General features: G+C 44.1%; 3 protein-coding genes across 4 annotated transcripts; all 3 read right to left on the bottom strand.

The window, feature by feature from the left end:
- Positions 1-5,207: 5,207 nt before the first annotated feature.
- LOC109740994 (arogenate dehydratase/prephenate dehydratase 6, chloroplastic) lies at positions 5,208-6,897 on the bottom strand. The gene has a single exon (XM_020300069.4). The coding sequence runs from the start codon at positions 6,688-6,690 to the stop codon at positions 5,419-5,421; it is 1,272 nt and encodes a 423-aa protein (XP_020155658.1). The 5' UTR covers positions 6,691-6,897; the 3' UTR covers positions 5,208-5,418.
- Positions 6,898-40,827: 33,930 nt separating this feature from the next.
- Positions 40,828-57,298, bottom strand: LOC109741004 (nuclear pore complex protein GP210). 2 transcript variants are annotated; one of them, XM_020300083.4, is made up of 36 exons: positions 56,976-57,298; positions 56,033-56,298; positions 55,413-55,582; positions 55,089-55,305; positions 54,314-54,660; positions 53,284-53,463; positions 52,995-53,133; positions 52,760-52,908; positions 51,284-51,395; positions 50,599-51,197; positions 50,384-50,507; positions 49,970-50,250; positions 49,632-49,748; positions 49,485-49,547; positions 49,203-49,394; positions 48,838-48,897; positions 48,676-48,744; positions 47,945-48,070; positions 47,749-47,868; positions 47,375-47,494; positions 47,018-47,173; positions 46,885-46,947; positions 46,693-46,820; positions 45,952-46,360; positions 45,208-45,310; positions 45,005-45,135; positions 44,590-44,661; positions 44,099-44,180; positions 43,623-43,730; positions 43,180-43,321; positions 42,519-42,602; positions 42,220-42,430; positions 42,088-42,142; positions 41,914-42,008; positions 41,773-41,833; positions 40,828-41,475 (listed from the first exon to the last, which is right to left on the bottom strand). In XM_020300083.4, exons 1-36 carry the CDS (start codon positions 57,167-57,169, stop codon positions 41,123-41,125), a joined length of 5,898 nt encoding a protein of 1,965 aa, XP_020155672.1. In that variant the 5' UTR covers positions 57,170-57,298; the 3' UTR covers positions 40,828-41,122. The 2 variants fall into 2 exon arrangements, with proteins under 2 accessions (XP_020155672.1, XP_020155673.1); XM_020300084.4 differs by having other exon boundaries at positions 44,132-44,180.
- A 635-nt stretch (positions 57,299-57,933) lies between these two features.
- Positions 57,934-62,973, bottom strand: LOC109740990 (uncharacterized). The gene is made up of 4 exons (XM_020300062.4): positions 62,260-62,973; positions 61,811-61,963; positions 60,589-60,794; positions 57,934-58,501 (listed from the first exon to the last, which is right to left on the bottom strand). Exons 1-4 carry the CDS (start codon positions 62,626-62,628, stop codon positions 58,294-58,296), a joined length of 936 nt encoding a protein of 311 aa, XP_020155651.1. The 5' UTR covers positions 62,629-62,973; the 3' UTR covers positions 57,934-58,293.
- Positions 62,974-72,089: the final 9,116 nt, after the last annotated feature.

Below are 72,089 nucleotides of genomic sequence, written 5' to 3'. Positions count from 1 at the left end.
CACTTAGATAGACATCTCTCTAATCATCTAAGTGATTACGTGATCCAAATCAACTAAACCATAACCGATCATCACGTGAAATGGAGTAGTTTTCAATGGTGAACATCACTGTGTTGATCATATCTACTATATGATTCACGCTCGACCTTTCGGGCTCAGTGTTCCGAGGCCATATCTGCATATGCTAGGCTCGTCAAGTTTAACCTGAGTATTCCACGTGTGCAACTGTTTTGCACCCGTTGTATTTGAAGGTAGAGCCTATCACACCCGATCATCACGTGGTGTCTCAGCACGAAGAACTTTCACAACGGTGCATACTCAGGGAGAACACTTTTATCTTGAAATTTTAGTGAGAGATCATCTTATAATGCTACCGTCAATCAAAGCAAGATAAGATGCATAAAAGATAAACATCACATGCAATCAATATAAGTGATATGATATGGCCATCATCATCTTGTGCTTGTGATCTCCATCTCCGAAGCACCGTCATGATCACCATCGTCACCGGCGCGACACCTTGATCTCCATCGTAGCATTGTTGTCGTATCGCCAACTATTGCTTTTACGACTATCGCTACCGCTTAGTGATAAAGTAAAATAATTACATGGTGATTGCATTGCATACAATAAAGCGACAACCATATGGCTCCTGCCAGTTGTCGATAACTCGGTTACAAAACATGATCATCTCATACAATAAAATATAGCATCATGTCTTGACCATATCACATCACAACATGCCCTGCAAAAACAAGTTAGACGTCCTCTACTTTGTTGTTGCAAGTTTTACGTGGCTGCTACGGGCTTAGCAAGAACCGTTCTTACCTACGCATCAAAACCACAACGATAGTTTGTCAAGTTCGTGTTGTTTTAACCTTCGCAAGGACCGGGCGTAGTCACACTCGGTTCAACTAAAGTGAGAGAGACAGACACCCGCCAGTCACCTTTAAGCAACGAGTGCTCGCAACGGTGAAACCAGTCTCGCATAAGCGTACGCGTAATGTCGGTCCGGGCCGCTTCATCTCACAATACCGCCGAACCAAAATATGACATGCTGGTAAGCAGTATGACTTATATCGCCCACAACTCACTTGTGTTCTACTCGTGCATATAACATCAACGCATAAAACCATGCTCGGATGCCACTGTTGGGAAACGTAGTAATTTCAAAAAAATTCCTACGCACACGCAAGATCATGTTGATGCATAGCAACGAGAGGGGAGAGTGTTGTCCACGTACCCTCGTAGACCGAAAGCGGAAGCGTTGACACAACGCGGTTGATGTAGTCGTACGTCTTCACGATTCGACCGATCAAGTATCGAACGCACGGCACCTCCGAGTTCAGCACACGTTCAGCTCGATGACGTCCCTCGAACTCCGATCCAGCCGAGTGTTGAGGGAGAGTTTCGTCAGCACGACGGCGTGGTGACGATGATGATGTTCTACCGACGCAGGGCTTCGCCTAAGCACCGCTACGATATTATCGAGGTGTAATATGGTGGAGGGGGGCACCGCACACGCTAAAAGATCGTTGATCAATTGTGTGTGTAGAGGTGCCCCCCTGCCCCCGTATATAAAGGAGCAAGGGGGGGGTTCGGCCGGCCTAGAGGAGAGGCGCGCCAGGAGGAGTCCTACTCCTACCGGGAGTAGGACTCCCCCCCTTTTCCATGTTGGACTAGGAGAGAAAGGGGGAAGAGGTGGAGGGGAGGAAGGAAGGGGGGGCGCCGCCCCCTTCTCCTTGTCCTATTTGGACTGGGGGGGAGGGGCGCGCGGCCCTGCCCTGGCCTCCTCTCCTCTCTTCCACCTAGGCCCACTAAGGCCCATTAAGTTACCGGGGGGTTCCGGTAACCTCCTGGTACTCCGGAAAAATCCCGATTTCACCCGGAACACTTCCGATGTCCAAACATAGGCTTCCAATATATCAATCTTTATGTATCGACCATTTCGAGACTCCTCGTCATGTCCGTGATCACATCCGGGACTCCAAACAACCTTCGGTACATCAAAACATATAAACTCATAATATAACTGTCATCGTAACGTTAAGCGTGCGGACCCTACGGGTTCGAGAACTATGTAGACATGACCGAGACACCTCTCCGGTCAATAACCAATAGCGGAACCTGGATGCTCATATTGGTTCCCACATATTCTACGAAGATCTTTATCGGTCAGACCGCATAACAACATACGTTGTTCCCTTTGTCATCGGTATGTTACTTGCCCGAGATTCGATCGTCGGTATCTCGATACCTAGTTCAATCTCGTTACTGGCAAGTCTCTTTACTCGTTCCGTAATACATCATCCCGCAACTAACTCATTAGTCACAATGCTGGCAAGGCTTATAGTGATGTGTATTACTGAGTGGGCCCAGAGTTACCTCTCCGACAATCGGAGTGACAAATCCTAATCTCGAAATACGCCAACCCAACAAGTACCTTTGGAGACACCTGTAGAGCACCTTTATAATCACCCAGTTACGTTGTGACGTTTGGTAGCACCCAAAGTGTTCCTCTGGTAAACGGGAGTTGCATAATCTCATAGTCATAGGAACATGTATAAGTCATGAAGAAAGCAATAGCAACATACTAAACGATCGAGTGCTAAGCTAACGGAATGGGTCAAGTCAATCACATCATTCTCCTAATGATGTAATCCCGTTAATCAAATGATAACTCATGTCTATGGCCAGGAAACACAACCATTTTTTATCAACGAGCTAGTCAAGTACAGGCATACTAGTGACACTCTGTTTGTCTATGTATTCACACATGTATTATGTTTCCGGTTAATACAATTCTAGCATGAATAATAAACATTTATCATGATATAAGGAAATAAATAATAACTTTATTATTGCCTCTAGGGCATATTTCCTTCAGGGATGGAGTGGCAGACCTAGGATCAAATTACTGGGGTTGCCAAACATCAATACATACATAAAAGTTTTAGTGAAATTACACTAAACTAATATGATTGTGCCTAAACGCCATAGTAAATCCAACGAATAGTAAAAAAAAGGTTAATATACTTATATAAATTATTTTTTAGTTTTTATAGGGGGTGCCATGACCCACGGCACCCCTAGATCCGACCCCAAAGGGAGGAATCAATTCTCTCCATATACACCACTTATTCAGCGTTCATCTCAATGGATTTGTCCACAAAACATTCAAGAGGACCACAAAGGAGAAATGGATCAGAGCTAGAAGCACATCATCAATCACCAAGCGACCAACCAGCCGGATGTTTCTCATAATTGAACAAATCATTAATAAAAGGGAGATGGAAGGGGATAAATCGACACGCATTTGACATTGATTGGTCACTAGCATGCCCTCAGGCCTCACATCCCAACTAACATAAACCCTGGCGTTAGTGTCATGTAAGCTACATAACCAATAGATCGATTGGTTGGTTACCTCCTCCAATCTCATGAATAAACCTCGTGATATATAGATCACCACTTCTGCGTACACATGCCAAACGACTTCCGCGGCGGCGTGGACTGCATGAACGCCATCTAGATTGGTTGGTATGTTTTCCCCCTTAAAGATGCCTCATGGGGTCGCTCGTTTTAGACATTCCATGAATAGATAAATCATAGAAAATGAGATAAAATGTATGTTTTAGACACCCAAAAGGACACGGACAAAACATACATCAAATATGTTTCCCCATTTTTTCGACATTTATATAAAATTATTTATACCAGTACTATATCCTCTTGGGAGTCGTTCTGCATTTCCTGAAACACTTACAAATATTTGAAAAGGCATTAAAAGAAACAGGGAATAAGAGCTAGTCCAGTCTCTTCCAAAAGTTTGTGAGAAAAGAATGATTCACGTCACCAAAAGTTTGTGACGAGCAAATTTTCCTTCACAACATAGTGCAAAAACTAGGCGAATAGAGATGCCATAACAGAAAACAAGTAAAACACAAATAATGAAGCAAGCCTACTGTGAGGACATGCGCGGCCCACATATTTCTCATACTAAAAAACATGATGCATAATTGTTGCCCCACATCATCGAGTAAATGACACATATCCACCACAACTGGGGCAAGGTTATGAGAAACCAACACCGATCGCTAAAACCATAAGGCCACCTTTGGTTCATAGGAATAGAAAGATCATATGAAACGAGATAACATGTATCTCAATCCCTGTAGAGAAAGAGATGTCATTTGATGCATAGGATATGATTTTTTTTTTCATTGGGTCTAAGCTTTTTTTTTTTGAAATGAGAAGGATTGATTCCTATAAACCAAAGGGCTTCAAAGAAAGTTTTCCTTTGAAAATCCTTTCCCATAGAATTCCTACAAATCAAAGAAGGCCTAAAAAGCCACCAAAATTGGAGCAGGCATGTGCCACATAACATTGATCTCGCGTTTTGCTCAATTTAGCATCGTTTTGACCGATGGGACCAGTTGTCCAGATGACATGCCATGTCGATGCGGATAACTTGCTTAGGTGGACAAGGTGGGGAGTGAGAAGGAGAAGAGATGGGAATAAGATGGTGGGCTGACAGGTGGTCCTCATCCTCTTTTACCTTTTGGACCCTCTTAACTGGCGAACTGTTCGCTGGGAGGGGTTGGCATTTGCGAACATTTAGATAACGGTTTTAGGTGTATAAGGGTTGGCAGTTTCTTCATAACAGCATGGCAGCTTCTCCCGAGAAAGACACGTTCCTTCTAAACTTGCCACCGTTTGATCCCGCGTCGCAACTAAAACTAGCAGGAAAATGCGTCCGTTCGTCACCCCCTTCCCCGCTGACTTTCGCCAAATAACATTACCGTTGTGTTTTTGGTCTTTATCGAAATCTTTACTGCATGTATAGCAGATTATCGCTACAGCGTTTCAGTGGCAATCTCTGTCCTTCAGCACAGGGACGGACGCACTTACTTCTTCTCAGTACCTACCTACCAAAGTTGCAGCAGAAATGAAAGAACAGTACTTGCGTCGCATCGCATGGACATTTGGATTTGGGTTTCTCCCTTTCTCTTCTCCTGGACAGATCATCCACCCATCCACGTGCTCATCACACCAACCAATCATGCTTCTGACTTCCGACATCATGGAGCAAGATGCTGTTCTTCGTTTTTGGTTGGCTTCATTCATTTCACCAAAAAGGAATTGCTGCAAATGCAAGAACAATCCAAATGCATGCCTCCATTTCGAGCTGCCGAACTCCAAGACTCTGGCACCAATGATTGATTCATTCATTTTTCTCAACGAGTTTGTTCACAAAGAATTTGGCCCAATGGGTGGGAGAGCAAAATTAACAGAGGAAAATCGCAGCTAGCAGCAACCAGAGCATCAAAACGGGGATAAATTAACAACGAATCTCTTGCGCATATTGATTCAATTGACTGTAATGTAGTAACATGGAGCTAGCTGGCTATCATGCATCTAGCCGCGCTGCTGTTGATCGGAGGCGGAGGGGGAGCCCGGCGACGGCGCGGCGTCCCAGGGCGTCATGTCCATGGGGTAGCTGCCGAGCACCCTGAGGAAGGAGGTGAACTCCTGGATCTCGGCGAGCGCGTTCTGGGCGCGCACGTCGGCCATGGACGCCTGGAAGTCGATGTAGAACATGTACTCGAAGTGCTTGGCGGTGCCGATGTTGGCGTCGTCCACCAGCCGGATGGGCCGGTGCCGGTGCGGCCGGCTCTCGATCTTGGTCAGGCTGATGTCCCGGAACGCGAACGCCGACAGCACCTTGAACAGCACCGAGGTGCCCTCCAGGTCGTGCGCCAGCACGATGCTCGTCTTGAACGGCCGGTCCGTCCGCGGGATGATGGGCTCCCGCGCCAGCATCACGAACCGGGTCACGTTCCCGGCGTCGTCCTGCACGCCGTCCGCCAGCACCTGGAGCCCGTACAGCTCCGCGGCGCGCGCCGAGGCGATGGCGGCCGTGTCGCGGAGCGCGTGCGCCGCGATGTGCTCCGCCGCGCCCGCCGTGTCGTCGAAGGCCTCGCGGGCCACGTTGAGGCCCATGCGCGTCAGCGTGTGCTCGCACTGCGCCAGCGCCTGCGGGTGCGAGATCACCCGGGCCAGCAGCTCCCGCCGGACCCCCGGGAGCGCCAGCAGGCAGTGGTGGACGGGGAGCTGCACCTCGCCCACGATGTGGAGCCGGTGCCGGAGGAGCAGGTCGTAGTTGCGGTGGATGCTGCCGCCCAGGGAGTTCTCCACGGGGAGCACCGCGCGGTCGGCGATCCACAGCTCCACCGCCTGGAACGCCACCTCGAACTGGTCGCACGGGATGGCCTCGCACCCCGGGTACGCCTTCCCGGCCGCCGCCTCGCTGTAGGCGCCCGGCACGCCCTGGTACGCCACCCGGAGCTGCGCGCCGTGCAGCGGCGCCGGGGACAGGTCGCTGATGCTGAGCGGGCGCGGCAGGTTCCCCGCGCCCGCGGCCGGCACCAGATCCAGGCCGGAGACGGCGTCCTCGGAGCCGGGGACGGCCGGCGCGGCTAGCTTGTTGTTGTTGTTCTGGCCGTTCACCTTCGGCGCCGGCGGGGCGGGGGTGTCGTTGGTGCTGGAGAGGATGGCGCAGGCCGTCTGCCAGTCGCTGCGGCTGGCCGGGATCGCGCGCGCCGCCGCGGTGCCGGATCCCCTGCTGCTCCTCCCCGCGAGGCGCATCCGCGGCGCGGCCGTGCCCCGGATGGCCGCGGCGGCCTCCATGGCCGGTAGCCTGGTACCTACCTACCGAGCTCGCCGCCGGCCGTCGATCTGCTTTCTCTGGGCGGTGGCGGTGGAGGGTGGGTGGTTGGTGGCGCTCGTGGGTGGGGCAGGCGGTGATGCTGGCCTCCAAGCTGACCGGCTGGCTGGTGAGAGAGAAAAAAGGCGCCGTTTTTATGGGGAAGGAGGGGTTGGTGGGGGCTCGCCGTCCGTCGTGGAGGGAGCCGTGCCCCGTTTCCATTTCCCGGGGTGAAAAAACACATGCGTTTTTCTTTTTTTTTTGGAACGTGTTTTTCTTCTTTTTGGTAAGAAAATAAGTATCATAAATATCTCTCCTGGATAACAATGCCTTATCTATACGTATCTAGACCCACATGTGACTAAATTCAAGGATAAGAAAAGGATGACAACATAGGAAAACCATTAACCAAAATTTCAAAATACTCAAACATAGGCCTTTTTCTACTTACTATATATGTCACGTTGTCATTCCAGGCCTTTTTGCATTTACATTTGTCATGTTGGCATTCTACGCCCCTTGGTTACGGCTGAGATGGTATTAGAATCGGGGTCAATTCAATCGTAGATGCTTACGTACGCGCACATAAAAATATCAGGGTCAGTTTGAGTTGAACCCAATTAACAAAATACTTGGTTAGCACCGTTCATTAGTGGAAGGCAATAATCTTTTGTAGCTTTGTTCATGATTTCAAGGATCTCGTGAATTAAAAAGCCTCTAAATCAAATGGCATCTGGTTCTGAAACGTCGGGTCATCTCATTTAGTGCCGAATCATTTAGACAACTCTAGGGCCTCGATAAAAGCTGGGAAGATCTTTAATTATATGGCTTATACTGTAGGATGATTGTCGGTGTGGAGCCGGCGATCTATGGGGCAGGGTTGCCCCTTTACTGGTTCGGCTAGGGTCATTGGCACGAAGAGCAAGCACAACAGGAGGTGCTATACGGTTTTACCCAGGATCGGGCCACTGAGAAGCGTAAAACCCTACTCCAGGGCCGATCCTGAGATTTCGGGGGCCCGAGGCGAAACTAAAACTCGGGGCCCTGACGTTTCAGAACCAGATGCCATTTGATTTAGAGGCTTTTTAATTCACGAGATCCTTGAAATCAGGAACAAAGCTACAGAAGATTACTGCTTTCCACCAAGAACGGTGCTAACCAAATATTTAGTGTCGAATCATTTAGACAACTCTAGGGTCTTGATAAAAAATGGAAAGATCTTAATTATATGGCTTACACTGTAGGATGATCCCTCAATTTCTGTTGATAACCACATACCATGTTAGTTTCATAACGGTAAAGTCACTTACGTTGAAGTAGCCCTTAACTTCTCAAGGAATTCTTAGAGTTTTGGGTGGAATGAGGATTGCTATTCTTTCTACTTCTCGAGGGATAATGACAGGTCGAGAAGCTCGACTAAACAGAATTGGGGGAGAAGTTTTATGTTATATATGGTAATCGTCCCGCCTATAGTGCTCGAATTCTATCTCGCCCTTCCTATTTTGAAAATAAAAATTCCTCTCATAAGGACTCCGAAAATACTAGGTCCCCGCCTACACAAGCAAATTGTTGATAAAACTCCAAAATAGCTTTTTCTTTTGACTCAATCCTCTTCTTCTCCTTAGCATTTCAGGGTAGGAAATATTACGACTCAAAAGAAATTGTCATGGAATGTTGGCCCATCTCATGTTTCGTACCAAATGTTGGCCCATCTCATGTTTCGTACCAAACGCTTACGTAGCTCTATGCCTCAAATAGAAAGAGAGAAAATGTTATAAGGATGATCTCATACTTTTTTCCCTTGACAACAACCCCATGCACTACTAGCTAGGTAACTGGATACTATTATTTTTTAACAATTGGATAATACTATGATATTGATGTCAACGATGAGTATTGGGCACCTGCGACGTGAAGTAAGAGAAAAACAACGACCACCATTCACTCAACCAATGTGCAATGTGCAAGAGTAAAATGCTTGTTAATTTACCATGTTAGACCTTGTATTATTCCTCTCGGATTCTTTCGTCTCTTAGGATAAATTTTTCCTTGTGCGCCCTCCACCTTGAATTCATTGTCAATATGTTAATTGAGAGGAATAGACGAATTAATCATTATGCTCATGCACATCATTTCTGGCCTTTTGGATGAAACTAATTGAAAGTCAAAACCAACATCTCCTTGTCTAAGATGCTTATCTGCAAGCACAAACATGAATAGATCATTGTATGAATGGAGTCGAGGTCGGTTGTTTCACCTTGGCCCAACCAATCATAGGTGTTCAGCCTGACCATGGGCAGTGGGTTCAGCCCGAAAGCCCGTTGTTCTGGCCTGGCTCGGGCCTCACTTTTAAGCCCACATATAGCTTGGATGAAAGCCCTCAGGGGCATATTTTGAGGATTTTATATGAAAATAGGTATAGTATCACCTGATTTAATTTCAAAAATAATTTATCTATTTTGTTCTAATAGGGAAGTAGTCATTTATTTTGAACCTGACTTCTTACATACTCCCTCCGTATAAAGTTGAGTCACTTATTTTGGGATGGATGGAGTATATTATGCAAGAATAAGGTTGTCTAGAAATTCCCTTCCCCATACCACACCTTCTTCTCTAGAAGCTTTTAGCACTGAGCACACCCACGTACTCCCTCTGTCCTTAAAAGAGTGTACTTTCAACTTTGTTGAAAAGTCAATTTTTTTATGTTTCATCATATTTATACAATAACACGTCAACAATTATGCCATCAAATTAGTAACATTAGATTCATGATAAAATATATTTTCATCATATGCATGTTTGGTTTCACAAACACTGGAATATTTTTGCACAAACTCGGTCAAACTTTGAGATAGTTTTACCCTCTAACAAAGTTGAAAGTGCATTCTTTCAAAGACGAAGGGAGTAAGTAGCCATTTATTTCGGGCCTCGGGCCAGGCCAGGGTTGGCATTTTGCAAGCCCGGCCATGACGACAATGTCAAGGTTTAGTGTGTGACGTGTGTAATTGTCTGTCTACGTTTCTCTTCTCCGTTGCAAATTTTTGCTAGGTAACGTGACGCAAGAACACAGGGTGGTACAAACAAAGTTGCAGTCAACTGCCACATGCACAACCGTTGCTCGTTTTCAGACACAACAACTGTATCTAATCTAATCTAAACTACTAATAAAAAAGCAAACATAAATTCCCCTAAAACCACACAGCAAACATAAACTCTTATCGAACGACTTCCATGCTTCCCCTTTCGATGGATGTACCGTTTTTTTGGATTGTACCTTATACCTTCCTTGTGCCACTTCATCATTTTGGCAGACTCCTTCGTGATGAAAAGGCGCTGCAGACTTTTTATAAAATCAAGATACCGAAGAACCTTAACGGGGATGGTTAGCTGCTTTTTCTCACCATCCTCACCGACCACCTCAATGTACCGAGACGAACCGTACTGCCTACAGTACTTGTCATCCGCATACTCGTGCCTAAACAAAAGGCAATTCTTCGGGCAAACATCTATTTTCTCATAATCCATAGAGAGTGCCTTCATTATTTTCTTTGTATCGTACATGCTTTTCGGCAGTTCATGACCCTCAGGGAGGCTGTTAGCCCATACTCCCAAGAATGCTTCGAAGCATTTCTGGCTACAATCGTACTCAGCCTTGACTGCAATCAGTTGCGAGATGGCATCCAGCTAAGATATTTTCGCACCCGCATAAAGAGGTTTCTTCGACGAGACCAAGACCTCCAAGAAGGCCTTTGCGGTTGCCTCCGGCTCCTCCGGTTCATTCTTTGAAGGTGTCGCATTCGCCATTTCTGCAACAATGACATCATCTAGCATGTCCCTGACCCCGTCGTCCTCATATCCATCGATGCGTTGTCGCATCACCTCCTCTCTACCACGGTCCTGCTCGACTATGTTTATCAGCGGCATGTCAAAGTTTGGCATATATCCGTGCGTGCGAAGGTGCTCACTCATGTCCGTCTGATTTCTACGGTGACGTCTGGCACATCTCGCACAGGGGCATGGTGGGATAATTCTCATTGGACGACGGAATATCTCCTTCAAATACACATCGGTTTTCGCGATCCACTCTGATGTTACTCGATTCCGACGGATAAAACCACTGTACATCCACTGATTATCTGCCATCATCTGCTTTTTTGCAAGCCACACAACATAATTAAGGATTCACTTAAATTAATCACATCAAATTTTCAGTTTCTACCGCGTTGAATCCACCTACATCTCTAATAGGTAAAGATGGGTCCTAATCCCACCCGAGGATGTGTAGATTGAGTACGTTCTCCATTCTACCCCGTTCCGAGACAAAATTTCGGCAGCACCTCCCCGCTGTTCTCCAGATACACGTCTCGGCAAATAGCCGAGAGAATGTGCTCCAGAGAACAATGGGGAGGCGCCGCCGAAATCCTGTCTCGGAACAGGGTAGAACATGGAGAACATAACCAATCTACACATCCTCGGGCTGTCCGTGGAAAACGCTGGACAATCCGAAAGAGCTGCGATGATAAATATGCAATTGAATTCATATTTATCGATGCAACCCTTTCGGACGGGAGATGCCTAGGTTACGCCAGGTGACTTGAGAATGAAATCTAGTGATATGAAAAAAGGGAGGAGATGGACTTGTAGCTCACCCTCGGCTGTAGAGGAAGTAGTCTAACAGCAGAGGGATGCTCAGGGGGACCAACGCGTCGGACAACGGTCACTCCGATGAAATGCGACACCACAAAGCCTGCAAATTCCATCGCGACAAAAAATTAGAACATCACAACTAATAGAACATCACAATATCATCATCATCGTCTAACAATCATCGAATCATAAAAAAACATCATCATCATCCAAAAATTATCGAAGCATAAAAAAACATCATCATCTATCATCAACATCATCATCTACCATCTGTCATCTATCATCATCATCATCATCTCAAAATCATCGAAGCATAAAAAATCATCATTATCACTTCTCATCTAACAATCATCATCATCATCATCTAAAAAAAATCCGTATGAACAAGTTATCTATCTAACTACCATCTATGTGTCTAACTATGCCCTCTTATCCTCTGCAAAATCATGAAAAAAACAGAAAAAGTGTTCTTGGGAGGGAAGGGGGCCGGACCTAACAGAGAGGAGGTCGAGGCGGCGGCTGCTCCGGGGAGGGAGCGCGGCGACTCCGGGCAGGAGGCCCTCGCCTCACCACCGAGCGGTGGCGGTGTTGGGTGGGGATGAGGTCGACTCGGGGCGGGGTGGCGGCGTTGGGCGGGGACGAGGTCGGGGCGGGGCGGCGGCCAGGGCGGGGACGAGGTCGAGCCGGGGCGACGGTGTTGGGCGGCGACGAGTTCGGGGCGGGGACGAGGTCGGGGCGGGGAGGGGCGTCGGCCGGGGCGTGGACGAGGTCGGGGCGGGGCGTCGGCCGGGGCGGGGACGAGGTCGGGGCGGGGCGGCGGCGTTGGGTGGCGGCGGCTATCGGGGTCGAGAGAGAGGTTGGGGTCGGGGTGAGACAGAGAGGGAATGGGTGGAGGAGGATGAATAGCGAGTGGATAAGGTCACCCCTATGCCGACGGCCTGGCCGTCGGCATAGGCTGGGTCCACAAGTCAGTGGAGTGGGAGGAGTGGATAAGGTGGCCCTATGCCGACAGCCAGGCCGTCGGCATAGGAGTGGTCCCACCTGACAGCGAGAGGGCCATCGAGTGGATAAGGGTGGCTCTATGCCGACGGCCAGGCCGTCGGCATAGATAGGAGGCCTATGCCGACGGCTATTGTTGGAAATATGCCCTAGAGGCAATAATAAATAGGTTATTATTATATTTCCTTGTTCATGATAATCTTTTATTATCCATGCTAGAATTGTATTGATAGGAAACTCAGATGCATGTGTGGATACATAGACAACACCATGTCCCTAGTAAGCCTCTAGGAGACTAGCTCGTTGATCAATAGATGGTTACGGTTTCCTGACCATGGACATTGGATGTCGTTGATAACGGGATCACATCATTAGGAGAATGATGTGATGGACAAGACCCAATCCTAAGCCTAGCACAAGATCGTGTAGTTCGTTTGCTCAGAGCTTTTCTAATGTCAAGTATCATTTCCTTAGACCATGAGATTGTGCAACTCCCGGATACCGTAGGAATGCTTTGGGTGTGCCAAACGTCACAACGTAACTGGGTGGCTATAAAGGTGCACTACGGGTATCTCCAAAAGTGTCTGTTGGGTTGGCACGAATCGAGACTGGGATTTGTCACTCCGTGTAAACGGAGAGGTATCTCTGGGCCCACTCGGTAGGACATCATCATAATGTGCACAATGTGACCAAGGAGTTGATCACGGGATGATGTGAGTTACGGAACGAGTAAAGAGACTTGCCGGTAACGAGATTGAACAAGGTATAGGGATACCGACGATCGAATCTCGGGCAAGTAACATACCGTTAGACAAAGGGAATTGCATACGGGATTGATTGAATCCCCGACATCGTGGTTCATCCGATGAGATCATCGTGGAACATGTGGAAGCCAACATGGGTATCCAGATCCCGCTGTTGGTTATTGACCGGAGAACGTCTCGGTCATGTCTGCATGGTTCCCGAACCCGTAGGGTCTACACGCTTAAGGTTCGATGACGCTAGGGTTATAGGGAAAGTATGTACGTGGTTACCGAATGTTGTTCGGAGTCCCGGATGAGATCCCGGACGTCACGAGGAGTTCCGGAATGGTCCGGAGGTAAAGATTTATATATGGGAAGTCCTGTTTTGGTCACCGGAAAAGTTTCGGGTGAAATCGGTAATGTACCGGGACCACCGGGAGGGTCCCGGGGGTCCACCAAGTGGGGCCACCAGCCCCAGAAGGCTGCGTGGGCCAAGTGTGGGAGGGGACCAGCCCCAGGTGGGCTGGTGCGCCCCCCCACCAAGGCCCAAGGCGCATGGGAGAGTGGGAGGGGGCAAACCCTAGGTCCAGATGGGCCTTAGGGCCCATCTAGTGGGGCGCCCCCCCTCTCCTCCCCTTGGCCGCCCCCCCTTGATGGGATCTAGGGCTGGCCGCCTCCTCTTGGGGGTGGAAACCCTAAAGGGGGCGCAGCCCCCTCCCCCCCTATATATAGTTGATGTTTGGGCTGCCCAAGACACACGAGAACGTCTCTCTTTCGGCGCAGCCCTTCCCCTCTCCCTCCTCCTCCTCTCCCGCGGTGCTTGGCGAAGCCCTGCGGGATTGCCACGCTCCTCCACCACCACCACGCCGTCGTGCTGCTGCTGGATGGAGTCTTCCCAACCTCTCCCTCTCTCCTTGCTGGATCAAGGCGTGGGAGACGTCACCGGGCTGCACGTGTGTTGAACACGGAGGCACCGTTCTTTCGGTGCTTAGATCGGAATCAACCGCGATCTGAATCGCTACGAGTACGACTCCCTCATCCGCGTTCTTGCAATGCTTCCGCATCGCGATCTACAAGGGTATGTAGATGCACTCCCCTTCCCCTCGTTGCTAGATTACTCCATAGATTGATCTTGGTGATGCGTAGAAAATTTTGAATTTCTGCTACGTTCCCCAACAGTGGCATCATGAGCTAGGTCTATGCGTAGTTTCTATGCACGAGTAGAACACAAAGTAGTTGTGGGCGTCGATGTTGTCAATTTACTTGCCGTTACTAGTCTTATCTTGTTTCGGCGGCATTGTGGGATGAAGCGGCCCGGACCAACCTTACACGTACGCTTACGTGAGACAGGTTCCACCGACTGACATGCACTAGTTGCATAAGGTGGCTAGCGGGTGTCTGTCTCTCCCACTTTAGTCGGAACGGATTCGATGAAAAGGGTCCTTATGAAGGGTAAATAGAAATTGGCATATCACGTTGTGGTTTTACGTAGGTAAGAAACGTTCTTGCTAGAAACCTATACAAGCCACGTAAAAACTTGCAACAACAATTAGAGGACGTCTAACTTGTTTTTGCAGCATGTGCTATGTGATGTGATATGGCCAGAAGATATGATGAATGATATATGTGATGTATGAGATTGATCATATTCTTGTAATAGGGATCACGACTTGCATGTCGATGAGTATGACAACCGGCAGGAGCCATAGGAGTTGTCTTTATTTTTGTATGACCTGCGTGTCATTGAATAACGCCATGTAAGTTACTTTACTTTATTGCTAAGCGCGTTAGCCATAGAAGTAGAAGTAACCGTTGGCGTGACAACTTCAAGAAGACACAATGATGGAGATCATGGTGTCATGCCGGTGACAAAGATGATCATGGTGCCCCGAAGATGGAGATCAAAGGAGCAAAATGATATTGGCCATATCATGTCACTATTTGATTGCATGTGATGTTTATCATGTTATGCATCTTATTTGCTTAGAACGACGGTAGTAAGTAAGATGATCCCTTATAAAATTTCAAGAGAAGTGTTCCCCCTAACTGTGCACCGTTGCGAAGGTTCGTTGTTTCGAAGCACCACGTGATGATCGGGTGTGATAGATTCTAACGTTCGAATACAACGGGTGTTGACGAGCCTAGCATGTACAGACATGGCCTCGGAACACATGCAAAACACTTAGGTTGACTTGACGAGCCTAGCATGTACAGACATGGCCTCGGAACACGGAGGACCGAAAGGTCGAACATGAGTCTTATAGCAGATACGATCAACATGGAGATGTTCACCGATGATGACTAGTCCGTCTCACGTGATGATCGGACACGGCCTAGTTTGACTCGGATCATGTATCACTTAGATGACTAGAGGGATGTTTATCTGAGTGGGAGTTCAATAATCAGATGAACTTCATTATCATGAACATAGTCAAAAAGTCTTTGCAAATTATGTCATATCTTGCGCTTTAGTTCTACTGTTTAAGATATGTTCCTAGAGAAAATTTAGTTGAGAGTTGGTAGTGGCAATTATGCGGACTGGGTACGTAAACTGAGGATTGTCCTCATTGCTGCACAGAAGGCATATGTCCTTAATGCACCGCTCGGTGTGCTGAACCTCAACGTCGTCTGTAGATGTTGCGAAACATCTGACATACACGTTTTTGATGACTACGTGATAGTTTAGTGCGTAATGCTAACGGTTTAGAATTGTGGCACAAGAGACGTTTTTTGAAACGTCGCAGAACATATGAGATGTTCCGAAGACTGAAATTGGGATTTCAGACTAGTGCCCACGTCAAGAGGTATGAGACCTCTGACAAGTTTCTTAAGCCAGCAAACTAAGGGAGAAAAGCTCAATCGTTGAGCATGTGCTCAGATTGTCTGAGTACTACAATCACTTGAATCGAGTGGGAGTTAATCTCCCAGATGAGATAGTGATAGTTCTCCATAGTCACTGCCACCAAGCTAGTAGAGCTTCGTGATGAACTATAACATATCAGGGATAGATATGATGATCCTTGAGCTATTCGCGATGTTTGACACCGCGAAAGTAGAAATCAAGAAGGAGCATCAATTGTTGATGGTTAGTAAAACCACTAGTTTCTAGAAGGGCAAGGGCAAAAGGGATACTTCATGAAACGGCAAATCAGTTGCTGCTCTAGTGAAGAAACCCAAGGTTGAACCCAAACTCGAGACCAAGTGCTTCTGTAATGAGGGGAACGGTCACTGAAGCGGAACTACCCTAGATACTTGGTAGATGAGAAGGCAGGCAAGGTCGACAGAAGTGTATTGGATATACATTATATGAATGTGTACTTTACTAGTACTCCTAGCAGCACCAGGGTATTAGATACCGGTTCGGTTGCTAAAGTGTTAGTAACTCGAAATAAAAGCTGCGGAATAAACGGAGACTAACTAAAGGTGAGATGACGATATGTGTTGGAAGTGTTTCCAAGGTTGATGTGATCAAGCATCGCATTCTCCCTCTACTATCGAGATTTGGTGTTTGCGTTGAACATGATTGGATTATGTTTATCGCAATACGGTTATTCATTTAAGGAGAATAATGGTTACTCTGTTTATTTGAATAATACCTTCAATGGTCTTGCGCCTAAAATGAATCTCGATCGTAGTGATACACATGTTCATGCCAAAAGATATAAAATAGTAATGATAGTACCACATAATTGTGGCACTGCCATTTGAGTCATATTGGTATAGAACGCATGAAGAAGCTCCATGTAGATGGATCTTTGGACTCACTCGTTTTTGAAAAGATTGAGACATGCGAACCATGTCTATTGGTATATATGCATGAAGAAACTCCATGCAGATGGATCGTTTGGACTCACTTGATTTTGAATCACTTGAGACATGCAAATCATACCACATGGGCAAGATGACTGAAAGTCCTCGTTTTCAATAAGATGGAACAAGAGAGCAACTTATTGGAAGTAATACATTTTGATGTATGCAGTCCAATGAGTGCTGAGGCATGCAGTGGATATCGTTATGTTCTTACTTCATAGATGATTTGAGTAGATGCTGAGTGTATTTACTTGATGAAACACAAGTCTGAATTATTGAAAGGTTCAAGTAATTTCAGAGTGAAGTTGAAGGTCGTCATGACAAGAGGATAAAATGTCTATGATATGATCATAGAGATATCTGAGTTACGAGTTTGGCACACAATTAAGACATTGTGGAAAGTGTTTCACAATTAATACCGCCTGGAACACCATATTGTGATGGTGTGTCCGAACATCATAACTGCACCCTATTGGATATGGTGCATACCATGATGTTTCTTATCAAATTACCACTATCGTTTATGGGTTAGGCATTAGAGATAACCGCATTCACTTTAAAAGGGGCACCACGCAATTCCGTTGAGACGACACCGTTTAGAGAAACCTAAGTTGTCGTTTCTTAAAAGTTTGGGGCTGCGATGCTTATGTGAAAAAGTTTCAGGCTGATAAGCTCGAACCCAAAGCGGATATATGCATCTTCATAGAATACCCAAAACAGTTGGGTGTACCTCCTATTTCAGATCTGGAAGCAAAAGTAATTGCTTCTAGAGACGGGTCCTTTCTCGAGGAAAAGTTTCTCTCGAAAGAATTGAGTGGGAGGATTGTGGAGACTTGATAAGGTTATTGAACCGTCGCTTCAACTAGCGTGTAGCAGGGCACAGGAAGTTGTTCCTGTGGCACCTACACCAATTGAAGTGAAAGCTTATGATAGTAATCATGAAACTTCAGATCAAGTCACTACCAAACCTCGTAGGACGACGAGGATGCGTAATACTTCAGAGTAGTACGTAATCCTGTCTTGGAAGTCATGTTGTTGGACAACGATGAACCTATGAGCTATGGAGAAGCGATGGTGGGCCCATATTCCGACAAATGGTTAGTAGCCATGAAATCCGAGATAAATGGAGAAGAAGACGGACGTGGACGGTAATGTTACCGTCTATGAAGCTCGACTTGTGGCAAAGAGTATTTCCACAAGTTCAAGGAGTTGACTACGATGAGATTTTCTCATCCGTAGCGATGCTTAAGTTCGTCGGAATCGTGTTAGCATTAGCTGCATTTATGAAATCTGGTAGATGGATGTCAAAACAAGTTTCCTTACCAGTTTTCGTAAGGAAAGGTTGTATGTGATACAATCAGAAAGGTTTTGTCGATCCTAAGGATGCTAAAAGGTTTCTAGCTCCAGCGATCCTTCTAAGGACTGGAGTAAGCATCTCGGAGTTGGAATGTACGCTTTGATGAGATGATCAAAGATTTTGGATTTATACAAAGTTTATGAGAAACTTGTATTTCCAATAAAGTGAGTGGGAGCGCTACAACATTTCTGATAAGTATATGTGAATGACATATTGTTGATCCGAAATGATGTAAAATTTCTGGAAAGAATAAAGGGTTGTTTGAAAGAAGTTTTTCAAAGGAAGACCTGGATAAAGCTGCTTACATATTGGGCATCAAGATCTATAGAGATAGATCAAGACGCCTGATGATACTTTCAAAGAACGCACACCTTGACATGATTTTGAAAGAGTTCAAAATAGATCAGCAAAGAAGGAGTTCTTGGTTGTGTTACAAGATGTGAGTATTGAGTAAGACTCAAGACCTGACCACAGCAGAAGAGAGAGAAAGGACGAAGGTCGTCCCCTATGCTTTAGACGTAGGCTCTACAGTATGCTATGCTGTGTACCGCACATGAAGTGTGCCTTGCCATGAGTTGGTCAAGGGGTACAATAGTGATCCGGGAATGGATCACATGACAGCGGTCGAACTTATCCTTAGTATCTAGTGGACTAAGGAATTTTCTCGATTATGGAGGTGAAAAGAAGTTCGTCGTAAAGGGTTACGTCGATGCGAACTTTGACACTAATCCGGAAGACTCTGAGTAGTAAACCGGATTCGTATAGTAGAGCAATCATTTGAAATGGCTCCAAATAGCGCGTGGTAGCATCCACAAGATGACATAGATATTCATAAAGCACACACAGATCTGAAAGGTTCAGACCCGTTGAATAATAACCTCTCTCACAAGCATAACATGATCAAACCAGAACTCATTGAGTGTTGATCACATAGTGATGTGAACTAGATTGTTGACTCTAGTAAACTCTTTGGATGTTGGTCACATGGTGATGTGACCTATCAGTGTTAATCACATGGTGATGTGAACTAGATTATTGACTCTAGTGCAAGTGGGAGACTGTTGGAAATATGCCCTAGAGGCAATAATAAATAGGTTATTATTATATTTCCTTGTTCATGATAATCTTTTATTATCCAGGCTAGAATTGTATTGATAGGAAACTCAGATGCATGTGTGGATACATAGACAACACCATGTCCCTAGTAAGCCTCTAGGAGACTAGCTCGTTGATCAATAGATGGTTACGGTTTCCTGACCATGGACATTGGATGTCGTTGATAACGGGATCACATCATTAGGAGAATGATGTGATGGACAAGACCCAATCCTAAGCCTAGCACAAGATCGTGTAGTTCGTTTGCTCAGAGCTTTTCTAATGTCAAGTATCATTTCCTTAGACCATGAGATTGTGCAACTCCCGGATACCGTAGGAGTGCTTTGGGTGTGCCAAACGTCACAACGTAACTGGGTGGCTATAAAGGTGCACTACAGGTATCTCCAAAAGTGTCTGTTGGGTTGGCACGAATCGAGACTGGGATTTGTCACTCCGTGTAAACGGAGAGGTATCTCTGGGCCCACTCGGTAGGACATCATCATAATGTGCACAATGTGACCAAGGAGTTGATCACGGGATGATGTGAGTTACGGAACGAGTAAAGAGACTTGCCGGTAACGAGATTGAACAAGGTATAGGGATACCGACGATCGAATCTCGGGCAAGTAACATACCGTTAGACAAAGGGAATTGCATACGGGATTGATTGAATCCCCGACATCGTGGTTCATCCGATGAGATCATCGTGGAACATGTGGGAGCCAACATGGGTATCCAGATCCCGCTGTTGGTTATTGACCGGAGAACGTCTCGGTCATGTCTGCATGGTTCCCGAACCCGTAGGGTCTACACGCTTAAGGTTCGATGACGCTAGGGTTATAGGCAAAGTATGTACGTGGTTACCGAATGTTGTTCGGAGTCCCGGATGAGATCCCGGACGTCACGAGGAGTTCCGGAATGGTCCGGAGGTAAAGATTTATATATGGGAAGTCCTGTTTTGGTCACCGGAAAAGTTTCGGGTGAAATCGGTAATGTACCGGGACCACCGGGAGGGTCCCGGGGGTCCACCAAGTGGGGCCACCAGCCCCAGAAGGCTGCGTGGGCCAAGTGTGGGAGGGGACCAGCCCCAGGTGGGCTGGTGCGCCCCCCCACCAAGGCCCAAGGCGCATGGGAGAGTGGGAGGGGGCAAACCCTAGGTCCAGATGGGCCTTAGGGCCCATCTAGTGGGGCGCCCCCCCTCTCCTCCCCTTGGCCGCCCCCCCTTGATGGGATCTAGGGCTGGCCGCCTCCTCTTGGGGGTGGAAACCCTAAAGGGGGCGCAGCCCCCTCCCCCCCTATATATAGTTGAGGTTTGGGCTGCCCAAGACACACGAGAACGTCTCTCTTTCGGCGCAGCCCTTCCCCTCTCCCTCCTCCTCCTCTCCCGCGGTGCTTGGCGAAGCCCTGCGGGATTGCCACGCTCCTCCACCACCACCACGCCGTCGTGCTGCTGCTGGATGGAGTCTTCCCAACCTCTCCCTCTCTCCTTGCTGGATCAAGGCGTGGGAGACGTCACCGGGCTGCACGTGTGTTGAACGCGGAGGCACCGTTCTTTCGGTGCTTAGATCGGAATCAACCGCGATCTGAATCGCTACGAGTACGACTCCCTCATCCGCGTTCTTGCAACGCTTCCGCATCGCGATCTACAAGGGTATGTAGATGCACTCCCCTTCCCCTCGTTGCTAGATTACTCCATAGATTGATCTTGGTGATGCGTAGAAAATTTTGAATTTCTGCTACGTTCTAGCTGCTACCCTCTCTCTCCCCTCAGGCCCACTAAGGCCCAATACTTCCCCGGGGGGTTCCGGTAACCCCTCCGGCACTCCGGTTTTATCCGAAACTTCTCCGGAACACTTCCGGTGTCCGAATATAGTCGTCCAATATATCAATCTTTATGTCTCGACCATTTCGAGACTCCTCGTCATGCCCGTGATCACATCCGGGACTCCGAACAACCTTCGGTACATCAAAACATATAAACTCATAATATAACTGTCATCGTAACTTTAAGCGTGCGGACCCTACGGGTTCGAGAACTATGTAGACATGACCGAGACACCTCTCCGGTCAATAACCAATAGCGGAACCTGGATGCTCATATTGGTTCCTACATATTCTACAAAGATCTTTATCGGTCAGACCGCATAACAACATACGTTGTTCCCTTTGTCATCGGTATGTTACTTGCCCGAGATTCGATCGTCGGTATCTCGATACCTAGTTCAATCTCGTTACCGTCAAGTCTCTTTACTCGTTCCGTAATACATCATCCTGCAACTAACTCATTAGTCACAATGCTTGCAAGGCTTATAGTGATGTGCATTACCAAGTGGGCCCAGAGATACCTCTCCGACAATCGGAGTGACAAATCGTAATCTCGAAATAGGCCAACCCAACAAGTACCTTTGGAGACACCTGTAGAGCACCTTTATAATCACCCAGTTACGTTGTGACGTTTGGTAGCACACAAAGTGTTCCTCCGGTAAACGGGAGTTGCATAATCTCATAGTCATAGGAACATGTATAAGTCATGAAGAAAGCAATAGCAACATACTAAACGATCGAGTGCTAAGCTAACGGAATGGGTCAAGTCAATCACGTCATTCTCCTAATGAGGTGATCCCGTTAATCAAATGACAACTCATGTCTATGGCTAGGAAACATAACCATCTTTGATTAACGAGCTAGTCAAGTAGAGGCATACTAGTGACACTCTGTTTGTCTATGTATTCACACATGTATTATGTTTCCGGTTAATACAATTCTAGCATGAATAATAAACATTTATCATGATATAAGGAAATAAATAATACTTTATTATTGCCTCTAGGGCATATTTCCTTCAGTCTCCCACTTGCACTAGAGTCAATAATCTAGATTACACAGTAATGATTCTTACACCCATGGAGTCTTGGTGCTGATCATGTTTTGCTCGTGGAAGAGGCTTAGTCAACGGGTCTGCAACATTCAGATCCGTATGTATCTTGCAAATTTCTATGTCTCCCACCTGGACTAAATCCCGGATGGAATTGAAGCGTCTTTTGATGTGCTTGGTTCTCTTGTGAAATCTGGATTCCTTTGCTAAGGCAATTGCACCAGTATTGTCACAAAAGATTTTCATTGGTCCCGATGCACTAGGTATGACACCTAGATCGGATATGAACTCCTTCATCCAGACTCCATCATTTGCTGCTTCCGAAGCAGCTATGTACTCCGCTTCACACATAGATCCCGCCACGACACTTTGCTTAGAACTGCACCAACTGACGGCTCCACCGTTTAATGTAAATACGTATCCGGTTTGCGATTTAGAATCGTCCGGATCAGTGTCAAAGCTTGCATCAACGTAACCACTTACGATGAGCTCTTTGTCACCTCCATAAACGAGAAACATATCCTTAGTCCTTTTCAGGTATTTCAGGATGTTCTTGACCGCTGTCCAGTGATCCACTCCTGGATTACTTTGGTACCTCCCTGCTAAACTTATAGCAAGGCACACATCAGGTCTGGTACACAGCATTGCATACATGATAGAGCCTATGGCTGAAGCATAGGGAACATCTTTCATCTTCTCTCTATCTTCTGCAGTGGTCGGGCATTGAGTCTTACTCAATCTCACACCTTGTAGTACAGGCAAGAACCCTTTCTTTGCTTGATCCATTTTGAACTTCTTCAAAACTTTGTCAAGGTATGTGCTTTGTGAAAGTCCAATTAAGCGTCTTGATCTATCTCTATAGATCTTAATGCCTAATATATATGCAGCTTCACCGAGGTCTTTCATTGAAAAACTCTTATTCAAGTATCCCTTTATGCTATCCAGAAATTCTATATCATTTCCAATCAGCAATATGTCATCCACATATAATATCAGAAATGCTACTGAGCTCCCACTCACTTTCTTGTAAATACAGGCTTCTCCAGAAGTCTGTATAAAACCAAATGCTTTGATCACACTATCAAAGCGTTTATTCCAACTCCGAGAGGCTTGCACCAGTCCATAAATGGATCGGCTGAGCTTGCACACTTTGTTAGCTCCCTTTGGATCGACAAAACCTTCCGGTTGCATCATATACAACTCTTCTTCCAGAAAACCATTCAGGAATGCAGTTTTGACATCCATTTGCCAAATTTCATAATCATAAAATGCGGCAATTGCTAACATGATTCGGACAGACTTAAGCATCGCTACGGGTGGGAAGGTCTCATCGTAGTCAATCCCTTGAACTTGTCGAAAACCTTTCGCAACAAGTCGAGCTTTATAGACAGTAACATTACCATCAGCGTCAGTCTTCTTCTTGAAGATCCATTTATTTTCAATGGCTTGCCGACCATCGGGCAAGTCAATCAAAGTCCATACTTTGTTCTCATACATGGATCCCATCTCGGATTTCATGGCCCAAGCCATTTTGCGGAATCTGGGCTTACCATCGCTTCTTCATAGTTCGTAGGTTCGTCATAGTCTAGTAACATAACCTCCAGAACAGGATTACCGTACCACTCTGGTGCGGATCTTGATCTAGTTGACCTACGAGGTTCAGTAATAACTTGATCTGAAGTTTCATGATCATTATCATTAACTTCCTCACTAATTGGTGTAGGTGTCGCAGAAACATAGCTCGATGCAGTCTACCTTATTCCTCAAGGCTTGAAGCTAAGCAACGTGAGCATTGCGCCTCTTCTTCATCGTCTCTGCACTCAGGGCTTATAAACCGCTCCTAGTGCCTCTCAGCTAGCGAGGTGGGACTAAAAAACTGCTTAGTAAGAAACTCTAGTACCGGTTCGTGCCACGAACAGGTACTAAAGGTGCTCGTGGGGCCACAGCCTCATTAGTACCCGTTCGTGGCACCAACAGGGACCAAAGGGTGGAATTGGTCCCGGTTCGTGCCACCAACCGGGACCAATGGCCTTGCACAGCGGCGTGGTGGTGAGTTTAGTCCCACCTCGCTAGCTAAGAGAGAGCCGCACCTGTTTATAAGGTGCGGTGCGCCTGAGCTGTCGAGCTCCTCTCTAAAGCAGGCTTACGGGCCTAACCTCTCTGTACATGCCTGTGGGCCTACTGGGCCTTCTGCGGGCCTGAATCCTGGCCCATGGATGGGTTTCTAATCGTATTCAGGCCGTGGTGGCCCAGTAGGTGGCATAATTTTTAATTTTTGGCCTGTTATTTTTCATGCATTTACTAATTATTTTGAGCTATAAGACCCTAAAATTGAAAAGCATTTCAAATGAACTCTGAAAAGGTTGAAAGTTGGCATGGTATCATCATTTCATCCACATAGCATGTGCAAGAAAGTTGAGAGGGTTATGGCAAAAACTAGATGCACTTCTTGTACAAAACGGACAATGGTATCATACTCGTCTATTACAAAGTTGGCATGGTATCATCATAATTGTTGCGGGAGAAAGTCTTCACTTTTTCTTCGCTTGTGTCATTTGCTTATTGCGCCGTAACCATGGATAATCCTCATCGTTTATCAGGATGCTTGGGTCAGCCTTGACTTTGAAGGGAGGAATTTCATGAAACTTTTCATAATCTTCAGACATGTCTGTCTTGCCCTCCACTCCCACAATGTCCCTTTTTCCTGAAAGAACTATGTGGCGCTTTGGCTCATCGTATGATGTATTCGCTTCCTTATCTTTTCTTTTCCTCGGTCTGGTAGACATGTCCTTCACATAGATAACCTGTGCCACATCATTGGCTAGGACGAACGGTTCGTCAGTGTACCCAAGATTGTTCAGATCCACTGTTGTCATTCCGTACTATGGGTCTACCTGTACCCCGCCTCCTGACAGATTGACCCATTTGCACTTAAACAAAGGGACCTTAAAATCATGTCCGTAGTCAAGTTTCCATATGTCCATTATGTAACATAATATGTGTCCTTTCCCCTCTCGGTTGCTGCATCAAAACGGACACCGCTGTTTTGGTTGGTGCTCTTTTGATCTTGGGCGATCGTGTAAAATATATTCCCATTTATCTCGTATCCTTTGTAAGTCAATACAGTCGAAGATGGTCCCCTGGACAACGAGTACAACTCATCACAAACAGTGGTGTCACCTCTGTGACGTGTTTCCAACCAACTGCTGAAAGTCCTGATGTGTTCACATGTAATCCAGTCGTCACACTGCTTCGAGTGTTTGGAGCGCAGACTGTTCTTGTGTTCATCGACATACGGGGTCACCAAGGTAGAGTTCTGTAGAACTGTGTAGTGTGCTTGAGACCAAGAATATCCGTCCCTGCATATTATTGAGTCCCCCTCCAAGCGTGCCTTTTCCAGTCAGTCTCCCCTCATACCGTGATTTAGGGAGACCTATCTTCTTAAGGCCAGGAATGAAGTCAACACAAAACCCAATGACATCCTCTGTTTGATGGCCCATGGAGATGCTTCCTTCTGGCATAGCGCGGTTACGGACATATTTCTTTAGGACTCCCATGAACCTCTCAAAGGGGAACATATTGTGTAGAAATACGGGCCCTAGAATGACAATCTCGTCGACTAGATGAACTAGGACGTGCGTCATGATATTAAAGAAGGATGGTGGGAACACCAGCTCGAAACTGACAAGACATTGCGCCACATCACTCCTTAGCCTTGGTATGATTTCTGGATCGATCACCTTCTGAGAGATTGCATTGAGGAATGCACATAGCTTCACAATGGCTAATCGGACGTTTTCCGGTAGAAGCCCCCTCAATGCAACCGGAAGCAGTTGCGTCATAATCACGTGGTAGTCATGAGACTTTAGGTTCTGGAACTTTTTCTCTGGCATATTTATTGTTCCCTTTATATTCGACGAGAAGCCAGTCGGGACCTTCATACTGAGCAGGCATTCAAAGAAGATTTCTTTCTCTTCTTTCGTAAGAGCGTAGCTGGCAGGACCTTCATACTGCTTCGGAGGCATGTCGTCTTTTTCGTGCAAACGTTGCAGGTCCTCCCGTGCCTCAGGTGTATCTTTTGTCTTCCCATACACGCCCAAGAAGCCTAGCAGGTTCACGCAAAGGTTCTTCGTCACGTGCATCACGTCGATTGAAGAGCGGACCTCTAGCTCTTTCCAGTAGGGTAGGTCCCAAAATATAGATTTCTTCTTCCACATGGGTGCGTGTCCCTCAGCGTCATTCGGAACAGCTAGTCCGCCGGGACCCTTTCCAAAGATTACGTGTAAATCATTGACCATAGCAAGTACGTGATCACCGGTACGCATGGCGGGCTTCTTCCGGTGATCTGCCTCGCCTTTGAAATGCTTGCCTTTCTTTCAACATTGATGGTTGGTCGGAAGAAATCGACGATGGCCCAGGTACACATTCTTCCTGCTTTTGTCCAGGTATATACTTTCAGTGTCATCTAAACAGTGCGTGCATGCGTGGTATCCCTTGTTTGTCTGTCCTGAAAGGTTACTGAGAGCAGGCCAATCGTTGATGGTTACAAACAGCAACGCGTGCAGGTTAAATTCCTCCTGTTTGTGCTCATCCCACGTACGTACACCGTTTCCATTCCACAGCTGTAAAAGTTCTTCAACTAATGGCCTTAGGTACACATCAATGTCGTTGCCGGGTTGCTTAGGGCCTTGGATGAGAACTGGCATCATAATGAACTTCCGCTTCATGCACATCCAAGGAGGAAGGTTATACATACATAGAGTCACGGGCCAGGTGCTGTGATTGCTGCTCTGCTCCCCGAAAGGATTAATGCCATCCGCGCTTAAACCAAACCATACGTTCCTTGGGTCAGCTGCAAACTCAGCCCAGTACTTTCTCTCGATTTTTCTCCACTGCGACCCGTCAGCGGGTGCTCTCAACTTCCCGTCTTTCTTACGGTCCTCACTGTGCCATCGCATCAACTTGGCATGCTCTTCGTTTCTGAACAGACGTTTCAACCGTGGTATTATAGGAGCATACCACATCACCTTCGCAGGAACCCTCTTCCTGGGGGGCTCGCCGTCAACATCACCAGGGTCATCTCGTCTGATCTTATACCGCAATGCACCGCATACCGGGCATGCGTTCAGATCCTTGTACACACCGCGGTAGAGGATGCAGTCATTAGGGCATGCATGTATCTTCTGCACCTCCAATCCTAGAGGGCATACGACCTTCTTTGCTGCGTATGTACTGTCGGGCAATTCGTTATCCTTTGGAAGCTTCTTCTTCAATATTTTCAATAGCTTCTCAAATCCTTTGTCAGGCACAGCATTCTCTGCCTTCCACTGCAGCAATTCCAGTACGGTACCGAGCTTTGTGTTGCCATCTTCGCAATTGGGGTACAACCCTTTTTTCTGATCCTCTAACATGCGATCGAACTTCAGCTTCTCCTTTTGACTTTCGCATTGCGTCCTTGCATCGATTATGACCCGGCGGAGATCATCATCATCGGGCACTGGTTCCTCTTGATCTTCAGCAGCTTCCCCCCTTGCAGCATCATTGGGGCACATCGTCTGGTTCCTCTTGATCTTCAGCAGCTTCCCCCGTTGCAGCATCACCGTATTCAGGGGGCACATAGTTGTCATCGTCCTCTTCTTCTTCGCCGTCTTCCATCATAACCCCTATTTCTCCGTGCCTCGTCCAAACATTATAGTGTGGCATTAAACCCTTGTAAAGCAGGTGGGTGTGAAGGATTTTCCGGTCAGAGTAAGACTTCGTATTCCCACATATAGGGCATGGACAACACATAAAACCATTCTGCTTGTTTGCCTCAGCCACTTCGAGAAAATCATGCACACCCTTAATGTACTCGGAGGTGTGTCTGTCACCGTACATCCATTGCCGGTTCATCTGCGTGCATTATATATAATTAAGTGTGTCAAAAACCATTACAGAACATCATGAATAGATAATTAAGTGACCAAATTAATAGAAGTTCATCATCACATTAGAACCAAAGTACATACATAATTCTCATCTAACAACATATATATAGCTCTCCAGAGCATCTAATTAATTAAACCATACATTGAAACTATGTAAAACATTTCAATGCGAAAACAAATGCGATCATAATCGCAACCAAGGTAACAATTGATCCAACGGCATAATGATACCAAGCCTCGGTATGAATGGCATATTTTCTAATCTTTCTAATCTTCAAGCGCATTGCATCCATCTTGATCTTGTGATCATCGACGACATCCGCAACATGCAACTCCAATATCATCTTCTCCTCCTCAATTTTTTTTTATTTTTTCCTTCAAGTAATTGTTTTCTTCTTCAACTAAATTTAACCTCTCGACAATAGGGTCGGTTAGAATTTCCGGTTCAACCACCTCCTAGATAAATAAAATCTATGTCACGTTGGTCGGTATATTTGTCATAAACAATAAATGAACCAAATAGTTATAAAAAGATAATATATACCACATCCGAATCATAGACAGGACGAGGGCCGACGGGGGCGGATACGAAAACCATCGCACTATGTAATAAGAAGGAATAATAAAAGTAACAAAATTAGACAAGTAACTATCTAAAGTAAGAATTTTTTTCCTTTCAGAAAGAAGATAAGAACAAGAGGCTCACCACGGTGGTGCTGGCGACGAGATCAGCGCGGGCGATCGACGGCGGTGAAGACGGGGACGGGACGTGACGGACCGCTAAACCTAGACAAATCTCGGGGAAAATGGAGCTCGGAGGTCGAGTTTCGAGAGGACAAAGATTAACTAGTGTGGCTCAGACATTTCATCGAACACCTCATGTGCATAGGAGGTGAGCTAGAGCACCCAAATGCCCTCCCCTCGCCGGCCAGAAAAACAGAGCACTCCGGAGTGCTCTGCTGTGGCGATGGGGTATATATAGGGAACTCATTGGTCCCGGTTGGTGGCACCAACCGGGACTAAAGGCCTTTGGTCCCGGTTGGTGCCACGAACCGGGACCAATGCCCCCTTTAGTCCCGGTTGGTGGCACCAACCGGGACCAAAGGCCTTGTGCTGCCCCGCGTCAAAAGTTTAGTCCCACCTCGCTAGTTGAGAGAGCTCGAGAGTGGTTTATAAGCGCTGCTCCGCCCACCCTCTCGAACTCCTCTCAACTACAGGCTTTCGGGCCTAACTGTTCTCTTTGCCTGTGGGGCCTACTGGGCCTTCTGCGGGCCTGAATCCTGGCCCATGGATGGGTTTCTAGTCGTATTCAGGCCGTGGTGGCCCAGTAGGTGGCATAATTTTTTTCCTCTGTTTTTTTCTCTTTTGCTTTATTTGTTTTGTTTTGTTTCTACTTACAACAAAAAACTTATTTATTTTATTTCTAATTACTTATGTATTTTACTTTAATTATTTTATTTATATTTATTTTACTGCTGCTTTTTTTATTTATTTTACTGCTGCTATTTTTACTTAATTTATTAAGGTTTATTTATTGTAGTTACTATAGTTTATTTTATTTTATTTTATTAAGGTTTACGAGCTGTGGGAGGGACGAGGGGTGGCGACGTGCTGTGGGACACGATGCAGGGGCCGAGGAGGGAATTTAGGGTTAAGTTTTTATACGGGAACGGTTAGACGGGCTTTAGCGGGCTTTCACCGGGCTTGTGGGGTTTTACCAGGTCATCGATGAGAGTTTCCAAAAATGTCATTAGAAATCCGTCATGGATTAACAAGTTTCTTGTAGTGATATGTCGAGCACAATGAGTGGTGATCCTCCGGCCTCCCACTCGCACGCAGCCGCCGCCACCCTCCCGCTCGCTCGCCGCCGCCGTCGTCACCAGTCCCGGCGATGGCGCCGCCGCTGCCGTCGTGCCCCTGAAGACCTATTCATCTTGCCTGAAGGTGATCCTGTGTCAGATCCTGCACGATACCTCATCACTACAACACGTCGGCGGCGGTGTATGAGGCGTCCATGGCCCTGGTGGCGCCTTCAAGGGAGGACGCATGATCTTCAAGGGAGGACAGGCCATCAGATTCATCCACTTGGTAGCGTCTTTGTTCATCCAGGTTTGACGATTCATCTTTTCATTATCTAGTCTCTCAGGGATGTCAAACGTACCCTCAACAACTAACGTCAGCATTTATTTTGTTCTGTAGTGAACCCCCCTCGATGAATGCATGTCTGTTGCCGTGGCTAGAGAAAATTCTACATATACACATCCTGATAACCAACAAGATAAGTAGCAGCTTTGATATGGAGGTATTTTCCTTCACTGCGTGCTTTTTCTTTGTGCCCTTTACTGTACTGTAGTAGCATTTGCTAAATTGCATTGAGAGAATAGGATGGCACAACAAGCTAGGGCTTCAAGAAAACCAACCAAATTCCTTTTTTTTTGGATCAACCAACCAAATTGCTGTAATAGCACGATCCGCAAGACCTAGAAGGGATCTACACATGACATCGGTGGCTTCTCCTCCGCCTGCTATTTGCCGCTTTGACACTGTTGACAGATCCGAGTTCCACCTGCTAGGCTCGAATGGTAGATGTTACGGGCAACTGTATGTGAATCCCACTCCAAGGGATCGCCCTTCTCTATCCCAGATATGGCGGTTATGGAGTTGATGGCTCGTGTTTTTTTTTCTCTTTTGCTTTATTTGTTTTGTTTTGTTTCTACTTACAACAAAAAACTTATTTATTTTATTTCTAATTACTTATGTATTTTACTTTAATTATTTTATTTTTATTTATTTTACTGCTGCTATTTTTATTTATTTTACTGCTGCTATTTTTACTTAATTTATTAAGGTTTATTTATTGTAGTTACTATAGTTTATTTTATTTTATTTTATTAAGGTTTATTTAGTTTTATTTATTTTATTAAGGTTTATTTATTTTATAAATATAAAAAAATGAACATAGATGCGCTTATAGAGAAAATTAAACCTAAATTCACAGTAAATTTCAATTTACTGTGAATTTAGGTGAAATTCCCTGTATAAGGGCATCTATTTTCATTTTAAGAGAAGCTCAACAAGGCATAGAGGGACGGGCTTATAAACTGGTGTGAGCGCCCTTCGGTTGGCGAGGTGGGACTAAACATTGGCCGCAACTAGGACCAGCCCTTTAGTCCCGGTTAAAGGGTGGTGGGGCAGGAGCGTGGCCCATTGGTCCCGGTTTGTCCCACCAACCGGGACCAATGCCCCCACGAGGCCCGGCAGGCCCCTGGCCGCACGAACCGGGACCAATGCTCACATTAGTCCCGATTCGTGACTGAACCGGGACTAATGTGAATATTGCCCTGTGACCAAAGCCCAGTTTTCTACTAGTGATCCGGGCCAGAACCACAGCAAGATCCCCTCCGTGTAGACCCGACGCGTCCGTTTCCCCCCTCCAGGTGCCGGCGGCGCCGCCGTCCGTGAGCGGGGGCACACACCGGAGATGCGCGCCTCCTCTTTGGACATGGCACCACACCACCCCGCATGTATGAGGGCCTGGTGCGACGCTCCGGTGGTATTGCTATCCCCCCAGGGCCCCCGTCCCGCCTCTTCAGACATGGCACCACACCGCCCCACATGTATGAGGGCCCGGTTAGACGAGACGGTGTACCTGGGGGGGGGGGGGTAGCAATGCCGCTAGGTGTTGCTTTGGGCCCTCCTACGGTTGTGGAAGCGTGGTGGCTGGCGCAGGCACCCGGCACGCAGCTCCGGGGTGTGCCCCCCTCACCGGCGTCGCTGTGGGGCACGGCGGCAGCAACGTCCATGAGGGGGGCAATCGATATACCATCGGGGTATGTTTTTTTTAGATAAGGCACATTTATGTTGTGAAAAAAAACAGGAAAAAGTAAATAATATAAAAAAAATTTGAGGTATGCCGACGGCCACGGCAAGGCCGTCGGCATACCTGCGCACACGGCCACGGATCGATGACGTGGCAAAGGGCGGGGATCGATGACGTGGTAACATCCATGGGTCATCAACCGGCGCGAGCACTTCTTTACAAGCCAGGGCTTTGAAAGTTACCATCGATGATCCGAGGTAAACACCATTTCCATCATGGCAAACGTGATATGTTTACGGTTTTTTTAGACAATTTTACGTTCAATACGTGAAATTGCCGAGGAAATAACGTGTGCACGTTCGTGGGCCGGCCCATTTCATATTTTCTACTGTACCGAACTTTTTTTAATTTTTTTTAGCATGAATTCGATTGGCAAGAAGATAAAATCAAAATGTAAATAGGTAGATTGGTAGCCACGTCGCGTGTGGCCGACACAGAGCAATTTCCTTGTAAGCATGCGTTGCATTCAGCAATTGCCTTGTAATTTGGAAAGCAATCGATCTGAGCGATGATATTTTTTGTTTTTTAGGGCCGATCTGAGCGATTCATATGTACGCCATGCATATGTACATCTACCCTAGCTACGAACAAACTGAACAAAAAATAAGAACTTCCATTGACTTCTCTAGATCGAGGAGACACAGGCTATCCATGCCGTGGCGGCATCCCTGCGTTTACGTCTGCACCTCCGTGGTGCTCATCGCCATGGTGGCCGTCGTCGCCGGCACCGTGTGGCTGCTAGACGAGAGCCACCACCGGCCGCCGCCGAGGTACTACGCAGCGGTCCTTGCCGCCGACATCAGCGAGACGTCGGCATCGTTCGCCCTCTCCCTCGGCGTGGCACTGCCGGGCCCGCTCCTCACGAGCGGCGGGAGGTGCCTGGAAAGCGGCACATCCGTGGCGGTAGGATACCGTGGCGTGCCGCTCGGGCGCGCGCTGGTCGCCGGCCGGGAGGAGGTCTGCGTCGAGTGGTGGCGGCCGCCGCGGATGCCGCGATGGACGAGGGTCACCGCGCGGGGGAGCAATGTCACCGGCGAGGCCGTCGCGCGAGGCGTACGAGTGTTCGACGTGTCGCTCTGGACGGCGGACGGGAGGGCGGTGTGGTGCGGGGCGCGGCGGGTCGGCGACGACAGCAAGGCGGCGGCCGCCTGCGATGTGCACTAGCTGGGAGCGTAGTACGTACGTTCGTTGTCTGATTGTGCATGCTGACATGTTATGTACCACACGGATCGATCGAATATGGAGTTAGGTTCTCTAGCTAGCAGCTGATTTTTCCTGCATTTGTTTATGCTTGGTACTCCTACTTGTTTTCTTTTCTTGGTTTTGCTATTCATTTTTTTATGTATATGGTGGAGAAATGCTACAATAGTAATCTCAAGCGTCGTCTATTTTACCTTTTCTCTTTATAACGAAGCTATCTCTTTTAGTACGTGCTTTGATCTATATATGACCGTTCCTCTAATTCTTGGCCTCTTTACCTTCGGTCGTGTTAGATAATAACGAGAAATAAACGAGACAGAGAGACACGAAGATTTTTACGTGGAAACCCTTGCGGGAGAAAACCACGAACGCACGAAGGCGCAATTACTATGATGAGGAGTATTACAAGCACGAGACGACAGACCGTCTGAGGTGCGACTACATGGGGTATATATGAGGGGCAACACATAAGAGTCCTTGTAGGACAAGTAAACGAGTTGTACTCGTACGCGTCGGTACCAACGCAAAAGAACCACACCATATGTACTACGTCTAGTCCAATACGGTATAATTTGGATCACAATTTAACAATCTCCACCTTGATCCAAATTCCCTCCAATAGTCGAAGAAAGTGAATAACTCCATCCAAATCAGCATAAACACCTTGTGCGTCAAAGTCCATAGGACTAGTGAGAAATACCAACTAAGCCTGAGCAAAGCTCAAACTTATTGGTAGGAACTGGCTTTGTCATCATGTCAGCAGGATTATCATGAGTACTTATCTTGCATACCTTCAAATTGCCTTCAGCAACAACATCTCGAATATAATGAAATCTGACATCAATGTGCTTTGTCCTCTCATGATACATTGGATTCTTTGTAAGATATATGGCACTTTGACTGTCACTAAATACGGTAGGGCAAGATGAGTCTCCACAAAGCTCAGTGTACAAACCTCTCAACCAGATAGCTTCTTTGCATGCCTCAGAAATAGCCATATACTCGGCATCAGTAGTGGAACAAGCCACAATAGACTGCAAAGTTGCTCTCCAACTCACAACACAACCACCAATGGTGAAAACATAACCTGTGAGCGATCTTCTCTTATCCAAATCACCAGCAAAATCAGAATCAACAAAACCAACAAGTCCATCTCTAGTTTTCCCAAACTGTAAATAAGCATTAGAAGTACCTCGCAGGTATCTGAAAATACACTGAACTGCTCTCCAATGCTCTTTTCCAGGATTAGCCATGTATCTACTGACAACACTCAATGCACATGATAAATCCGGACGAGAACAAACCATGGCATACATAAGTGAACCAACTGCACTTGAATAGGGAACTCTAGACATGTACTCAATATCTGCATCTGACTTAGGACATAAGGCTGATGATAACTTGAAGTGTGCAGCTAACGGAGTACTCACCGGCTTGGCATTATGCATATTAAAACGACGAAGAACTTTATCAATATATCCCTTCTGACTTAGATATACTTTTCCAGACGGTCTATCTCTGGATATTTCCATGCCAAGTATTTTCTTTGTTGCACCCAAATCCTTCATCTCAAATTCATTACTCAATTGCTTCTTTAGTTCATTAATCTCTGACATGCTCTTAGCAGCAATTAACATATCATCAACATAAAGGAGCAAATAAATAGTTGGACCTTTGACAATTTTCAAATAAACACAACTATCATAATTAGACCTTTTGAAACCTTGAGAGAGCATAAAGGTGTCAAATCTCTTGTACCATTGTCTCGGGGATTGCTTCAATCCATACAGAGATTTCTTTAACTTACATACAAGCTTTTCTTTTCCAGGAATAACAAAACCTTCAGGTTGTTCCATATAAATATCCTCTTCTAATTCTCCATGTAAAAATGCAGTTTTAACATCCAATTGTTCAAGCTCAAGATCATGCATGGCAACAATACTGAGTAAAGTGCGAATAGAGCTATGCTTCACAACAGGAGAAAAGACTTCGTTATAGTCAATACCTGGAATCTGACTGTAACCTTTAGCAACTAACCTTGCTTTATATCTTGTCTCATCATTAGGAGAAACACCTTCTTTCCTCTTGAAAACCCACTTGCAACGAATAGGTTTCTTCTCTCTAGGCAATTTTACTAAATCCCAAGTGCCATTCTTTTCAAGTGATTCCATCTCATCATGCATAGCGGTCATCCACTTATTACTATCACCAGAAATAATAGCCTCGGTATATGAAGAAGGCTCAACATTACCTTCAATTTCTTCTGCAACAGATAAAGCAAAAGAAACAATATTGCACTCTTCAATTAACCTGTCAGGTTTATTAATACCCCGCCTAACTCTGTCACGTGCAAGATTCCAACTGGGTGGAACAATAGGCTGATTTCGAGTGGGAGTGACATGTTTATCATCAACGACGGGATCATCATGTGCATCAACAATTTCCTTACCAGATGTATCACCTGAATCAATAACATGCTCCACCTGAACAGTAGGCTCCTGAACAATAGGCTGCTGTTCACTTTCAACGGGAACATTAGTAGATGAAACATTATGTAACATAGCAGATTCATTTAAGATAACATTTCTGCTAACAACAACCTTCTGGGTTTCAGCATTCCATAATTTAAAACCTTTAACACCAGACTTATAACCAAGAAAGATGCACTTAACAGCCCTAGGCTCCAATTTTCCATTATCAACATGAACATAAGCAGTGCAACCAAAAACTCTCAATTGTGAATAATCAGCAGGTGAACCAGACCATACCTCAATTGGAGTTTTCTTATTAAGAGCAATAGATGGTGAACGGTTAATGAGATAACAAGCAGTGGAAGCAGCCTCAGCCCAAAAACGCATATGCAAACCTGCATTGGACAACATGCAACGGGCTCTGGAAATAATGGTCCTGTTCATACGCTCAGCAACACCGTTTTGTTGAGGAGTATAAGGAACGGTGTAATGTCTGACAATGCCTTCAGACTTGCAATAATTCTTAAATTGCTTAGAACAGAATTCCATACCATTATCAGTGCGAAGTATTTTTACCTTCTTTTCAGTTTGTCTCTCAATCATAATCTTCCACTCCTTAAAAGCTGAGAATGCTTCATATTTATGCTTCAAGAAATAAGGCCAAACTTTTCTCGAATAATCATCAATAATAGTCAGCATGTAACTAGCACCACCTAGTGACTTCTTGCGAGATGGTCCCCATAAATCAGAATGGACATAATCAAGAATACCTTCAGTTGTATGAGTCGAAGTGTTGAACTTCACCCTCTTATGCTTGCCGAAGATACAATGCTCACAAAATTTCAATTTACCAGGTTCATATCCATCAAGAAGACCTCTCTTATTTAACTCTGCCAAACCAAGTTCACTCATATGTCCAAGACGCATATGCCAAAGGTTAGCAGCATCACAATCAGAATTCTTTGAAATAACTGGAGTAGCGTTACCTGAAACGGTAGAACCTCGAAGGTAATAAAGACCATTGGTCGAACTCAAATCACCTTTCATCACAATAAGGGAGCCTTTGGTGACCTTCGAAACACTATCTCCACCTGAATACTTGTACCCCTTTGCATCAAGGGCACTAACAGAGATAAGATTTCTCTTCATCTTCGGAATATACCGAACATCTGTCAAAGTTCTGATTATTGCCATCACACATCTTGATTCGAATAGAACCTATGCCTTCAATCTTGCATGGTGAATTATCAAAACCCAAAACGGAACCAGCAGCAGTAGTGGAATCAAAAGTAGAAAACCAATCTCTATGTGGACACATATGAAAAGTGCATGCGGTGTCAAATACCCACTCATCATTGGTCTCAGCACATCCAGCAATAACGACAAGAGCATCATCGGAACTATCATCACGAGCAATGTTAGCAGAATTTTCACCTTGTTTGTTACCTTTCCTCTTTTCTTTATTCTGCAACTTGAAACACTCAGAGATGTCATGCCCGTCGCTCTTGCAATACCTGCAATACTTCTTGTCTCTAGATTGCGACCGGCCCCTGTAGCCATTCTTACTTTTGCCTCTGTTTCCATTATTGGAGTTCTTCTCCTTTGTCCTGCCATGAACAGATAATCCCTCGGCTTGGGATGAACTCGAACCATCATGAGGCACCATTAATTCCATCTTCTCCTTAGAGTTCAAAGCTTCATAAACTTCATTAAGCGTGAGAGTATCACGACTGTATAATATGGTGTCTCTAAAATTGGTATAAGAACTTGGCAGTGAACAAACTAACATTAAAGCAGTATCTTCCTCTTCATACTTAACCTCCATTGCAGCTAGATCAGATATGATCTCTTTAAATTCAGAAATATGATTCAAAACATTACCTCCCTCGGGTAACCTATGCAGGAATAATTTTTGCTTCAAATGCATCTTGCTGGTGAGATCTTTAGTCATGCAAATCCCTTCCAGCTTTAACCATAGAGCGGCGGCAGTTTTCTCGCTCAAAACTTCCTGCAAAATATTATTATGCAAATGGAGTTGAATCTGTGACAAAGCCTTACAATCAATTCTTTTCTCCTCATCAGTCCAGTCCTGAATTCTGTTCTTCCCAAAACTATCCAGTGCTTCGTCATAGTCGGACTGTGCCAACAACGCCCGCATCTTGACTTGCCATAGGGTAAACCTTGTGTCACGGTCCAGCAACGGAAGATCGTACTTCATGGATGCCATGAGTCGATAAATTTATGTACACAAAATAGTACAAGCCGGTAAAAAATTCTTGACAGAATTTAATATGCAGAGCAAAAACTGAAACAATAGCACCTAGTAGTATCCTTTGTGTAGATGTAGAAGTACTAATGAACTAGTACTAGTGCTAGGTACTGTAGCCTCACAATCTCCCGTGAACAGCACCAACAGCAGCTTCGGTGCGCTTGACGTGGAGCAGCAGAAAAAGTAAATTGATCTTGTACCTCTGGTCTTGTAGCCTGTACGTGGGTAGCATCCACAACTTGGCGGAATCGGACAAAAAAACGACTGCAGCTTAGGTGATTTGCACGTCGTGGGAACTCCTGTCGATCTCGGTGTCAACGGCGGCAGCAGAAATCGATCTGCCCTCGGATTGACAGATCGCGTGCAGGGGCAGCGGCGACACGCAACCCTAATTCTCTCGTCTCAAAAATCTCGTATCTGTAACTTGGCTCCGTATACCACCTGTTAAATAATAACGAGAAATAAACGAGACAGAGAGACACGGAGATTTTTACGTGAAAACCCTTGCGGGAGAAAACCACGGACGCATGAAGGCGCAATTACTATGAGGAGGAGTATTACAAGCACGAGACGACAGACCGTCTGAGGTGCGACTACATGGGGTATATATGAGGGGCAACACATAAGGGTCCTCGTAGGACAAGTAAACGAGTTGTACTCGTACGCGTCGGTACCAACGCAAAAGGCCCACACCGTATGTACTACGTCTAGTCCAATACGGTATAATTTGGATCACAATTTAACAGGTCGATGTATCACTATTTTCTTATTTCTAGATCAACGGTGTATCATTTTAGAAAGAGAAAAGTATGTTTTTGGTCCCTCAAGTTCCCATAAAGTATAGAATTGGTCCCTCAAGATTTTTTCGCATATATTTGGTCCCTCAAGTCTTAAAACCGGATAAGTTTGGTCCTAAACCAGATTGTGAGCACGTTGACCGGTTTTGACCGCCACAAAACCGCCCGATGAACAGTAAATTTGAAAAAAAAACTTCAAAAAAATCTGATCTTTTTTGGGATCCAATATGCTTACATGCGCAAGGTGCGACCAACTTTTCATGCTCTTTCGACACTCTAGGAGCTGGTGAAAAATAAAACAAAATTTTGCTCACAAAAAAAAGCCAAAATTGTTTCTTTTTGCTAGAGCCCGTCCGATGTCATTTCATGACAAAATTTTGGTCGGACCTTGCGCATGTAAGCATATTGGACCCCAAACAATTTCAGATTTTTTTGATTTTTTTTTGTTTTTTTGAATTTACTATTCATCAGGCAGATATTTTTGTTTTTTACCACGAGCTCCTTGAGTGCCGAAAGAGAACGAAATTTTGTTCACATCTTGCGTAGGCAAGCATATTCGACCCCAAAAAATTTCAGATTTTCTTGAAATTTGTTTATTTTTTTTGTCGAATTTACTGTTCATCGGGCGGTTTTGTTGCGGTCAAAACCGGTCAACGTGCTCAAAATCTGGTTTAGGACCAAACTTATCCGGTTTTGAGACTTGAGGGACCAAATGTATACCAAAAAAATTTGAGGGACCAAGTCTATACTTTGTGAGAACTTGAGGGACCAAAAACATACTTTTCTCTTTTAGAAACAAAGATGGTTAGAGCTTTTGCATAACTAATGGACCGTGTTATAAATCTGATGTCAAACTTTTAAGCATGGCAAATCAAACGTTTTATGAAAATATTATGTGTCGCGAGCCTGGCAATTCTCTTCAGCAAGCATGGCAAATCCTGACATATTTTTTTCTCAAGATTTGTCAATGCTTGCTGAAGGGAATTCTCATGCTCACAACACGAAAATTGTCATAAAAACATTTGATTTGCCATGCTTAAAAATCTGACTTAAGATTTTAGCATTTCTGAATTGTTGTCACTGCCAACGGATCCCCTTGCATGTGGATGCCTACGCATGTTAGGTGGGGGCAACCCCGATTTGGATTTGGTTGAAGCTTGGTTAACCATGTTGTTCGATTCATGCAATGGTCTATCGTCCTCACCGCAGAAGCAAATTATAAGTTTATACAGCTCCGGTCAATAAATAAACAAATATATAAGTTCATAAAGCTTGAGATATCCATTGGTTGAATTTGACTCTGTCGGTTTTTGTCCTAACGTGAACACACGTCAATACTTGTTGAAAATTTATTCTTGATTTAAGATATTTTTTTTCAAGATAGTGACCTAGCGATGTCTATACTCCACGATTGTTGTTGAAAAATAGCATGCTTTGTCACGAGTGAGGACGTCCTGAACCCGGGAATATATGAACCCATTTTAAAAAATGCATTTTAAACGTGTTTTAAAATGTTAAAAAAATCCAAAACAAAATTCCACACATACATCTTCGCAAAATGTGTGCATGGCATAAAGTTTTTTAGTTTGCCTCCATGAAAAAGACAAATTTCAGTGGTTCTAAATAGCATTCCACAATAATATTTTTGTCATTTTTGCACAAGCCAAAGAAAAAGTTGTTTTCCGTGAAACTTTGTGCCCGCACATAGAATATGAAGATGTACACATGCACCTTTTTTTCAAAATTTTCTGGCATTTAGAAATGTGTTTTTCAAGGTGGGTTTATACAGCGATAGGACAAGTATATACATATCTAACACACAGCATGCAAGAAAGATAAAAATGTCCTGGTGTGCGCTAACACATTAATGGCTTCTCGACCAAATTAAGCAGGTTTCATAGTACTCCTCCATCCGGAAATACTTGTCATGAAAATGGATAAAAAGGGGTGTATCTAAAACTAAAATACATCTAGATACATCTCCTTTTATTCATCTTGATGACAAGTATTTCCGGACGGAGGGAGTAAGATAAAACAGGGCTGGGTGGTGCTTAGGAGAGGTGGAAGAGACACTCCATTTACATACAGAGCTCCCAGGCTCTTACAATTACAAAACTATTACAAAGAGGAACTGCCATCGGCTGAATGATCTCTCTAGCTCTATAGCTCTCAGCAAAAACAGAACCAACCATTGCTCGTACAGATGCCGCCACGACTTGAAAATTGACAGCGTAGTATCGACAATACACGGATTTTACAGTACAGGGATTACAGGGCTACCCGTCTAAATCATACACTAGGGGGGAAACACAGCAGAAGCGACTCTACTGCCCAGTTTACATGCGCTCAGTACGTATTTTGAGGGTTGAATCGCCTCCTCGCGTCACGCTTGTAGTAAGGCGTGTCGTCGACAGTCTTCCTCACGTACTCCATGAAAGGCTGGGGCGTGCGAGGAGAGAACTCGCCGATAGCCGGGGAGGCAGGGTCAGGCGCAGTGGCAGGCCCCGCTGCTGGTGCCGGCGCGTGCCGTGGTGGTGCCTGTCGGGCCGGTTTCTCCAGCAGCTTCATGATGACCCAGAGTGTACCTGCTGGCACGATGATGCATGTGAGGATAAGACCAAATGTGGTTAAGCCTGACGACGACGATGACTCTGTTCTGTCTCCTGTAACATAATTAACTTCTAATTCTTCAGTCTGGCCTGCACAAAGGGAAAACAATTTAATCGAGTTAATCATCACGGAGCGATTCCTGTTGGTCAGCGAAAACTCAACTCAAATCATAAAAATATACTATTAGGGGGAGTTTTTCATCCAAATATTAGGTGGACTTGGTATGGAAATAAGTTTTACCAATCGACAAGGTTCAAGAATCAGAACGATGTTTTTTTTAGGTCAGGAATGATGCTCATCAGACCACGAGATGCTATTTCCAGATAGCCAGTCAGCTTGTTACAAGGATATGGCCAAGAAGATGCGAAGAAGATAGAATGGCATACCAGTGGCTGGAAGAATTATAGTGACCTTGTCAGCAAAAGGTTGCCTTTTGAGTGCTTCAACCTGGAAAAGGGTGGCAATCAGAATTTGTTTACAGCATTAAGCATTGATACAAAAATGATGATTTGTCATCTGTGGCTCACCCGGTAAACAATTTGACTAGGACCACCAATGTTCTCATTTGTGTCAACAAGACTGACCGACATTAAATCTTTAGCACTCCAAAATAACTCAACATCTGGGGAGGAATACAACTCGAGCTTTAGAAACAAACACAGCCAAATGAAAGTTTGCAGAAATAATAGGCTATGTAATACCAGTGTTCCCGCCAATAATGATGACGCTATGGTTGCAGCTTGGAGTCAAGTTTAACTGCATGAGATAGACAACTAAGAGTCAGTTGGAATAAACAGACGAGCTTGTGTGAGAGGTTGGGAGAGGGCGGCTACCATTCCAGGTTCTTTAATGTAAAACCCTTTGACAAACAGTGCATGTGCAGATCCGGTCACCATTGAATCTTCTTTTAGATTTGCACGAACTGAAATGTGTAAAATGCCGTCTTTTGGGTTCGACTTAACAGGCAACAGCTGTGCAGGCGAGTACGGATGAAATACACAGTATGATTTCTTCACAGCACGGTCACTCCATGGCTCAACAAACCTAAGGAGAGAAAACACTGAGACTTCCATGTATCCCTGAACAGAATAACGAGGCACAGGTGGTCGAATGGCCATTATGGGAAACTTACCCAACAAAAGAAGGTTCGACCTTGCAGTCAAATGGGGCATTTATCTGATTCACAGAGGACTCTGTGCTATGCCCGGCTGAATCACTACTTTCAACAAGGGAATAAAAGGTTAATCTCCATGGACCACAAGTAAATCCAAGAGTATCAAAATGTAAACAGCAAAAAAATTAGTTTACTGCATTCCTTTTAGACTGGAGGTACTAACAGTGATTATATTGTTTATAAAGACTATTATATAACACAGGAGTACTGGCCTAGTTTTCATTACAACTATATGCTTCTCTGCCCTCTCACTCTTATGTAGCGATAATTATATTTGCTGAGTATGACCTAATGCATATCTTATGCTGCCTATTTTATACATATTATGTCTGAAACCTTTAGTCTCAGATCATATTAGCAGGCAGTATCAAAAGCAGCGATGACATCAGGGCCCATTTTTGTAACATTAAAATTCTGGAATACAGAATGTCAGTTTGATATGCTTATGCTGCACCACAAACCTATGATAACCTATTGTTATGTTATTCTCACATAAGATCATATCTAATTTACGATGCAAGTATAAACACCAGGACAATCTACCCAGTAGTGACTTTGAATTTGATTACATATTAATCAACACGTGTGGAAGGAGTATGATGATATGAGCACTACAGACCTTAATTTCACAGAGAACTTGTACCCATCAGGTGGGGCAGCAACATTCGTCAGAATCTCCGCAGGAGCATCAACAACTATCTGGTTCACCTTGAGCACATTGACAGTTGTTCGCAACTTCAGATTTGGGCCTTTAAAAATCACTGTACAAGGAAAGAGCTTATCAAAACCCAAAGCACTAGGAATGAACTGTGTCGAAGTTCAACAATTCATTCTACTCCCTCCATTCCATAATGTAGTGCATATAGATTTTTTGAATTTGCAAACTTTGACCAAATTTATAGATAAAACTATTTATATCTACAATATCAAATATATAAAATATGAAACTACATCTTATGATGAATCTAATGTTTGTGAGGTTTGACTTTTTCGAAAAATATATATGCACTACATTATGGAACCGAGGGAGTACTAAGCAAATATAGGTTTTTACTTCCATACCTTCTGCTATACCTTCACCACGTGCATGTGCTTCACCAGTTATTTGATTAACATGCATAACTTTTTCATTGGTACTTAACCACTGGCCAGGTCCATGCGCATCCATGCCTACAACAACAATAGGCCATGGTTATGAAAACAAGAAAAATTGACAAACTCAGGACATTGCACCAACTGTCTACTTCGTGCAGGATATTAAACTAAACATATTTTGCTCCCTTTCTCTAGCAACGCCTTTTGCTTTATGAATCATGTATTAACTACCAACTTCTGTGCATTTATAAAGTATTCAAAAGATCACTGCATAGTGCTAACTAGAATGCAATCACTGCATGGTGCTAACTTGGAATGCAACAGGCAAAGTGCACAAATAAGGTTAAGCACACCGAAATGATGTGACCAGAGATAATATCTGATACAATATTAAAAGATAATCGCAACAACTACTAGTAAGAAAATGGCTTCAGTGAACATACGGTCCCCGATAATAGTAAAGTTCAGGTGTTGACCAGAATGAATCACCACATCTCTAGGATACATTCGCGCACCAACAGATACCTGAGAGTTAAAAAACAAGTGTTAGTCAGTACATGTCAGCACTTCAATACGTACATCCGATCAAAAGAAACCATCAAAAACTGCATCTTTGTTTAGTAGGAGTATTTGTTTTGCCAGTTCAATGGCACTGCCAATTACTCCATCTGTTTCACCCCACCATGCACACAAATGCATTAAAGTAAGGGCAGATATTGCATATTTGCATTAATTCTCTTGATTCCTCAAAGGGCACTTATCCTGAAACGCACTATTTTAAGAGCTTGGGAGATACAAGTAAACGGTCCTACATAATTATGCCTTGTAAGTTATAGCAGAATAACCCACCTTTTGTACAAGTTTAAATAGCTGTGCATCCGTAACATATCAAACATAGGAAGAACAGATTCTAGAATGGCAAAAAGAATCATACCATTATGAAATCTGATTTTCTGGAAGGATGGTTTATGTGCAACCTTACAAGAGCTGTCCCATGGCTTCTCGCCTTCAAAAAAGAACAAAATATGTAGCAGTTTGCACAGAAGACTAATGAGAAATATGATCAACCAACTCATATGCTTGTCACAACTGACTATTAGCAGAACCAAGCTTCCAAGTAATAAACCCTTATAGATTGTGCAGGTTTTTTCTTCCTCTTTTGTGATGTTGAAGGGTAAGATGTAAAAGTGGTATTCCCAACCTAAAACTTCAATCTGGATGTGTTGCCTTGTGTCTACAGGAAATCCTTAACCCCCTTGCACACACACAACACACCCACACCCACACACGCGCACGCACACAAAATATAAGAAAAAGTTAAAGCTTGGGTTTCGGGAAGCAACGCATACCTGTAGCACAAAACGTTGATGTGCGCCATATGTACCATTGACATCTCTGGGCATGACAATTGACAAAACATCAGGATAGTTTGTCTCAATCTTCACAGGTGCTACTCCAAGTGCTTCACTAAAGGTATAACCTGGTGAAAGGCAGGAAGATTAGAAATGAGTCAAAGAATTGATTAAGCATTCAATACTGGTAAATGTGTTACCTAATTCATCAGCATATTTTACATCCAGTTCAACTTTATCATTTACAGAAAGATAGGCTGTCTGGATTGATGATTCTGCAGCAGCTACCCGTACTTGTGCAACCTGAACAATAGATCACAGCATCAGCACGAATAATGCATAGAGATGTAGAAAAGGGCAATTGTTAATCACATGGTATCAGCAGTAGTTAGAACACCTAGCACATAATAATAGTTACAAACTACTCCCTCCGTTCCTAAATATAAGTCTTTTTAGAGATTCCAACATGGACTACATACGGATGTATATAGACATATTTTAGAGTGTAGATTAACTCATTTTGCTCCATATGTAGTTCATATTGAAATCTCTAAAAGGACTTATATTTAGGAACGAAGTGATATAAAGGAGAACTCCTTGGGTGTGATCTAGCTATGGGTTTCCTTCGGCATTGCACTAGCTTTCAGGAAGCTCTTTTGTTTTGACATGTCCAGATAGACTAATCCATGGATGAGGGAAGCACAACACAGCAATATGAATTGACAAACTAGCCCCTAATCTCATAACAGGGCAAGTAGGAATTTCCTGTTTCTCAATCATAAGAGGTGGCATCTATGGCTTCAATCGTACCAAGGAAGGTATCGAATAAGTGATGGTTCAAACGAATAATGAAAACAGCAATAATTCCAAAATAGACATCTTGGTAGGAATATCTAGTCGTACATAACTTAAAGACTAAACAAACCAATACAAGTCTTTCTGACCTCAGCAACTCGTAGGCATGATGCTATTTCTGTTCTGCCAGTTGAGTGATCTTTTGCCTGAATACAATCAATTGCATTGCTTTCTCCAGTCCTAATTTTACTTCCATCAATAGCGTTAGCATTCTGCATAGCAGGATCACTTCTACCACTGCTCCTTAACAGAGAATATCCAATAGTAGTATCCAGGCCATTTGAGTCTTGTTCTCCAAATGAATTAACGGATCTAGGTAAAAGGTCTCTGGTGGTATAAAAGGGTGGTAATAGCCATGTTATAGGAAGTCCACGTGCAAGGGGAGGATCTGGTACGACCAGGATTGTCTTGGAGGCATCATAAGATACAGATCCAGAACTGCCATGTAGCGAGAAATCACAAGTAACTGAAATGGATATCTTGGTTTTCCCTGCAGATCTGTAACAACAAAAACCAGACATTAGGGCTCATCTGTTATTCGATATAATATGTGAGAGCATTCTTTTATGTGTTCCAATCAAGACATTTGAATTATAAAAATGAAGCGTAAATAGAAACACTTGTACAATATGTTTTAAAAGAGTTGTTGACAATCTACAACTTTGAAAATTGGCATGATATCTTTTTTCTAGAAGGATGACTAATTTCCTTTGATATGATATAAAGCCACAGAACCAAAAGAAGTCCATCAGGTTTAGGAAGGTTAGAGCATTCAACGCACTCCACATAAGCAGTCCAGGGACCAAGGTATATTATTATCCAATCAGTACCTTCCAATCACATGATTGATAAAAGCATTGCTACTTCCATTGGATAACCATGGATAGGTTTTTCCTTCTGAATAAAGACCTTGATCAAGTCCGTTTTGCCAAGATCTAGCCGATTGGAATGTCACAACCTAAGGTACAATAGTTTGTTAGTGCATGGATACAATGGGAATACAGAGTAGAGAGTATTCTGACCTTCTGATCTGCTATCATCCAAGTGTAACTTTGACAAGTTTCATAGAAGGAAAATGGATCCCCCTGGGCAGCATATGTGGCGTAAGATAAAAGTAAAAACATTTGTGTGAAAACAAACAGGGACTAAACATACCTTAGGCACGGAAGGGTAGATTGGCATGCTACAGCCAATACAAAGACGGTCACTTTGAGTACTCAATGCCATAGCCACTGGGATACCCACTTCAACTCTTCCAAAAGCTTCACAAATGACGGTGCCACCATTTGCCAAAACAGCTGCACGTACAGTCTAATGGTGCACTAGGTCAGTAACTAATATAAACCCAGAACTTAATGAAAATTGCATGCTTCAAGCTTCAAATAGAATAGATACTTCAAAAGCAAGGTGCTAAATATGTATGACCAAAATATTATAATGTAAGTTTTTGCAATGACAAAATAAAGGCACATGCATGTAATGCACTAAAAGATGACTCAGGCTATGACTTACAGAGTTTCCTACAGTCTTTGCAGACAGCTTTCCAGTAGCACTTTGAACTTCCAACGTTCCCACGTTCAGACTTGTGTACTCAATGGAAACTCCAATCTTCGGACCACCTTTAACAGAGAGCTAGAGGAAAGAAGAAGTACTCAGAAGCCATTTGTTCTTTACATAAATACAACCAAATGGTAGTGATGACAACTAGAAATGCTAGCAGTATACGGCCTGTATTGAAAACAAAACTTGCACAGGGAACATGGAACAGTTTGATTCTCAGTTTTTCAAGGGGGGATGCAATGCCTCCCCAAGAACATTAAAGTCTTGAGGAAATGCAATAACCACATATAGGCGACATTAATTTTAGGGGTCAAGGTAATGATTACCACAAAAGAGGCACCCGGTGTGAGGTAGATGTACTCAGGATGTATACGCAGTGGTTTGTACACTTCCACATTTATAACCTGACTCAAAACTCTTTGCCCAGAGCGTTGCTTAGTACTAACCTGAAGATTGGAGACATCATGAGGGCTGCCAGACAATAAGCATCTCAAACCAACAATATATTGATTGTCAACTTACATAAAGAGATGTTGTCCCAGTTTTTGCAGCTTTAACTGAAAATTTTGGTCCATCCAGCGACTCGCTTGGATTAACATGATCCAGAATTTCATCACCAAGATGTACCTCAATTCCCATGTACTTGTACTGCAAAGAAAGAAATTGGTAAATGGAAAGAGGTGACAGTAATAAATACCAAGAGATCATTTTCTACCCCCAGAGGGTACCTAGCAACCCTAGATCCAGCATTAGTTCTTACTCTGAGATTCACATATTTTGTGTCCCTATACTGTGCAGCACTGTACTCTGTGATGAACTTAATAACTTATACATATACAGCTTGTACTGACCGATTTTCATGAATGCTGGGCATTGAAAATGAATGCACAGTTAAGTGATATTTGAATCCAGACCACATTGACCAGTCCTAGAAACAGCAACAGTGTACATTTGGCTTTATTAAGGTGAAACGAGGAGGTGGTATTACTCCCAGATGATAGCAGCATATTTCTGTAACAATCAAACGCATAGAGGGCCAACAGGGAGCAGAAAAATGCATTCAGTTGAGATGCTACAAAGTTTTGGAAAGAGAGAAGGATTATAAAAACATGGATTGGACCGAAAAAACTACTTGAGATTTGAAGATATTAGATCTGGTATAGTTGATTGAACAGAAGCTTGCCAGTGCAACGAGAGTAACACCAACAAATACAATCAATGGGGGGAAATTGTGCATAGTGGCACTAGCAGACCTGAGAACCTCTGAAGACTTGTCCATCTTGGGTCCCAGCTGAAATTTGAAAATCTTTTGTGGTTCCTTCCTAGAAACAAAGCAATGTGTCAATGGAAATAAACCCCAAAGGTTTAGCATCTGGAGAAAATAAATTTGCAACAATGAAAGCATATCACTGTACCATAATGCTGATGTGCTCTTCTGACAATATCTGAATCCAGTCAACATTTGCAACTCTAACCTGCAATAGCATATACAACATGCAAGTTGTTGTCATTTTGACAAATAGTGGGCAGAAACGAAGATTAATACGCCTGTATTGCTGCGAAATAATTTGACGAGAGTTAGCGTGGCCATTAATGATGGCAGGTGTATACTACAAGTTTTATCATCTCAAGAAATATGCTAAATGGCTAAATGGGAGTGCGATAGGCATAACAGGTCAAACATGGCAAGCAATAAAATACACTTGGTTGATATAACTCATAACTCATAAGCAAAACGAAATACTGAGAAAATCAGGGGCACAGTGGCAACGGAATATACCAGAGAACTAGTCGATACTCTAGGAGAAAGGCCAATGTCCTGAATTGTCACGACAGCACTGCCTAAGCCTCTAGCACCAAGAATCAACTGGGAACATAGGGCCTTCCCTGGATGTTGAACTATTTGGACCACATGTGTGTCATTGGTAGAGGCATCTAGAAAGCATGTGCCACCACTGACAGCTAAGGTTTCCTGTAGCACAAATACATCAGAGCACAAATAGAAGAAGAAAAATGATAAATTATTCTATGATGCAGAGAATTTAGAATTGCCATTACATACCTGTGCTTCACGATGGGAAACTAACAAGACATACGCTGGAGTGACTCTTAACGAAGAAACAATCTGGGTAAACCAAAAATGAGTAGATAAACATGTTAGCAAAATCAAGGAAATAATCAACCCCAAAAGAAATCTAGTATGATTTACCTGCAACTGAATAGCATCTGTGAGATTGTCATGTTCGCTTGGAAGAAACATGTGTTCTTCACGGGTTTTGCTAGCAATTCTAGAAGAAAAGCCAATGACTGTAGCACGGGCAGTGCACTGGAAGTTCAAATATTGAAAAAGGTTAAATTATGCATCAGAACTTTAAACCACAGGACATACTATTCTTAATTAGATCCTCAACATTCTGCAAACTACTGTACCATTGCTCATATATAGAAGTGGATTCATCAACAAAATATGAGTGCTAAGGACAAGTATCTACTTGATGTTAAACTCAACATTCAGAGCAGTTGGTGTGGACTGCAAGCCATACTAACCATTCCCGTCGAATTCTGTAGGACAAGAAACCTCTCCCAAGATGACTGTTCTAACATTTCAGCATCTTCATCTTGATCCAAGTAAGCAAGTCCCTCACATTCAGTGACTTCCCATCTCAAGCAAAGAGAGGACGAGTTGGCAAAAAATCTTCCATTTTGATGTACACCAGCAGCAGCTAGACGGATGCTTCTTCCATTTGAGATTACAACAGGAGATACTTGCAGCCTATTGGGGCTACGGTCAGCTTTACTTGCCGCTTCCAAAATATCAAGCCGGTTTTCTGTCGAAGTGTCAAAAATGGATAAGTGCCACATCTAAGCTTTACAGAATGAGACTGTAAAAGGTACTTATCAAAGGCATAAAGTAATTTATGAATCATACTGGATTATCAATGAAAAAGAGCATGATCATACCATTTTCATTTGCAATCAATGTTACTGCTGATGGCAAGTCACAAACAATCGATAGCTCTGATTTGGCAACAGCAGGCACAGGATGATCCTTCCCAATCATGTTTCCGCGCGAAAACAACAGTTTCTACAGAAAAAAAATGATAAATTGAATGTATTCAGCAAGGAAGCAATGCATTAGAATTGAATCAACTGATAGCAGTATTGAAAGTGCTTACAAAGATCCCTTTGCTTTGGCAAGAAACTCGGTATAGTCCACTAGATATTTTTTGCACAGCAGTAGAGCCAATGATATAATTTTCTAGTGCGCCAACAACATCAACAGTTTCGACAAAATCAACCACTTTGTCCCACTGTTCAGGCCCTCCAAAGAGAAACACATCCATGGTTGATCCAGGAACCAAGTACAGCTCCATGGGAGAGTTGTTACCCATATTCTGAATTCCACTCTGTAATCTAGATAAGTCAACCCAGTAACCACCAAACTGGTTTCCATTTCCTGCTTGGAGTACCAGAAGAGGATAATATGCAGATACTTTTGATGTGGCCTTCAGAAAAATAGGCTCATTAAAAGTCTCAAAATAGGAATCAGACTCGGAGGAAAACGTCGCAACTATTGTGGCTCGACCAGCAGCAGATGCATTTAGAGATATCCAGGCACAAGGATTGCCATATTGTGCCGAAGAACCACTATGATGCTTTAAGGCCTCAACAGTCAAAGCCTCGGATGCATCAACAACTTCAAAAGTTTGATTCTCAGATAGTAGACTCCACCTTATAAAAGCACTAAAATAATCACATCTCGAGTATGGGTGTCCTGCAAAGAGAAACATTATGCAGCTATTAGAAATAAATAACAGTGTTTCAGATCACAAAATAGCCAGCCTATATCATGTTAATCACCATTAGATGTTTTAAATGCCACAGCAGCATGAAGTTGTGTTCCAACAGCCACCTCCACAGGAAAGATTGGCAATATAGCCAGTGCTGAAGGAGAGGATACTTCAATAATGATCTGCGTTATGAAGCAAACATAATGAGCTGAAAAAACTGACTTGGCAACTTGCTTAAATGAAAGATGAATGAAAACATGTAGGTGGAGTACTAAGGCCGTACAGAAGAAAGTTCACTCATAAAAGAAAAGAAAGAAACAGACCCTACGCAATCAAGTTACAACACAGTTAAAAGTACAGACCAGAGGACATGCCTATTAAGTGATTGGACCACATGACTGCATGCATAGTTGCATACACAAATAGCATATGCGAGCGTGGTGTGCTTGTGCATGAGCTAGTGCAAATAGGTATTAGATGGAAAAGATACATCAGGCAGCCGGTTAGTACGTTTTTGCATCTTTAAGAAGATGCATAGACTACTAAATAATTTGGTTCGCTGGATTCTAAAAACGCAGGAATAGGAAAAACACAGAATATGATAGGAATGCATGTGCAAAGCAGAGGACTGGTAAACAAAGGAATTCTATCAACTTTGGTGTTTGGTTCATAGAAATTGGAAAAACACGGGAATCCTAATAAACACGGTCAAATCAAAGTCAAACCACATGAAAATATATAGTTAGAATGTTATTATGCCACTAAGGATCTTAGTCTCGTTCTTCGTGCATTAGGTATTTGAGAAGGACCTCCTACGTTTTTCCTTTGAAACTGAGATCAGAGGGAAATTTCCTTAACTATTTCCTTTATCCCATTCCTTCGAACCAAAGGCATGAATAGTATCACCATAGGAATATTTCCTATTCCTACGTTTTTCCTCCATTTTTCCTTTGAACCAAAGGAGCCCTTATTAGGTGTGCCCTCTAATTTGAAGATTTTTTCTACACAAAAGGAAAAGTCTAGAAGAGAAAATAGTGGAAGAGAAACAATGCATATATTATTTGACTACTAAAGTATTATTAAACAGCAGGAACAATACACATTCTCTACATAATGTTTTTACAGTAACTATACACAGCAGTAAGATTTTAGTTTATGGCTTTTGCTGGCTACAGGTGTTTGTTTGCACAGAAGCAACAGGACAACAATTCCCATTCTATTAATAAGTCATTATTTTAATGTATTTTTGCTACTAAGATGGCATTTCAATCAAAAAAAGGCACACACAAGCAGGTGTGTTATATAGATCTCGCAGATCTATATAGAAAGTTCAAAGTAGGCAAAGCAGTCTTTCTTAAGTTCAAAGTACAATACTTCAACACAAAATATAGATCTCGCAGATCCCAAGCTTAGTACTAGTGCAGAATGAAATAATTAGATTTCCTAGCGAGTGACCTTTACATGTTCAAAGTAGATAAGAGTAAAAACCGGTAGTTTAGGAGAGATCAGAATAACAATATACGAAGGAGATTATATATTCACATACCTCATCAAAATTCAGGAAATCAAAGGTAGAAACTACTTTGATGACAGCTTGACCAGGCTTTTTAGCACGCACAGTACGGGAATCAGACACAGAAACAACACTTTCATCAGACGAAAATAACTTGTAGTCCTCCGGCGTCTTACCACAACCTTCAGTTGAGTACAAAAAGAATACCAGTCAAATCCATTTACAAACCAAAAGTGGGTTAAGACTGAAGATATCACGACAAACATACCTCCAACTGCCATCAGTTCGACTTCCTGATAAACTCCAGGAACCCAGGGTAGATAAATAATATTGGAGTTATCCGTTCCCTCATCCCAGGTTGCCTTCACTTTACTGCATACATTAACTTTTTGCAGCAGCTTGAGAACCTAGAATGGAATGTGTCAATCCAGCAATAAGAAACCTTTGTTGCTTAATTATGAACTGCCAACACCAATTTAATGTTCTTTGCATACAATACAAGTTAGATCCACCCCAAGAAGAAAGCTAGAAATAACATGAATATGCATGAAATGTACCTTTGCTGATCCAGATGCCTCTGCTTGGTAGGTTAAGGCAGCAACTAAATATCCTTCTCCCTGAGAAATGGGGAATAGCAATCTAGAAGTTTGCACTTCATAGGAACCTAAAGAGTTATCTGGAACCTGCGATAAGTTCCAAAGTTCCACTGTGCTGCTCTCCAATCTAAGATTGTTTTCCTGCCAACAAAAAACAAGGGTATTAAATGAACAAAATAAGATTCCATGTAGTATATGGCCAGAACAACGAATCCATAACCAAAGTGCTCAAATGGTAAAATCACTATAGCTGTTCAGGTTCATTTTCTCAACATAAAGGACGTGGTGTTCCTTCTCCATACATTCATCTATTATGCATAACATTGCGCAGAAGCGTGTACTAAAGAATGCATGAGTACATGTATAAAGATGAGATGAACAGGATTTACAGGCATGAATACTGAAGATTGTTTGCTAACTTCATGTACAAGGGCGGATAGAAGCATGCACATGCATGCAAAATATTTGATGTGAATATTCAGTTCTGCTGACACAAGCATGCATGACTGCATTTATCTGCACGAAGCACAGGAGTGAACTTATTATGGAAAATACATCTAGAATTCAGAGGCTGGCACTTGTGGCTTGCTGATGTACTGATAAATTCATATTCATATTAATAAGTAAAACAGAGTACTTCACGCATAATTTTGAATTTTGGTTCATGTTAATTTCTGTGCATGGCCGGTCACCCAATTACTTCATAGAACAGAATCATGTAAATACAGCTTTGCAGAACCAAGCTCACTTGGTTAAATAGAGGTGCTGGTGCCCACAGGTGTTCAAGGCCTGCCAACAGGTGCTAGTGCCTGTTGGTCAATGTTATATTTTTTTGCTAAATATTTTGGCCATAGTAAACTAAACATTGCAAGTATTACGCAAGACCTTTTATTTAGATCTAATGATTGTCTGTGCATTAATCGTGTGTCCAATAGTAAGTAACCAACAAAGAGACCAAGTAATAAAATGCATAAGATCAGATGAATAGTACCTCTGTAATAAATATCTCTCTAGCATCAAATCCCTCTGCGAAAGCTTTCGCAAGAACCATGTACTTTTGACCAGGAAAAACGTACCACACTTCTGAGGATGGAATACTTGTTATCCCATGAAAATGACCAGAATCATCCATGACAGGAACTAGATAGAGGAAGAGTGTCCGTGGAATAACAACACGTAGAGATGATACTTGTTGGTGGCCAGAAACTCTAGTGTCTTCAACAACGACATCAGTAAATCCCAGACTCAAAGTATGTACAACACCCAAGGAACTATCCACTTGGGCCACCGAAGAGTTCTTCACATGCCAAAGATGGTATTGTGATGGTAGATTAACCACTAACAAAAAGGGAGAAGACCTGTTAGCTTTCATTAGCAGATATTCAATAAAAAAAAGTTTTAGCAGAAATTTTCTTAAAATTATAATAAAGGAGCATGCCACTAAACCAAAGTGCAGCATTTAAAAATGGGGATTTCAGTGCAAGCATCTAAACCAGTTTCTTTGTTTTCCATTGAATAAACATTCTGTTGTACGTAAATCGTTTATCTGCCATGGTAGTGTAACTTTTAAGTGTGGTCCTCTTCTGATGTGCTTTCATATGACATGGCACCACAGTTTACTTTCTGATTAAACTGAAATTGGTTAAGGTACAGTTAATATATGACATGACACCACACTCCACTTTCTGAATAAAATCAAACTGGTTGGTATGCTTCAATAGATAATTAGATGTCTTGTGGCAACGAAATCAACATTTAGAGAGTACCTTGGGCAATCTTTTGTCGAAAAATCTTGAGTTTGAAATTCACCGAGACACCAAGAGTTACAAGGACGGGTGATGGGGGCTCTAGCGACATAGCTTCAGCGACAGTTAAAGTGATCGTGTCACTCACATGCTCAAACTGTGGTTCAAATAACTGAGCACTAACGACCTCTTGGCCAATCCCAACACCCTTCACGACAAAGAAATCAGAACCAAGATCCTGCCAGAAGTATTACAACAGAATTCAGAACATATATTTTTATATGAAACTGAATGTTTGCTAGAGCTAAAGTGAAAACAAGATAGTGTGTAAATATATTATCATACCCTATCTTCAAGCTCAAACCGCGCATTCATCTCAACACAAAAACCACTGCAGTCACTTAAATGTGTTTCTTTCAGTGGAATATGAGCAAGATGATGGTTACTGTTATCAAGCGTCGTCGGGGTAAGCTGCCACATAAACTGCAATCCCACCAATGTCGAGAACACGTTTTCTGAATCAAAATGAAAAAATTAAGCCATACAACCCAGCATTGAAATACTATTATAAAAAGTAACCGGATGGAGAAAATGGCTAATGGAACTATGCAATTAATTATTCCACTAGCATGTTTTTAGACCAAGGAAAAGAAGCAGTAACAGTCAAGAACCAGTGTCAGGAGAAACTCAACCACAGAGGGGCCTCATCAGTCTAAAGAATTCTAGGTTGTGCTTACCAAAACTAAATAACCAAAAACTCATATACTATAATATACAATGGTGCTTATTAATCGCATGGAACAGACTTCATGAATATTTGGAATTTGGAATGATCCAGCAACGTGCAAGGCTAATGCAAAACAGCAATAGCAGTATCACAGTTTATAAAGTACTTTCAGTGAGGCATAATCAGGACACATGACTATTGTTCTGTTAAAGTATGGAAAGAGTATACGAAGAATAACCTTCATCATCAAAGGCATGAACACGCAATGTGGCGATTTCATCCAGGTCGATTTTAACAGAATGATGGAAAATCCTGATCCGAGAGATTTTGTCGACGAAAACTTTGCAGTGTATTGTGATTCCACTAATAATATCAGTGGCATAGACAGAGGTCTCCTTGCGGCCGCTGTAAGGGGCGATTGATGCCAAACGAGCGCTCGTTGAGCATCTGCTGCTGTCGTTGTACTCTGGCTTAACTGATATAATATCATGATGATCCAGTGACCTGTAGTTTTAACCTCATCAAAATGTACACTGAAACACTACCCCAATGTCCATCTAAGGGATTGGAGCATGGTCCAAAAACAGTCTCAAATCATGAAGTATCATTCTACAACTGGCTACAGAATCTAAAAACAAGTAGCAAACGACCACATTGATGCGTAATCCAGATTCAAGTGCACAAGATACAGGAGCATCAAACGGTGTAGACCACCTCAAATTTGAGCAACTTCGATGGATCAATGGTGTATGACAGAAGACAGCTACTAAATTGGGAATTAAGGTACACATGGCATTTTTCCCAGTCTGCAGTCACTAAATAAATCAAAGGTGTGCGACGGAAATATAGCAAAATAGTCCAGTTAACTTGTCGATTAAGAGACTAACGAAACCATTCACTCGAAGCATACTAGAGCTTCAAACCTCAAGCTAAACCGAGCAATGCTGCTGCTACTGCATCACCACCAGGACCGGCATCCATACACCCCCCAACATGCAACCGAGCGCACTAAACAAATCACGCAACATGAACCACCCTAATCGCAGGCCGCGGCACGGCCAGTAACCACACAGCGCCACGGATTCGCGCCGCGTAAGAGAGGCAGCGGCGAGGGCGCGCCGCCCCACGGACAAGAGCGAGGAGAAGAAGTAACCGAAGCGTGTGAGCGCGCGCGCGCGTACCAGGTGAAGCAGCCGCCCCCGCCGACGAGTCGGTACTCGACGGGCCTGGTCATGCGCGGGGGCAGGAGCACGCTGAGGTCCGCCAAGTGGGGCCCGCCCGCCGCTGCCGCCGCCGCCGAGGCGCACAGCAGCGCGGAGGCGGCCACCACCAGCGCCACCGCCGCCGCCGCCGCGACGGCCGGCCGCGCGGCCATAGCCCGCCCGAAGCCGCTGCCGGAGTAGCAAGTAAGCGAGCTCGGCCGCTAAACCCTAGAGAAGAGAGAGGGGAGAAGTGGGGGTTCAAGGTTGGGAGGGAGAGCAAACCGAAGCGAAGGCAGCGGAGGGGAACGAAAGTGAGAGGAGGGGGGTGGTGGGTTCTGCGGCCGCTGGTCCCGGAGGTGGTGGGTCGTGTCGTCTCGGTCGCCTCGTCGTCGTCCTGGGCCGGACCATTCCATTCCAGGGCCAGGCCTACTGCCCAAAGTGGGCTTCTTCTCTCTCTCTCTCTCTCTTTTATTTTACCTTCTCCTTTTTCTATTTCCATTTTTCAGAGAGAACAGGTAGAACAGTCAACGGGCACAGCAGCCGCCTTCCATCCTTCGTCCTCACAAGAAAGAAAATACAGGACCTGTTACAAGACATGCATGGTTTGGTTCAGATTAAGCATGAGGAGCATTCTACACCAAAAAAGTGGAATGTTTCACCCCATTAAGCATGAGGACTGAGGAGCATTTACATAGAAAATCATATGGCTAAACAAAAAAATCCAGCATCTTCATGAAATACCCCAGGGATAACTTTGTTATCGAGAGTGAGGAAACAAATTATAGCTCAGCTCCATCGCGAAAATCGAAGAGCTGGTGGCATACAAGTGGCCGTAGGCTTCACTGTGTCACAATAGATTATTATTTTTTATTTATATCTGCTATCTCTATGCTTTTTTTTAGTGACATTGAACTCAATTATCTCTTACCACAAGCACAGAAGAACGTTTCCTTCACATTATATTCACAGCCGAGTTTTCTAAACGCATACAGGACCAATAAGCATTTTTGTTACATTACATCTCTAGTTGGTATTTACATTCAGTGGGGAAATAATATTATCTGGGCTATGCCAGTACACAGGGGAATATGTATAGCTTTCCTCTTGTCTTTGTTTTTTCTGAAGGAAATGTATAGCTTCCCTGGATAGCACACCTAAAATAACAAATGCAATTCGCCTTCGCCCTCGGCGGTGCCGATGCAGGCTCAGGACATCCCTTGCTGCAATCTCCCTGTTATCCGCGCGCGCGACCATGGAGGATGAGAGTGTCAGTGGTCTCTTCAGGACTTGCAGGAGTTCATCTCTGCAGATAGAATGCTGTCCCGATCAGCACAGCCCACAGGGTGACGATCGCCCAGGCGCTCTTCTTCCACTCGCCCGGCGGCCGCAGGAGGAATAGGTTGCCGAAGACGTTCGTCGAAGGCTCCGGTTGGCTCGCGGCGGCCACCATCTTTCTTTTCTTGTCCTCTTGCTCTGGGATCTTGTCACTCCATGTCCCAGCGTACCTGATTAATGCAGCAACACGCGGCAAGTTAGAATGTTTAATCCAGAAGAACGAATTGACAGATAGTTTCCCTTGCATGAAATGCAAGAGTGTGATATTTTCTATATAAGCTGTAACTAGCAGTATATGAGGGTAGACTTTTTGTTCCCTCCCCGTTCCCTCGCGTCGCCCTCTCGAGGGCGACTCGGGGGCGACCAACCTCCCCCTCCGCCTCCTCCCCTTCTCGATCTATCCTCGCCGCCGCCGGAGACGGGCGCTGGGTCCCCCGCGCGGCCGCCGATGAGGGTGGCGGCGAGGCCCTCGGCCGCGACGCCGCTCGGGCTCGGGCCTAGGGTTTGAGGCGGCGGCCTCTTCTGGTGAGGGCGGCGTCGTCCTGGCGGCGGGCGGCGCTCGCCGGAGTTGAGGGCTGCGTCTACTCGGCCGCGCGGGCGGCGAGTTGGCGGTGGATGCGGGCGTCGCGTGGAGGGATCCCCTGCTGCTCTCCTTCGCCAGATCTGAAGACGGCGCCCCCGTGCTGCTGCTTCCTCCTCGTCAGTCCGTCCGGATCCGGTGGCGGACTGCGCGGATGTGGGGTTGGGAGCTCTGGATCGGAGTAATTTCTTGGCCGGCTGCGGCGGCCACGACGCCGGCGGCGCTCCAGGCGATGTTTCCTTCTTGAAGGCGGCTTCGAGATCCAGCTCCCTCCCCCTCGTCCTCCCCCTGCACCCGGGTGAAAACCCACAACTTTGGTTGGGCGGCGGCGGTGCCCGGCTCCGTCACCTTCTTGAAGGCGCCGCTTTGGGTCCGCGGGGAGGTGGGACAGCTGCAGCGCGCTCTTGGCGTTCCTGATGGCGGCGGTTCTCTCTTTAGTGGTGTCGCTTCGCCATGGCGGTCGGCTGGTACGGCTCTCGTGGTGTTTGTGGTGCCCAACTCTTCGCCGTGTCTTCCTGGGGTGCTCCCGTCCCGTTCAGTGAGGCTGGAGGTGGAGCGGCTTCATCTTGCACGGAGCTTCGGTGGAGATGTCAAGTCATGCCTGACCGACAGGTGCTACGCTTTGTCATGCCTGGTCGGCAGGTGCTACGCACGACAGATCTTCCAAAGACTTCAAGCTGTGTCGGCTGGTGGTACTTGGCAGCATGGTGCTGAGGGGTATCAGTGGCGACCGCGACGTGCTCAGCTGTTTGCGCGCAGGGAGGAGGTGCCGTTGGGCGCCGTGGTGGCGTCGACGATAGCTGGACCGAGCAAGGTTGATGCATCAGTACAATTCTGAAGATGGAGCGGTGGCAGTTGGTGGCGGCGGCCTCTGAGTGCACGCCGGACCGGTGAGACCCATGCCCGGCAGGCGTCCTGGATGGGACCTCAGGTCTTAGATGTTAGGTTTGGCTGCGATGTCTGTTTGGTATTAGGCCCAGGCTATCTGCGCCCCTTCATCAACTGGATAGAGTTGCTTAGACGGCAGCTTTAGTCTTACTGTTGTATTACTTTGTAAGGTCTTGTGAGAATAATTAATAAAGTGGCCGTATGCATCGCCCAGATGCAGAGGCCGGGAGTCATCCTCCTTTTCTAAAAAAAAAACTAGCAGTATATGAACATGGAAAATCTCTTGCAGAGTGCAGACGATGTTGCCTACTCACATGGTGTTGTATGTCATAGTTCTGACTTCAGTTAAAGTGTTCAAACCAAGAGTAGAAAAGGAAACTAAATCCAGGATGTATAATTAGCTAGAAAATGAGGTCAATCAAAATCAACAGTCATTTGCTTATGCTCAGTAGCCAAAATTATCTTGTTGTGGAAAGAAGAATTTAAAAAAATGCTATACTTGCAACCAAAAAACTATTTAGTTACACAATGTCATATGCGGTAGCATAGCAACAAACAACCAGTTTACAGCATAAAATAAGTACAGTTCAGCAGCGTTTAATACTTCATATACTAGCCGCTAAAGCAGATATGTTGACAGCCAAGAAAAGTCCATTTTATTTATTTAACGTTTTGCTTGAAGGTGCCACTTAACTCAAACAACGCTCACATGCAGAGAGAAACCAAAGTAGCTGTCAGGCACAGAGATGGTGAGAGAACAAATAGTACGGTGTCAGAAAGATAACTAACCAGTCCCAGCTAGATCCAATTTGCGGTATCGTGACCACCTCATCGTTGGAGATCTTCAACTTGGGCGCCTCAGCAATGTACCGGAATTCAGCTGCTTGTCTCCTGATGCTAATCATTGGATGTGTATTCTCCAATTCTTTGTACAATGCTATGGATTCCTTGTGCCGCCTATTGGCATCATATGCCATTGCAAGCCAAATTTGAATCTGGAAGTGAGGGCAGGCAGTAGATGTCACTAAGGCACCTATACAGGATCTTTCATCATAGTTTACAGCCATGATCAAGGTTCATTGAAATCAGTGAACTGGACCGGGTGACACAGGCTGCTCATATGTTGATCATACAGGATGATGCTAGCTTGATCTAATATATGCACATGAAGAACAATTTCAATTCTCAATGCAAAATGCCAGTCTTTCTCGTAGGTTGAGATGCAGCTAAGGTTGTGACAACAAGCTAACAATGACATGTGCCAACTGCCACTAAGTCCATTTATTGCATTCTTACCTGCAGTGCATTCGAACTGCCTGTAAACTATACCGAGCACCAGGAGCATTTGCTTTCAGCATCCATGCCCACAAAACAAAAAAGGAACTAAACATAATTCCAATTGTGTGAAGCTTTCTAGTTCCCAGTCTCCCACCAAGTAAATAACTTCTATGATCAGTCTTAATTTAGTCATTCTCATCGATTTAAATGTTTACTCCCATCACTTTACTCTTGTAAATACCAGTATGGAAAAGTTAGCAATCAGATCATGCAGACTTTTGTCCATGGTTTTGAAGGATTCATATAAGGGATAGCTATATGTAGTGGCTTGTCAAAATTTCTAAGAATCAATGAGGGAGCCATGAACCTCTGGGCGAGTGCTCTGGAAGAAATATTTTGGTTCTCCCTGGCTCTGGCTATCCTTCTTGTTCTGCATATGTGGTGTTGGTTTCATCCTTCATTAACTCACTTAAACGACCATTTAGCAGGATTCAGCTAAGGCTGACTGACGCCACATACATCTGATGTCACTCCACTATGTACTACTATAACATAGGTGACACAGGACACCGGCATAGCTAATAAGTAGTGAGTCACTTGGCACTAGCATCAATATTCTTTCTAGCACGGGCTTATATGCACAGTCCCTCGGCATACCAGTGAGCAGACTACAGGTAATCCCATACGCATGGATCTCATAGCAATGTTATGACATGTCCAATATAGATACTACCTCACCGCCGAGGAGCGAGGAGGGGCGTATGATAGTGAGTGCAGCCTCCAAGAACTCGATGGAGCGGCCATACATCCCTTTCCCATACGCCCTTTGCCCCAGATCGAACATCTGCTTCCCCGTCGCCCTCCTCTCGGCCTGCTCCTTGGCCACCTGCAAACACACCCCCACTATGATCAGCCTCCTTCCCCATGTTCTGCAAGTATCCAATTCCAGAACAATGTAGGTGCAAATGGGTTGATAACAAATTGTAAGCAGTAAACTAGCTAGTGGTGTGTAGCTTGGTTCAATCTAATTCTAATCTCCCCTCTTCTTGCTAATTTGGTTCTGCAGCGTCACTATGTCAGTGTGGCTGTGTACATGTGCTGCGCAGTAGCAATCTGCAATCAACAACGCGGCGGTGGTATGGTAGTATGAAGTTGTGGCTGTGAGGTAGAGGGGTTGGGGACCTTCTGAAGCTCGCGGCGGACGCGCTCGCGCTTCTCCTCCTCGGACTCGTCGTCGGGGGCGGCGCGGCTCTGCAGCTCCTCGGCGGTGCGCTCCAGCTCGTCCATCTCCTCCGCCTCCTTGAGCCGCCGCGCCATCTCCGCCTCTCTCTCCCGCCGCTTCTCCTCCTCCGACGGCTCGTCCCATCCGCTCCGCCCGCCGCCCGACGCGGACGCGGCGAACCTGGCCGGCGCGCGCCCCCGGCCGCGGGAGAGGCGGCAGCCGTGGTGGGGCCTCGGGGCCCAGCCACAGAGGTGCAGGCGCGGCCGGCAGACGGCTATGCGGGCCCGCGGTGCCGCGGCGGCGTCGCCGAGTAGGAGACCGGCGGCCATCGCCGGAGGAGGGGGGGAGGAGAAGAATGTAAATTTCTTGCTCGCTTTTTCTACACGTCAGTTAAATAGCCCTCGCACGGAACTGCTGCGGATGACAGTGGGCCCGGGCGCTGATATTTCTCGAGGAGGAAGAAAGGATGGGTGGCGCTGGCTAATTCGAAAGGTGTGTAGCCATCGCCCACCATGTTTCTCACCAGAAGAGCACGGAAAACAGGCGAATAGTACTCCTTCTACAACACTACGACTGAAGAAAAATTGTGCTTTTTTGGTTTTCTCTGATAATTCCAATGGGTTTCTCTCCATCCTCTTGCCCAGTTGCTCCGGAGAATTTGGGCTATTTCTTGTGACTGTTCAAAACCATTTGTTATGGGTTTTCAATACTCGGTGGTGTAAAATGGTCATCGAAGGCGAGGGGTGAAGAACGGAAAATATGTTTTTCTTTGATATGAAGATATAAAATATTGAAAAAATGGCAATTAGGGTCCAATTAACATTTTGGTGCGTGCCAGTTAACATTTATATTTTGAAAAATGCCATCAACAAAAAAAGGACTCTAATTGCCATAGTCTGAATTATGAAAAATGTCATGCTACTTTATAAAACTATCCTTTATCTAATTTATAAATTTACAACGAGTATGATCAAAAGAAAAGAAGGTCGTGTGATCTAGAAAAAAAAATTGACATGCTAAAATTTAAAAATTGCCATCCTCTAGATAAAAAATATTTTATCTCAATAAGCCCAAATTAGATTCTATATTTTTTAGAAAATATAAAAAACACAGGAATTGCCATGGTCAAAACAAAACAAAATTGCCATGCCATAAAAAATAAAAATGACATCCTCTTAATAATAAAAATGGCATGTTCTTAATAATAAGAATGCCATCCTCTTAACAATAAAAATGGCATCTTATTAACTATTAAAATTCCATGCTCTTAATAATAAGACGACCATCCTCTTATTAATAAAATGGCATATTTTTTGGAGGGGTAATAAAATTTCATGTTATTAATTATTAAAATGGCATGTTCTTAATAATAAAACTACTATCCATTTATTAAAAAAATGTGATGTTATTAAATATCAAACTGGCATGCTCTTAATAATAAAAATACCATGTGAAATAAAAATGCCATGTTTTGGAAGACAAAAAATGTCATGGTTTTAATAGAAAAAAGAAACAAGTTTTTGTTCTTTCGAAAATGAAAAATAAATCAAGATTTTTGGTTATTTTAATTGAAACAGAATTTAAAACAACCTTCAAAGTATATATAGCAACTTTTACTGCATTGTTCACAAGACATTTTTCAGGGGAAAAAGTCCATTTTAAACCCTGAACTCGTAGAGGTTCGGCGAAATGAACCCTCAAGTCAAAATCCCGGTCGATTGCACCCTGAACCATGCAATCCCGGTCTAAATCGAACCTTCGGGTCGTTTAGATGGCCGGGATTGGTGGCATTTCGCAGAGGCGCTAACCCTGCACCCGGTTGGGCCGGCCCGCTTCATTTTTTTGGGTTAAAAAACAAAAGATAAGCTCACGGTGTGGCGCTGGTGTTGTTTGATCGATGCAACAGCAATCCCTGTGTGACGCTCGTTTTTTTTGTGGGGTCCCTGTGTGACGCTCATGTGCGTCAAGACGGCGTGGCTTCGCCGAAGCTTCGCCTCGCAACAGCCCCGTTTGGGCCGGCCCAGACTTGTTTCGCTGCTGCCTCTCTGTTTCTTCTGTTTTTTGTTTCTTTTCTTTTTCTTTTCCTTTTTCTCTTTCTTTTCTTTTTTCTGTTTCTGTTTATATTTCTTTTCCTATAATTTTATATTCTTTATTTCTATTGTTTCATTTTTATCATAATATAGAAAGTTCATTGCATGTTACAAAAATGTTCATCGGTATATTAAGGAAATGTTCATGGTTCTTTACAAAAGTTCATCATCCATTACAAAACTGTTCAGCATTTATTAAAATTGTTCAATGAATATATAATCACAGTGTTTTTGAAATTTGTTAAGTGTATATTACACAAATGTTCAATGTGTATTCAAAAATTGTTCAATGTATATTACATAATGTTCAATGCGTATTCAAAATTTGTTCAGAGGATGTATTCGTATGTTTTAAAAAATATTCATGGTTAAAAAAATTTGTTCAAAATGTTTTTGTTCCATTTTTGTTAACTTTTTAGAGAAATGTTTGGGATATTAAAAAAATGGTTCCGCTTAAAAAAATTCAATTTTAAAAATGTCGTGTGCTCTAATTTTAAAAATGTTTGTGTTTTCATAAAAATCAGGAGTTTAAAAGTTGTTCCCGGTCAAAATTATTTGCAAATTTTCAAAAACGTTTAAGTTTTCAAATTTTGTTTGGGAGTTCTAAAAAATGTGCATGTCACAAAAGTTTATTTGAATTTTCAAAATTTATTATGGTAAATTTGTTCACGAATTTGAAAAGTGGTTGCTTTTCATAAAACACTCAAGTTTTTTAAAAATGTTTTGCGTTCGAAATTTTAAAAAATATCTGAATCTTTTTTACTTAAAAAATATTCGAATCTGGTGTTGATTCTTATTGTTTTGTGCTTCTAGAAAAACAAGTTTGCTCACCCGCAAAAAAAAAGAAAAACAAATTTGCTCGCTAGCTCAACTGGTTGTACAACCGCACCTGTAGCTGCAAGCTCGCACGAGTTCCGCCTTTGTGTACTTTTTCTTTTGTGCAAAACAGTAAGCCCGTATTTTTTGCATCTGATACAACCGCAACTGGTACTACTTAATCTGGTGTTGGTTCGTAACTTGTCAAGCTCGTATTTTGTTAGCATTACAAGCTCGCGCGAGTTCCGCCTGTGCGTACATTTTTCTGAGCAAACAAAAAAAATAAATGGGCTGGCTCCCTGGTAAACATTGGCGCTCCTTGGCCCACCAGTCAGACAAATCCCGGTTGACACTTGCCAGGGTTTTAATTTAGACCGGGATTGCATAGTTCAAGGTGCAATCGACCAGGATTTTGACTTGAGGGTTCATTTCGCCGAACTTTTACGAGTTAGGGTTTAAAATGGACTTTTTTCTTTTTCGGGCCAAGTGGTAAACACCATGTCATTCCTTAAGGAGGTCGTGGGTGGCACCATCCTTGCATCGTGATTCGTGCCAGAAGATCGAACGATAGCCGATGCGTTTGCTGGGAAATGCCAGATATCTGACGTTTGCCGGACAGCATTTTTGAAAAAATAAAAAGTCTGATTTGAATATTTTCATTATCTCAATAAATTCTTTTCAACTGTTTTTGATATATTTCAATTATTTTAGAAAGATTTCTGTAAGTGCATCTAGTGCCACCCCTAGTTGGTTTTGGAGTATTGACGACAAACCTGGTTGAGGGACTAATGTGTTTGTGAGAATTGCAGGATAACACAGGTAGTAGTCCCTCATTGATTCGGTTTAACTACCGGAGATGACCCCTAAAAATGTGTGAAGACATTGAAGATAATGTGGTCTGTGAAGATATTCACATTGAAGACTATGACATAAGAAGACATCGCATGAAGACTATGGAGAGCGAAGACATAGTTGTTTCGTAGTTTCCTTTTCTTCTTTGTTGAGTCATAGGAACCACCGTACTGTTAAGTGGGGTCCAAGTGAACAAGGTCAGAGTGACTGAAGTGATGCTCAACCAAATCCTATGTCTTTGAGCGAAGACAATGAGAGCAAATCTTATCCAGAGCCGGATAAGTCAGCTTTACTTGTAGCCCAAGTCAAGCTGCTGCGTGTGTTTGAAATCTGACCGTTGCACACGTGTCAGTTCCTTAGTGACCCAGGGTCATTTCGAACAAATCAGGTCGGGTTGCCTCCTGGCTATAAATAGCCCACCCCTACACCATGAATTGATGGTTGCTCAGAGTTAGTGCACGGCTTTTGTCGTTTGAGAGCAACCCACTCCGAAGCATTTGAGAGAGAGATCCTTGCGAGGACAAAGCCCAAAACACCCAGAGCCCAAAGAGTGTTTGGCATCACTGAAGTCTTTCTGTCCGCGTGACCTGAAGACTTGTCACACTTGAGGACTGTGAAACTGATGTCTACTACGCAACCTTCTTCTTATAGACGTTGTTGGGCCTCCAAGTGCAGAGGTTTGTAGGACAGTAGCAAATTTCCCTCAAGTGGATGACCTAAGGTTTATCAATCCGTGGGAGGCGTAGGATGAAGATGGTCTCTCTCAAACAACCCTGCAACCAAATAACAAAGAGTCTCTTGTGTCCCCAACACACCCAATACAATGGTAAATTGTATAGGTGCACTAGTTCGGCGAAGAGATGGTGATACAAGTGCAATATGGGTGATAGATATAGGTTTTTGTAATCTGAAAACAGCAAGGTAACTAATAATAAAAGTGAGCACGAACGGAATTGCAATGCTAGGAAACAAGGCCTAGGGTTCATACTTTCACTAGTGCAAGTTCTCTCAACAATAATAACATAATTGGATCATATAACTATCCCTCAACATGCAACAAAGAGTCACTCCAAGGTCACTAATAAAGGAGAACAAATGAAGAGATTATTGTAGGGTACGAAACCACCTCAAAGTTATCCTTTTTGATCAATCTATTCAAGAGTTCGTAGTAAAATAACACGAAGCTATTCTTTTCGTTCGATCTATCATAGAGTTCGTACTAGAATAACACCTTAAGACACAAATCAACCAAAACCCTAATGTCACCTAGATACTCCAATGTCACCTCAAGTATCCGTGGGTATGATTATATGATATGCATCACACAATCTCAGATTCATCTATTCAACCAACACAAAGAACTTCAAAGAGTGCCCCAAAGTTTCTACCGGAGAGTCAAGACGAAAATGTGTGCCAGCCCCTATCACTATAAAAAAAGACACTTCCGTGATGATATGTGTTTGTCACAGAAGGTCGCGTTTTTTGTCATGCATGTACATCCATGACAAATTTAGGACAGAATCAAGATAGTCATACCTGTGCTGTCGTAGAAGTGTTCCATGACATTACCAAAATTATCATCACGGAAGTGTCCACTTCCATGACGATAAATCACGCGTCACAGAAGTGCTTTCGTCAAGGGTGACCGACACGTGGCATCCACCGTAACGGAACGCCGTTAAGCTATCGGGTCCGATTTTGGATCCGATAACCTATTAACAGCCCCGACTAATGGGGATTTTCCACGTGTAAAATCATCATTGGCTGGAGGAAACACGTGTCGGCTCACCGTTGGGACAGATGTCATCCACTCATTGGACACAAAGCGCCTATGATACGTCGACACGTGGCACGGCCCAACAGAGGCCCATTCCTGTGAAAAGGCCGGCCCGTTTGACTTGGTCAAAAGGTGGCGGGCCGGCCCACGGCAAGCCTGTTAACGGCCTGTTCGCATATAGCCCATTTACAGCCTGCTAACCCAGGGTCCGTTTACGGCCTAACCGAATAAGGCCCAGTAGCGTCATCTGGGCCGTCCAATATAATTCCAGCCCGTTTTAACTTCCGGCCCATGTATGGCCCATGACGTCTTTCGGCCCATATGAGGCCCTTATTACTCTTGGCCCATTAACGGCCCGTGGTAAAACTGGCACGTAATGAACAGTGTACCATTTTATACCCATTACGGCCCGTGGTGAAACTGGCCCGTAATGAACAGTGTATCACTTTATACCCATTAACGACCCATTATTCCTTTGGGCCGTTTCCAGCCCATGTTATCTTTCGGCCTTCTCGGGGCCCATTTATTCTTGGGCTCATTTCCACATTCGTTTACTTACGGCCCGTTACTGTCATTTTCTGCTTGTGGGCCAAATTCAGCCCGTGGTTACAGTCGGCCTGTTTGTGGCCCGTTAATACGTTGGGCCGTTTTCATGTCGAAGAAAACCCGTTGGGCTGCTTTCATAGAGTTATCAAATACGGCCAATAAACGGCCGGTTATTGTCCACGAATAGTATGGCCCATGATTGGCGAAATGATGATACGCACCGTAGAAGGCCCATGGATCCTACGGCCCGTAAAAGGCCCATGGATCGTACGGCCCGTAGAAGGCCCATGGATCTTACGGCCCGTATAGAAGGCCAATGGATCCTATGGCCCGTAGAAGGCCCATGGATCATACGGCCCGCAGGAGGCCCATGGTTACAATAGTCCGTGTGTTGCCATGATTATTTTGGCCTAGTTTCCAAAAATAGGTTATTGTGGCCACTAGAAAAACACAGAAAAAGAACCGCAGTGACTACAAGCAAACAACTAAACAAGACAATAAGGAAATAAATAAGCAAGCAATTAACGCTAGCCTATTACCTCTTTTACACATATTACATCCACTGGGCATCAAAGTTCGCCACCAGTGCAAATATAGGGAACAAAGCAGCATATTACATACACTGGCCGTCAAAATTGGCCACCAGTGCAAATAAACGCGGCAGCAAAACAAGAGCATAACTGAAACAACTTCATAAGAGCTCAAGAAACGTGGTATCCACCATGCTGGCAATAAGCTTAGCAAGCTTATTAGCTTTGTCCTGTTTGGCGCTAAAATCCTCCAACGCTTGCTGTTGCGCCAGAAAGTATGCATCTGAATGCTCCAGGGACTTCCGCAGTCCTTCCGCTTCTTGTCGCAGCACAGCTGATCGATGTCTTTCAGCTTGTAGTTGAGACTCAAGAAACCGAACTGATTCAGACAGTGAGTTTGAATAGCTTGTGCAAGCGGTAGTGGCCAGTAACTCCAACACTAAACCAAGACAGGACTTTGGGGTTGTCTCATTGTCTTCGAGATAGTCTTCCTTAGCTGTTTTATCAGCTTTGTTGGAGACCAACAAGGATGTATCACTATCCTGAACCTTATCTGCATTACTTCCTTTACCATTGCTTAATAAGACACTCTTCCCCAATATTCTGTCAGCATTCTAAAGGAAGAAACAAGCAGACACATAACAGTTTAGCATGTACTAGTATATGAAACTCATTTCGGTGAACCAGTTCATTAGTAAGGTGGACAGGATTAAACTACCAAGTCTTCTATTGCCAAGTACTAGTACATAATAAAAGCATCAAACAAACATATATCTATGTCCTATGGTCACTGCATTGTCTTGCCAAATCAAAATAGAGACACGGTTCAAATCATATCAGTTCAAGACAAAGCAGCAGTGAAAGAATACAAAGCGTGGGAAACTACACGACACAACAAGATTTCAGATGGGCACCACGGGTCTACATGTACAACAACACTATTGGCTCTGTTGTGATGCTAGTAATGTGCATGATATGAGAAGTCAACTATATACACAATTGAAATTGAAATCAACAGAGCTATTGATAAGAGCAAGCCTGTTAAAGAAACATGCGTGAACATACTTGTTGTGCCATTGAAGTTTCGATTGGATCCTTCAATTTAAAAATAAGTTTGTATGAGTAAATACAGTGATACAAGAGCAAAGCAGTATGCACGATAGCAATCATAGTTAAAAAAGGCGCGCCTAAGCGAGCGCTTAAGCGCGCCTAGGTTCTAGGCGTTGGCGAAACGCATTGTGCATAACTACGCTTAATCTGTGCATAACTGCGCATAAGCATGCGCTTTGGTCAGTAAAGCGCAAGGCAGTGGCAAAACGCACAATTAACGCCTAGTGCTTTTTTGAACTATGATAGCAATGGAATCTTAAATTAGAATAGTTGTTTTTCAAGTTTAGGCACTTGTTCTACATGAACAGAGTACAGTAAGACGCAAGAATATAGTACTTAAAATAGAAAATGAGCTCATAGACCTTACCACATTCTTGGTTTGGGACCAGTACAGAACAAGGCGTTCCCAGTCATCGTCCAGTAAATGTGTCTCAGGAGAACGTAAGGGAATTTGATGAGTTTCTTTGCCGGTGAAGTACGTTTTCTTCAGGTAATTCCGATACTGCCACCAAGCATTCTTGAAGATAGCAGAGGTATTAGCACAGGTTACCTCATCCTGAGTTTCCAAATCGTCTTTCTCTATAGAGAAAAATGGGAAAATTTGTTGTATTATAAACATCATGGAGGTAGGATGTATGGGACAAAGCAAAGTAATTGCCATGAATAACATTACTTACACATAACTCCTGGACAAACACCTGCAACTGGCATTTTCCTTCATCTTCAGTATAATATTTCCAAGATGGGAAGATACGCACATATGATTTAACAACATCAAATGCGATAGATGCTAAACTACGACTAGCTGGTTGTGCTTCCTCCACAGGAATAGGCGTACTAACTGGTGGAGTTGGGGTTCACCGTGGTAGTACTGGCCCTTTGGACACTGGAGCTGCCTTACTAACTGCTCTTGTTTGGGAGCTCTATGGTGGAGATGGTGCTGTGTCAACGGGAACTGGGTTACTATCTGCTGGGGTTGGGGTTAGATTGGGTGAAGCTGGTTCTTTGTCCATCGCAGTAGGGGTACAATCTGCGAGAGTTTGGGTTATGTGTGGTAGGGCTGGTTCTCGTGCATGTACAACCGGGGTGCTATCTCCACCAAGAGGTAGCACTGTTTTATTTGAAGACCGTGTATTTAGTCCGCTAGATGCTGGCATCACCCGCTCCAATTCAAATGGCTGATAAACAGGAAACATAGTTGAATGTACAGACATTGTATGAGAGACAGATGCAATAGATAGTGTGGAAAAAAGAGGGCATGAAATAGTTGACATGTATATTGTTTAACTAAAATGGATAGCATGACATAATTTCACATATATGATGTCTATCTAAACTGGATAGCATAGCATAACATAATTCAAAGATATGATGAATAACTAAACAGGATCGCATGACATAATTCACCTACATGTTATCTAAGTAATCAGGATCGCATCATTTAATTCACATATGTGATTTATATGCTAAACAGAGGGCATTAGATATGATGTCTGAACTAAGAACATGGTGTTGAATATTGTGTATATGATGTCTAATCTATGCAATGCAAGACACCATATGCATGATATGAGCAGTATAACCGTGCCAAGTTAGAGCATACACCTCGGTGGGGGAATAGGACTGGTCATCTGTCTCTGAATCCATCTCTGAGGAGCTATCAGACCCAACAAGAGATCTGCTTCGACAGGTAGCACTGTCTGCGCTGAAGGCCTTGTTTTCACTCCAGATTTTTCAATCTCCCACCCAAATGGCCGATTCACAGGAAGAGTAGTTTAATGTACAAACATTGTCGACAAATGGAAATGTAATGAAGAAAAGGATGGGCAAGATATCATTCAAATATATGATGCCTGGTTAAACAGGATGGCATTGCACATTTCACGTATGTTATGGCTGGCTAAAAGACATGAGACTGCACAATTCCCACATATGATATAGAAACTAAACAGGTGGCATTACATAACATGTCTAAACTAAGCAGATGACATATATGATGTCAAAAGTAGGCACTGCAAGGCAACATATGCATGATATGACTAACATCATCATGCCAAGGTAGAGCAAAC

This window comes from Aegilops tauschii, chromosome 5 (assembly GCF_002575655.3).
Source record: "Aegilops tauschii subsp. strangulata cultivar AL8/78 chromosome 5, Aet v6.0, whole genome shotgun sequence".
Classification (NCBI taxonomy): Eukaryota; Viridiplantae; Streptophyta; class Magnoliopsida; order Poales; family Poaceae; genus Aegilops; species Aegilops tauschii.
Note: the sequence above shows the minus strand (reverse complement) of the source record. Positions and strands in the feature narration are given on the sequence as shown.

What these genes read in the sequence shown, in the direction of transcription:
- LOC109741004 (XM_020300083.4), bottom strand. Translation starts at nt 57,169, where the DNA reads ATGGCCGCGCGGCCGGCCGTCGCGGCGGCGGCGGCGGTGGCGCTGGTG. An exon ending in GGGGGCGGCTGCTTCACCTG is followed by an intron (nt 56,299 to 56,975) that starts GTACGCGCGCGC and finishes TTAAAACTACAG; the next exon opens with GTCACTGGATCATCATGATA. An exon ending in GGATGATAGCAGATCAGAAG is followed by an intron (nt 46,821 to 46,884) that starts GTCAGAATACTC and finishes ATTGTACCTTAG; the next exon opens with GTTGTGACATTCCAATCGGC.
- LOC109740990 (XM_020300062.4), bottom strand. Translation starts at nt 62,628, where the DNA reads ATGGCCGCCGGTCTCCTACTCGGCGACGCCGCCGCGGCACCGCGGGCC. An exon ending in TCCGCCGCGAGCTTCAGAAG is followed by an intron (nt 61,964 to 62,259) that starts GTCCCCAACCCC and finishes GTGTGTTTGCAG; the next exon opens with GTGGCCAAGGAGCAGGCCGA. An exon ending in ATTGGATCTAGCTGGGACTG is followed by an intron (nt 58,502 to 60,588) that starts GTTAGTTATCTT and finishes TGCATTAATCAG; the next exon opens with GTACGCTGGGACATGGAGTG.
- LOC109740994 (XM_020300069.4), bottom strand. Translation starts at nt 6,690, where the DNA reads ATGGAGGCCGCCGCGGCCATCCGGGGCACGGCCGCGCCGCGGATGCGC.